At 44.3% G+C, this 72,089-nt stretch overlaps 2 protein-coding genes across 5 annotated transcripts in view; one reads left to right on the top strand and one right to left on the bottom strand.

Moving 5' to 3' along the window:
- The first annotated feature begins 12,623 nt into the window (after positions 1–12,623).
- Positions 12,624–57,050, top strand: CERS5 (ceramide synthase 5). 2 transcript variants are annotated; one of them, XM_075591913.1, is made up of 11 exons: positions 12,624–13,276; positions 30,387–30,492; positions 36,461–36,591; positions 38,469–38,526; positions 46,818–46,868; positions 47,615–47,707; positions 50,005–50,133; positions 51,575–51,681; positions 51,827–51,983; positions 52,321–52,350; positions 55,097–57,050. In XM_075591913.1, the coding sequence occupies exons 1-11, from the start codon at positions 13,104–13,106 to the stop codon at positions 55,244–55,246; spliced, it is 1,185 nt and encodes a 394-aa protein (XP_075448028.1). In that variant the 5' UTR covers positions 12,624–13,103; the 3' UTR covers positions 55,247–57,050. The 2 variants fall into 2 exon arrangements, with proteins under 2 accessions (XP_075448028.1, XP_075448029.1); XM_075591914.1 differs by lacking the exon at positions 52,321–52,350 and having other exon boundaries at positions 12,629–13,276; positions 55,097–57,049.
- Positions 57,051–69,465: 12,415 nt separating this feature from the next.
- COX14 (cytochrome c oxidase assembly factor COX14) overlaps positions 69,466–72,089 on the bottom strand; it is a 3,917-nt gene continuing 1,293 nt past the window's right edge. For 2 of the 3 annotated variants that reach the window (XM_075591910.1, XM_075591911.1), the window contains exon 2: positions 69,466–69,975. In XM_075591910.1, coding sequence (XP_075448025.1) covers positions 69,792–69,968 — 177 coding nt within the window. In that variant the 5' untranslated portion in view covers positions 69,969–69,975 and the 3' untranslated portion in view covers positions 69,466–69,791. Of the gene's footprint in view, positions 69,976–70,717; positions 70,866–72,089 lie in introns of all 3 variants that reach the window. The other variant, XM_075591912.1, reaches the window with a different exon arrangement.

Raw genomic sequence — 72,089 nt, 5'->3', positions numbered from 1 at the left:
TTTTTGAACGACCCAATAGCCCTAAATACTCAGATCTATATGACTGTTCAGGGATAAAGACTACGAAAAAGTATTAAAAAAAGGGGTTAGCCAGATGCTGCAACAGCAGACTGTCTATTACTCTGAAAGCTGTAACAATAATGTGTTACACTTAGTTATATAATGTTACATATCAGCTGCAGCATTTCACAGACTGCAGCATAAAGTTAGAAAGCAGCCATTTCATTAGGCACACAATTAGGATTTTACATATTTATAACAAGACCACCAAACGATTGCCAGCTTAGGTAAGTGTAGAATGATACATTGTCACATGCTTTACATATAAAATAAAGTAAATCAAAAATAGGGGGGGGGGGTAGTATTTTGCTGCTTTAAGGTTTTTTGAAGATGATATTCAGCCTCTGCTACAGATGCAGTGTAGCCCAAAATTAACCCAAAGCAGTGACCTGCTTAAGGAGTTAAATCAACTTTAAGTATTTGCAATCATTTTAGTGATTGAAACGTGGGCGCTGAAACAAGGAAGGCTTTCTCCAGGCGACTGATTTCTATGTGAAATTACTATTTGCTGAACAGAAGAGACCCCCATCATTATCATTATCGGCCCTCTAATAGACACCGTATCAATCACATGACCGCCACCTGGCTGACGGAAAAATAAGTGTTGAGGTCTCCATCTCCGTTTAAGGCACACTCCTGAGTTGGTGAGGTTAGCCGGATTATCCCCTAGACAGCGGTGCGCAATCTGTGGGGCGCGACCCCCAGGGGGGGCGCGAGACTGCCGACGGGGGGCGCAGGGTTTACAGAGGCCCCGCGCGCTTCCCGAAGGCACTTAAATTAAGTGCCGGGGGAGCTGCAGGGCCTCTGTAAACCATACTTACCCGTGGCTCCGGCGGCTTCCTCCCGGCGTCGCCATGGCAACGCGGCGTCAAAATGACGCTGCGAGGTCATGTGACGTCACGTTGCTATGGCAACGTGACGTCATTACGCCGGTGCGAGGGTAAGTTGGGGTTGGGGGGGGCGCGGGAGTGAGGGGACAGCCGGCAGGGGGGCGCAGGGAAAAAAGTTTGCGCCCCCCTGCCCTAGAAAACCAGCATTTGTACCATGACCGTACCTAGTATGTCAATAGTGTCTCTAGATTGCCAGGGACCATGACACAACAGGTACATCATAACCAGAGCTGTGAGGAGTCTGCCACTATAGAGCATGAGAACGGGCCTTACACTTGTGTGAGTCCCCTCCTCACCTCCGGAGCACAGGACCTGATGTCTGCTAGTGGTGGGGCCAATGGTGTTGAGAGGATTATTATGTGTGAGGGTGTGGTTGTGACATGTGGTGCTATGATGTGTGAGGGCAGGTTTAGTATTCGGTCTCCTGGCAGTGTGTGAGACACTTCAAATATGCAGTTCCTGCTAGGACTAAACAGTACTAATGGCAGTTACATGTTTACAGGGTTACATCAGGGTGATGGATTTTTATTTTATTTTTTTAACCTAAATCTAACACCTGTAAGAATTTAAAAATTATTTCTTAAAGTTGGTTCGTAAACATAGCAAACTATGCCTTGGGAGGCGTTTGATATCATCGTGTTGAGTGATGTCACAGTGTGTTCAGCAAGAGTTTGCACATAGAAAAATACCCATCCCCATTACTTTTCTTTATCTCTCTGCTAGGGATAGGGTGGGATAAATGTAAGAAGGGAATCTCTAGTGGCAAACAATCCTCCATACAGAGGCCCAGAAGAAAAGGGTTTCGTGCTTATTATCTAAAGAAACAAAAGCAGCCTGATCTAAGCTGCTTGCAGGTTGCTGCTGGTCTTTCGGGATTCACATGATCTCCTGGGGTAATTATCACGTGGTTGTGACTTGCCCCCAAGGACGCAAATGGAATGGGGGCTCCACTTCTATTCCGATCGCGTTCACAGCTGAACGTAATTATGACACGACGGTCAGAAACGTCATAAAGGCCCCTAGAGCCCTCCTTATATTCAGGGAGTATCAAAAGGGTACCCTGCAGGTTAGTGGGTGGGCTAGATTTGTTTTACGGGAGACATACAGGACACCTACAAGCTCATATTGAGCTGCCGTGGTCTGCCGTGTAGTGGCTCAGGGGCTTACAACACTTTGGACAAAATGTTAAACTAAAAGACCATTTTATTTAATAGATATCTATACATATATATTTAGGCACTGTACCGTGTATGAGTTTCACTGGATGTGCACTGATCTCTGTCTGTGTTTCATGTTCTGTCTCTGGTTTTAAATTTTATGGAAGACAATTAGATTGTAAAAATCTTTACATGTTTTTTGGTCGGTGTGACAGGGCAGAACCCCTGTCTAAAAGGGCTTCAATAGAAAGCCTGTATTGATCTTTGGAATCTAGAGGGAGCTCATTAATTGCAGCTACAGACATAACCAGTCTCCACCTTGCTCATCAGACAGGTAGAAAAGCCCCCTGCTTGAACTTCAGGGGATCTCTTGAGCACAGAGGGACTGTGTTGCCAGAAGAGACTCACAGGAATGGTTGTCTTGAGCACAGAAGGACTGTGCTGCCGGCAAGACACTCTGAAATCAGACCCTCTATTCCAGGACGCAGCAAACCCTGAAACCCGCCAGACGGTGGCCCCCAAAAGGACACAACCCAGAGACTGACCTAGAGAGCCTGATTACAGGTACATCTAAGGACTTTGGGGCCATAGGTTGGCAAGAGGCCTATCCTCCCAGCCCTGCAGATAGGGACTGGGAAAATGAATTAGCCCTTACCAAGGGATATGATGTTTGTTTATTTGTGTGCTGCTTTAAACTGCATTTCTTTCAACTACAGGCTGAATTAAAGTCATGGTTTATTTTCCCCAAATATATCTCCCTTGTTGTATTGTATGTTTTTATTTATAAAGCGCCAAAAGGGTACCCAGCGCTTCACAAAGAATACAGTACAAGGAATTATAATAACACAATAAGTGCAGAAAAATCAGACAATAGGAAAGAAAAATCCCTGCCCGAAGAGCTTACAATCTAAGAGGTTTGATGGGGAATTTACAGAGACAGTAGGTGAGGGAATAAGTGCTGTAGAGGGCAGTGCTTGGTCACAATGGGTGGTAGGAGTGACTGAGTGTGGGACAGTAACCAATGAGTGCAGGCTATTGGGATGCTTGATTTGTGGTGCAAGTTTTAAGGTTAGTCAGTATTAAAATGAGAGGGTTAACACAATTTACAGAGGAAGAGATGGCAGGGAGGCATGGGTGAAATCCGGTGTGTATGTCTGGCTTCAGGCTTAGGGGAGATCCCCAGCAGCAGGAAGGAGTAGATAGCGGGTGTGAATAGAGGATTTGTGTGGGTGTTTTTTATTGAGGGGTAAAGAAGATGTTGGAAGAGAGGTGTATAAATAATGGTGCAGTTGGGACGTTGGAGAGAACAGAGACATTCACAAAGGAGTGAGGAAACAGTAAACAGAAAAAGCAGTAGAGAGGGCATAGTGAGATGCAGGAGGAGAGACTTCCCAGGTACTGGAGGATAGAAAGAGTACAAAGAATCACAGCTTTTAGAAATGTAATTTCTCACAGTTGAAAAGTTGTTGTGCAGAGTGCAGATCTTCCTCCAATCTTCACCTCCAATTTCAACTCCAAAATTAACTCTGCCAGACACTTTAAATGTGACAGGTAAGATGGGACTCACAGCCTAGATGGATGTCTTAAATACTCTAAAACAGCGTTTCCCAAACGGTGGGTCGCGACCCGGCACCGGGCCACGGCACCAAAATTGCTGGGTCGCAGCGAGGCTGGCCGCGCGGTGTCTCCCGTCCCCCCTGCTCAATTTTAAAAAAATGCCTGCGATTTCCCCCTGCGGTCCCGCGCGCTTGCGCAGGGCAAGCAGGGCCTGCTCCCTTCCTCCCCCCCCGCTCCCAACGTGGGACGGAGGAGGAAGTACCAGCTCCTCTGCGTCCCGCACGTTACGTGGGACGGAGGGGGAAGTTCAAGCTCCTACTGCGGCCCGCTTCCCCCCGCGGCCAGCTTCCCCCCGCAGCCAGCTTCCCGAGCTCACCTCCCGTGGCACCCCCTCCCGAGCCCACCTCCCGTCCCCCCAAGCCCACCTCCCGTCCCCCCAAGCCCACCTCCCGTCCCGGGCAGCAGGGGATATCGGGGGCAGCAGGGGAAAGCGTCCGGCGGCAAGGTAAGTCACCCCACCCAGTCACTGCCTCCCACCCAAGTGCCCCTGGTCCCCCTCCCACCCACCCAAGTGCCCCTGGTCCCCCTCCCACCCACCCAAGTGCCCCTGGTCCCCCTCCCACCCACCCAAGTGCCCCTGGTCCCCCTCCCACCCACCCAAGTGCCCCATGTCCCCCTCCCAGCCACCCAGGTGCCCCATGTCCCCCTCCCACCCACCCAAGTGCCCCTGGTCCCCCTCCCACCCACCCAAGTGCCCCATGTCCCCCTCCCACCCACCCAAGTGCCCCATGTCCCCCTCCCACCCACCCAAGTGCCCCATGTCCCCCTCCCACCCACCCAGGTGCCCCTGGTCCCCCTCCCACCCACCCAAGTGCCCCTGGTCCCCCTCCCTCCCACCCAAGTGCCCCTGGTCCCCCTCCCTCCCACCCAAGTGCCCCTGGTCCCCCACCCACCCACCCAAGTGCCCCTGGTCCCCCACCCACCCACCCAAGTGCCCCTGGTCCCCTCCCTCCCTCCCACCCAAGTGCCCCTAGCCCCCTCTCCAGTCACTCACATCCGTCGTTGCCTGTAATTCACTGTTTGTGTCTGTGTGGGTATAGGGGAGAGCGAGTGTGTGTGGGTATAGGGGAGAGCGAGTGTGTGTGTGTGTGTATCTGTGTGGCTGCGTGTGTATCTGTGTGGCTGCGTGTGTGTCAGTGGCTGCGTGTGTGTGTGTCAGTGGCTGCGTGTGTGTGTGTGTCAGTGGCTGCGTGTTTGTGTCAGTGGCTGCGTGTGTGTGTCAGTGGCTGCGTGTGTGTGTATCAGAGGCTGTGTGTATGTATCAGTGTGTGTGTCAGTGGCTGCGTGTCTGTCAGTGGCTGTGTGTGTGTGTATCAGTGGCTGTGTGTGTGTGTATCAGTGGCTGTGTGTGTGTCTGTGCAGGCCCTATAGGCCAGTATAGGCGATAAAATTTTTAGTGGGTCACGAAGGAGAAGTTCAAAAAATAACCGGGTCACGGAAAAAAAAGTTTGGGAAACCCTGCTCTAAAACACAGCCACTTGACTAACAATTAAGGGAGGGGTTTGCCTAATCAACTCTCACAGAAATACTGATTAGATTTTAAATTCTGTATCAATTGATGGTAGAATTCAGCTCAGACACATACCAATTAATACATTTTAAATTCTGTATCAATTGATAGTTGAATTCAGCTCACACATATACCAATTAATACATTTTACATTCTGTAGCAATTGATGGGAGAATTCAGCTCAGACACATACCTGTTTGAATAAATTAATCAGAATGTTAGTCCAGATATTCAGAATCCATCCATGATTAAAGATATAGAAACAAAACATCCAGAGATGCTAACTCCAAAATTAACTCTGCCAGACACTTTAAATGTGACACTTAATATGGGACTCACCGCCACAATTGTACCTCCGCACGTCTCCTAGAGTCGGCTACGAATGATTGTACCTTTTATAGTTTCAGTCTTGTCAAGGGCAAAAATGTAGTAATTGCAGTGATGTGTTTAAAAGTTTGAATACAGCTGATTGCATCTTTACAAAGATCAGGCAGGCATCTGTACATTGAAATCCAGGGTTATTTTTCCAGATGAACCACGTCCCTGCATCCTCTTATAGGGTTCAACCAAAAGCTCCATATAGTGAGTGTGACATGATGAGGAATGAGGCTGGAACACTAACTGAGAGGGGATAAATGATTTCCCACTGCATTTCTTTATTTAAAGCTGCATTATTTATAGTAGTTTATTTCTCATTTATATTTGCTAAGTGATCCACAACCTTTCCCCTCCCGCCCCTACAAAAACACTGGTTTAAAGGAGCCATCCATGCCCTTTTTTTTATTTATTATTTTCAGCTCCAAGGACCCCCTGATTTCCGAGAGTCTTACCTACAAAAGGGGTGCCGGTATCTCTGCAAAGTTTAAAGCTCCCGTGTCAGGCAGGCCAATAGGAAGCCAAACCTGATGTCACTGCTTCCTATTTGCCCACAGGGTGCAGGAGCTTTGACATTCTGCCATTACGTGTGTAACCTCCTGTGCCTACTAGCAACGCATACAAACGGGTGAATCATCCGATTAACCCTCCAGGCGCTCAGAATATAGCATAGTCCTGCTGGTGCAAGATAAAGTAAATCTTCTAGACCCAGGCGATACACAACCTTAGTGTAATATGAAGACACATATAATCATTCCCCCCAACCGGCTCACCGCGAGCACTATGAGGTTGGGATATGGGACACTCACGTGTAAGTCTTTGTAGTGGTTAGTGAAGCCTGTGCGGGTCTTCTCAGTGTAATATATCTGCTTCTCCTGGCTGAAGTCAGGGTGTCTCTGCTTGTGATATTTGCTCTTCACCGCCAACCCAATACCCGCAGACGCGGAGGGCGGTCACCTGACCGGCGGCCTGAACGATACTTGCTGATAACGTCACGGCAGACTCAGTGAAGGAAACCGCAAGCCAGCAGGAACTCAGCGTGTAGACGCTTGATGCAGCAATGTAAAGGAACTTCTCAAGGAGAGAAAGATGCGTCGCACAGCACAAAAATAGATGAAGGCTGATGTGGGATAAAAATAAGCTTTATTTGCACAAGGTGCAAGTGAGTCCTCTTTACGCGTTTCGGCCTGGAAGGCCTTTTGACAAAGGCCTTCCAGGCCGAAACGCGTAAAGAGGACTCACTTGCACCTTGTGCAAATAAAGCTTATTTTTATCCCACATCAGCCTTCATCTATTTTTGTGCTGTGCGACGCATCTTTCTCTCCTTGAGAAGTTCCTTTACACTACTAGCAACGCAGGCTGACTGCCCTCTTTCATGCTCCTCTCTACAGGACAGGTGACTGTAGCAAGCCAGTAGGAAGGCTGGTGAAGGACGAGGGACTGAGAGAAGAGCTGTTAAGAGGGGAAAGCCATTACAGTTGAGACAGTTCCTGCCTGACCCTGAAGGAGTTTGAGGGACTCTTTTGAGGGAACACTGCGCAGCGGGACAAGCGTGTGGAGAGGAGCCCAGCAATCCCGTGAGACAGAGCCCAGCCACGCGAGAACACACAGCAGGTCGTGAGTGATTGAGACAAATAGCAGAGGATACCTCCCATTGACTGCATTCATATTGTGAAGCACAGGCCTGCAATACACATACGTATGTATGTGTGTATGTCTTTATTTATATAGTACCATTAATGTACATAGCGCTTGATAGCAGTAATACACGTGACAATCATAAATAACAAATAATACAAATAACACATAATGGGAAGAAGTGCTTCAGACATAAAAGTAACATTGTGGAAAAATAATCCCTGCCTTGAAGAATTTACAATCTAATTAGTAGGTAGGAAGAACGTACAGAGACAGTAGGAGGGCGTTCTGGTAAGTGCGCCTGTAAGGGGCCAAGGTTTATTTTACGAGGTGTAAAGTATCAGCCATGGAGCTACTCATATGGTTCCTTAAGCAGGGGTGTTTTAAGGTGGGTCTTAAAGCTGGATAGAGAGGGTGCTAGTCGGATATTGAGGGAAGGACATTCCAGAGGTGTGGGCAGTGTCATGATAATGTCATGAGATATTGGGTATTTTTAATCCCTCTGGTGCTTAAGGGGTTAATGAGCTACACTTTTCAGAGAAATACAAAATGCTGAGTCTGAAACAGGTCAGAACTGTTTCTTTGAACTGCTCTGAATTTCAAAGGGATTTACTTGGGGAGAGGGGTCCATATGGATGGCCCACTCAAGGTGTCAATTGAATTAATCAAGGTCTACAGACAGGGTTGGGGGAGGGGGGGGCTCATGAAGGGGTGGGCTCATGAAGGTGCCCTAAGAAAGAATTGTACTTAAGTCTGGGCCAGGTTGTAAAACGGGAGATCTGACCAGGGGCATGCTTGGATAGCATGGCAGACCTCATCTTCTGAACCAGTGCCTCTCTGGGAAAATCCATAGCATGTGGTAATGTACTGTATAGGATTTTCTGTTTTACCCTCTTTATTTTAAGAAGCTGTTCTGCCTTATATTGTAATTGTATGTTTATTTTGTAATACCTTTTCTGTAATTCAAGCACTGTATTTTTTTTTTTTTTATTACTTAAATTTTTATTGAGCATTTTCAAACATACAAAATGAGGTAAAAATAACATACTACACAAAAAAAAGGGGGATACAGTAATACAAATAAACTGGTAATGAAACAGTGGAGAAGAGTGTGATCGGGGAGGGGGGGAGGGGTAGCATTTGTACCAATGTCGTACTGTATTCAACAATTTAAATATCACATAAGAACTGTATTTTTATATATATTAAACCATTTAATAAGTAATGCTTTGGGCTCTGAATGAACTTTGTGCACGCTGGAGAGAATAACTTGCTAAATTCAGGCACATGTTACTACAACTGATTTTGTGTTAAAGTGCACAGTCTTTCCTATAATAAACAGGGACCTGAGGCCCTGGCGGATATTTTAGTCTAAGATCTTTTATCATATCTGCATAACCTCAGGTGGTGGTAGTGGACGGTTATGATGTGCAATTGAGTAGGGTGTGACGATAGAGAGGATTTGGCCCGGGATTAAAGGGGTTACACCCCCATTTGGCCACCCTCTACTCTCATCAGGGAAGCAAGGGGTTAACTGGACTGAGGTCCAGTAATGTGTTTTGCCTTGCTTCAATATCCAAATGTTTATTCCCCTGTGTAAATGTATTGTGTTATCCTGGTGTTTGCACCCACACATACACTAGGGTTGATGCGGGAGGGAAAGGGTTAATGTTAAAACAGTGGTTATAGCCCTTTGTGAAATTTTCCCGCCTTTTCAGGCTCCATTTTGCAGCAGTCCATAGGTCGCCATTGAGCCTCCATGCTTTGTAATGGCAGAAATAGCGGTTTTGGACCTGTTTTCCAGCGACGACCAGCAGGTGGCGTCCGAGAGGAGGAGCAGCGGTTTCCCATTGTAAGTCAATGGGCTCATTGACTTCAATGGAGACTCCTCTACGCCGGCCTTGAGGAACAGGTTGGCAGACATCCAAGCCGCAGAGCGCAAAAGCGGATACAATGTCTATTAAAAGAGTTTAATGACTTTGGTCAAGTTCAACGAGAATTGGCGTGGGAATCTTGGGTTCTAGGGCCCCTGGGAATAAAATTATTTTGTCCCTAACCCCTAGGAGCCCCCACACACGATCCACACCGGGTCCAGGAATGAGGGACCCCCTTAAGGGGTCGAGTGGAGAAGGAGGGTCGCACCATTGAATCTAATGGCGACGGGCGCCATGCATTGTCAATGGCGGCGCCGGATATTGATTCCAACGGGGAAAAGCCGCGTGCCGGAAAAACGACTAAGTGGAAAATGTTGAAATGTGTAAGTCCATATCTCCAGTTCTGGAATGACCAGCGGGATGGGATTTGGGTGGCATGTAGCCAACGTTCCGGCTTTAATGCATGCCCCTTCCCAACCCCCTCAGACCAACCAGATGGAGTGTGGACGAATGTAAAGATTTGTGGATTTTCTCATAGACTTCAATGGCGGCGGTTCCCCATTGAAAGTCTATGGCAGGAAACTCCATTGACTACAACGGCGGAGTTGCTCCATTGAAACCCACGGCGGCGGAGCCCGTTGTTCTCAATGGGGATTTAGTGAAACGCTGAGATTTATTTTTAGCGGAGATTTTTATAATAAAATATAAAACGGTTTATGTGATATTTGTATAACTCCGGTTCCATAGGTCCTAGCAGGCTGAAATTTGGACCCTATAGTGTACCACTTCCGGCATTAATGTCTGGAAAGTTTGGACCCACTGGACCTACCAGAACCGTGTATTTTAATATGTGTAGGTATTAAAATGTATATGGGGTTTTGGGTCTGCTCTGGAAACTGCAGACTCCATCTGTTATGTTAATAGGCAGGAAGAGCATCCTGCAAGAATGAACATAGCCCGTGATCAACAAGGTAACTGCCCTAATTGTTTATACTGGGGGCAAGAACAAAGGGGCTGAGTGTTTTTTTAAGTGTGATACTTCATACTTACAATGGAAGACAAAATCTGCTTCAAAGAGATTTGTGCTGGACAGCTCGGCGCCTTGAGTGTAAAAGAAGGGTTGGAATTGTATATAAGTCCAAGTCACCCCTTACTCAAATGTCTTCATGTCTTCATGTGTTCTTCATGATCTGCATGTATTGCTGTGATATCTTCATCTGAAACTGAATTATGGAAGAAATGGCCCATCCTGTATCCTGATGGCTTTCTTGTCCTAACCTTTAAGTAAGTGTCCATATTTTGTCTAAAGTCACGTGCTCACGTGTGTGCTGTTCGTGGCGGTGGTATATTGGGACGTCTTGAGGAGATACGACCCATTTGAGGGACCCCGGAGTGGTTGAAGAGTGGGTACGCTTGCGAGCATCGGTATTAACCCTAGTCCCGTATGCAGGTCGCGTGCTAGCAGGGGGTCGTACGTGACATGGGTCTTAAAGCTGGATAGAGAGGGTGCTAGTCGGATATTGAGGGAAGGGCATTCCAGAGGTGTGGGGCAGTCAATGAGAAAGGTTTAAGGTGGGAGAGGTCTTTAGATAAAAAAGGGGTAGAAAGAAGACAGGTTTAAATTTCCCGCATCACGCGGGCCAATAGGAAGCTGCGATGTCATTCATGAAGTACCGGCGGCGCCTTCTGTGGTAAGTATTGTATTGTATGTCTTTATTGCTGTAGCCGGGTCCCCCTCTGCTCGGCGACCCCCCCTCGTTGCCTCCGTGCCGGGAGCAATGGCGAGTGCTGCCGGCGCCAAGCGGCAGACCCGCCGGAGGTTCTGGAGGGTGGGGGCCGAGCAGGGAGCACTCCGGTGCGCCGAAGATTCCGCAACGGCCCGACAATGCAGGGCGCCGCCATATCGTTCCTCGCGCATACGCAGTGCGGCAGGTAGCGGCGGCGGCCCCTAGAGTGCTCGCTCATGCGCAGTGATCGCGCGAACGCCACGGTCAATCAGAATAGGGCTCACAGCAGGGACTACATGTCCCATGAGCCTTAGGGGACCCCACGTAACACCAGGGAGCCAATAGGGCTGCAGCATCTCCCTGCAGAGGAGATTAGTTACATTTCGTGGGGTTTTACAGCGAGGCAGTCGGCGTCAGGAGCAGCTAGGGGAAGGAGGTAGGGTGAAGGAGTCAGTGACTCCCTGCACTAGGCCAGCAGCCCCCTAGGCCCCAGATAGCCCTGAGCCACCAGTGGTATTGAGTGTTGTAGGAACAGGCCCCAGGTTAGGGACCCTGCCCCTTACTATCCAGAGCCAGTTAGGGACACAGCAGACGCTGCGCTTCCATCCAGAGGCTTGGGATCAAGCCTGCTGAGCAGAGAGAGCGGAACCGCACAAAGGGTGGACCGCCCTCACAGATCGTCTCACCGGAGGAACCGGACATTACTCTAAAGCTCGTCTGATCCTTTGTGAAGAGTCTTTGACGCCCAGGTGCCGTCACACTGGGCAGGTAACGATACGCACGTGCACACACGAGAGTACTCTGATAGTGGCAGCGCTGACCACGGGACAAGGGGGGTTATTCTGTGGACACGGTGTGGGGGTACACGGTGGTGGGTGTGGGGATAATGCAATATCCTTATGCAGTGCTAACCGTTAATGTGTTTAGTGAATGTTATGCTTATATATATATGCAGTAAAGTCTGTTCTGTTTTACAACTGTTTGCTTAACGTGATTGTTTCCTGTGAGGGCCTCCTCCCACTCCGTTGGGATTCCTCCCAGGTGGAGGCGTTGCACCACGAGATCGTATTATATGTATGTACCCCAGGCTCCCCAAGCGGAGGCTTAGGCTCCTGAGAGCCACACAGGTTACACAGCAGGTAGTAGCGTCTGTATTCACAGGGAATACCTGTTACATTTATATAGCGCCAAAAGTATCTCGCAAACCAGGGTGTCCCCAGAGCTGAAGCAAACATGCTGAAACCTCCTGCTTTTAACCTATATAAAAAAGGAGGAAGGGGGCAAAGTGGGACTGCTCCTTTAAATCATGTTACATGGTTACATAGTAGATGAGGTTGAAAAAAGACATATATCCATCAAGTTCATCCTATGCTACATTTAGACGACAGATACTTAAAATTTTAATCATCCCACCGTAAACAAATACAGGCAAAATTTAATTATTTTTTTCCCTGTCTCCTGTGATGGGATCAATAGCCTAACAGCTAGAAGTGAAGAACAATGTCTACAAAAAAATAAACTGCTATTCAAGCAGGTTTTGTTTTACTATGAATGGAGAATGACTTTCTATAAAAGAAAAAATAAATCTACCTCTATCTTTAAATAGAAAATTGAACTGAAAATGTTGGTAAATGAAAACCTAGTGCCATCAGACTTTAGGCAGTAGCTCAACCCTTACTACAGCTTTGCCTCCACCAACCACGTGATTTGATACACGCAAAGCACACTCATGTTTAAGAACATTGCATTACGTTAGGTGTAGCAAGATGGCTGACTTCACGTTTGAGAGTGTAAAAGGCTGGATTTTCCGCTGGGGCGTTAACAAGTGAACCGTCTGTACTTTTTGCCCAAAGTAGTAAGATGGCAGAGACATGGACTGATCAAGGTAGTAAGATGGCAAATGAAATGCTGCAAAGAGTAAAATGGCAGAGACAATGGTTAAATGACGGAGGAAAGGATGGGAGTAGAAAGATGGAAGACACCCTGACAGATGGAGCAAAATGGCGGAATCCCTGACAGGAGTAGCAAGGTGGCGGATATCACACGGGTGTAGAAAGATGGCGGGCGCAGCGTTTATGTGTAGCAAGATGGCGACGTGACAGGAAAGATTGCGGGTGCGGTCTAATATAGAGGTGGAGTTAAACGGGCTGTCTCCGAAGTCCCGCCTAGTTTCCGTGTCAGGCTGATCAGCGGGGGGCCGCATCTTCTTGCCATTCCTCCCGCTCCCCCGGGTGTCTCGGTGGTGCTGCTGGAAGATGGCGGCTCTCTCGGCCTGGTTCTGGAACGAGCGCTTCTGGCTGCCTCAAAACGTCACCTGGGCGGACCTGGCAGACACTGAGGCCGGGGAGAAGTACCCCCGGGCCGGGCACATGCTCACCGTGTTTCCAATAGCGCTGGGGATCTTCGCAGTCAGGCTGCTCTTCGAAAGGTGAGGGCTTATTTGGGGGAGATGGATTTTGGGGACAGAGGCCTCCCGAGCACCAGCAGCCGGTCACATCCTTTCCTCGCTGGGACCATCAGCTGCTAGCCCCGGGCCTCCTCCCCTGAGAGAGAGAATATATGTGTGTGTGTGTGTGTGTGTGTGTGTGTGTGTGTGTGTGTGTGTGTGTGTCACACAGGACTATCCTTTCATTATCTTTTACTCTCATCACTTTGCTCACATCATAGGCACAGCTTACACATTGAGCTTGTTACTAGTAGCTGTGACTGTGCTGGACAGGCTGACCTTTTGTAACATTTGGTAGCATTATCCCAGTACTTCTCATTCTTCCCACACAAACAAGCATTTGCTTTGTGTTGCGATCCCCGTTCTGTATTCCCTCCACAAAGAAATATCCATTTTAAAAAGAAAATAAACTGCCATTCTTTGTGGCACTCTTTGTGACCCCCTCTTCTTATCTAATTGTCATGCAGTGTCCTCCCTTTTCTTTGTCACTTTCTGTATCTCCCAGTATCTATGTCCCTCTTGTCATTCTGAGTTCTCTCCCCCCCCCCCCCCACAAGTTGGGAATACTGCTGCAACCCTTTCAGTGCTGAATGGACTGGCCATTTAATGCCTGAAGGGGTTAAAATGGTGCTTGAAGTAGGGCTGATATGCATGAGCAAGAGGGTGAGTTTGGCATGAAGGAGGCATTGCAGTACAGGAAGCAATGTCACCACCTCTGAGTTAACCCAATTTCAACCCACTGATCTCTGTGAACCCAGATAAATCACTTTACTGCCTGAGCTCTAAAAGTTAGATTGTAAGCTCTATGGGGCAGTGATCTGTGCCTGCAATGTTGGCAGGATGTAAGAAAATATTAACACTGGTGCAATCCCAGTGTGCCAACCCTGACTCTGCTCATAAGATAATTCTGGCAGCTGCATGTGTGTGTATCGTGTTAGTTATATCTATATCTATCTATCTCTCTATCTCTCTCTATCTCTCTCTCTCTCTCTCTCTCTCTCTCTCTATACACTGATAGATATATCTATCAGTGTATGGATGAAGAGATAAGTATCTCGAAAGCTTGCACAAATAAAAGCATTTAGTTAGCCACAGAACGGTATAGTCTATCCATTTTTGATTTTACACTTGACCCCACCTGAGTATGATGACAGAAAGATAAAGCACTGCTAGATGATTAAAAAAATATATATTGAAGTCCAGTACAAAAAAAACAACGTTTAGGTCCGCTCTGGGGCTTTTCTTGAGGTAGGGTGATGCACCCTGAGGAAGGCCCCACAGTGTACCGAAATGTTTTTTGTTTTTTTTTGTACTGGACTTTAAATATTTTTTGATCTAGCAGTGCTATCTTTCATCATACTCCAGTGGCGTTAAGTTTTCCTTATTTTTCTTAATTTTTCTGATGCGTCTTTTTTTAATATCTGCTTGGAGTGCCTATTATTGCTTACTTGAGAGATATCTTTCTATCTCATCATCTGTTTTTACAGGGCTTGCCAAACCTTGCTGTTTATCATGTCCATGTGTGTACACAGTTATATGAAGAAGAGACCTAGGAAGTTTCACAAGCTCTGTACACATGACTATATCTATACGGGAACTAAGATGGTCCATTAACAAATATTTCATCTGGTCCCTGTATTAGATGGTCTTTTAAAATCCTATTGTGTGATTGGTAATCTGTGAATTTCCACATCATTTGTAGCGTCAGTGAACTCAAACAATTCAATGGAGTCTGTTACAACTCAGGGCTGTTCTAGTAAAAAAAATGATTTTTGGCTCACTTAATTTCCCTTACCAATGTGTTAATAATGTGTCGAACAGTTGTGAATAAGATATTTGACTTTTATAGATGATGCTTTATTGGAGTCTGCGTCCGAATAGTGTAAGACACACTGCTACAAATGTGATCTTGTTCCCACAGAGTAGTGGGAAATTGAGAGGTATGAAACTCATACGTGACACAAGTAGGTCATACGAGAAATAATCTCTTGGTCCCAAGATCTTGTAGTCCTAATACATATACTTTGTGCTTAAGTTTTTGTATCTTCCCTGATAAATGAACATATTAAAAAGTAATAGTTGCTTAAAGAAATCGGCGTGTGTACTAAATGTGGTTAGTAGAAGTTGGGGTGTTATGGTGGGTTTATTTCTAAAGAACACATGAAACAAATTGTTTTTAGACGTGTTCTTTTGTAGACTGAATAAGGGACCCAGTAACGTTTTATATTTTCTGCTTCAAGACAATCAATGAATAAAAAAATAAAGCTTAGTCTGGTCAAGTAACAACCAATATTTTGGGCATTTGTAAATGTTATTGGCTAATAATAACTTTATTTCATATAGCTTTTTTTTCTCAAAGCGCTTCCCAATTACAGTATAGAGCATTGTGTACTGGAATTCTTACTGACACATTCACTGCCATTGTGAGCTTAAACTCTATGATTTTGGTGCCTGAGGCCCAGGGCGATAGAAACTTGCCCAAGGTCACAAGGAGCTGAGCAGGGAATTGAACCAGGTTTGAACACTGTGTCATTGTTTATAGAGTCGTGTCTTTACTCATTGAGCCACTCCTCCCCAATACCTGTGTCACATGTTACAGGGCTACTTAAGTCTCTTTCACAGATATGTGTTGCAAGCAAACTGCCATTCATTGCATTTCTGGTTCCCAATGTGGGAAATGGAGATAATCTGACCATTTTCCTGGAAAATATTTATCTATCGATGCATAACATGACAGGGACGCAACAAAGTTGTAGGAGATAGAGCATGACAGATCGACTCATTCTTGTAAATTATTTGGATGGATAGGTTTTAGTCTCCAGTTTCTTGGTGCCGAACTATTTTTATCCTTTGTGGGTTTTGTGTAGATGCAGATATCCAAATACTCGTGATTGCCTCTTAACCTTTTTCGCTGCCTAAAGATGCCGCCGGTTGTCCTTGATCTCTATCCCGTGATGGCTTGAGGCAGCGATCACGTAGTCCCCCATGTATCCCCAATCTTCTCGTATCCAATTGATGGCGCAGTCATTACTGTATTTTTAAATTACACCAAATTATAAATATGTGGCAGACAGTTGATGGGTCACGAATAAGGAAACTAAATAAAGTCATCCGTATGGCAGAAATGTTTCCTGACTTTGTGGTATTTACTGGGAGCATCACCTGTGTAGGTAAATGAGGCTCTTGGGGTTAAGTTACAGTCCGGCTTTTGTTCATTCTGGAGTTCCCCTGAGTCCTGTGAAATTCCTCATGTTGGATCTAATTCAAAGGAGAAAATGTTTCAGATTGCTCAGAAGAATGTCAGTCCCTGAAAACTTGTCGCTTTTTCCTCCGCAATATCACAAAGATATACGCCCTTTCCTCTGTTACTCGACTGCTAAAACTCTGACTCAGGCCCTCATTCTCTCCCGTCTTGATTACTGTAACATCCTGCTGTCCAGCCTTCCTGCCTCTCACCTGTCTCCCCTACAATCTATCCTAAACGCTGCTGCCAGAATCACTCTACTCTTTCCTAAATCTGTCTCCGCATCTCCCATCCTGAAATCACTCTCCTGGCTTCCGATCAAATCCCGTATCTCACACTCAATTCTCCTCATCACTTTTAAAGCTTTACATTCTTCTGCCCCTCCTTACATCTCAGCCCTAATTTCTCGCTATGCACCATCCCGACTCTTACATTCTTCTCAAGGATGTCTTCTTTCTACCCCCTTTGTATCTAAAGCCCTCTCCCGCCTTAAACCTTTCTCACTTTCTGCCCCGCACCTCTGGAATGCCCTTCCCCTCAATACCCGACTAGCACCCTCTCTATCCACCTTTAAAACCCACCTTAAAACACATCTGCTTAAAGAAGCATATGAATAGCACTGGATAATCCTGGACACATGATACATAAAGCTTGGCCCCCTGCAGACGCACTTACTAGAATTCCCTCCTACTGTCTCTGTACGTTCTCCCTACCTACCAATTAGATTGTAAGCTCCTCGGGGCAGGGACTCCTCTTCCTTAATGTTACTTTTATGTCTGAAGCACTTATTCCCATGACCTGTTATTTATTTTATTTGTTATTTATATGATATGTATTACTACTGTGAAGTGCTATGTACATTTATGGCGCTATATAAATAAAGACCTACAATACAAAAAGGATGTCTGCTAGTCCATGAAGTGCATAAGTTTCTGGCACCTTTTGGTCTCTAGAACGCCCTCGTAAAACCATACTGCGTAATTACATGGTTTGGCTATTTTGATGTAATATTTATATATGGACATTATAACCTATACATTCCTTTTCTCGTTAGTTGCTGAAGGTACTGTATGCATTACTTTATATGCTGCCTTTGGGTTCTTTTGGTGCACAATTTGTCACTTGTGTCGTTTTGGTTGCCCTACGCTTGCTAGGTTATTCTTAATTTGTTCCATCAACTCTGTCACATGTCTTTGCAGCATGAGGATGAAGTTGTTTCTTATTTGTGTTGCTGCTTCCTATTTTCCAAGGCTAGAGGATTGTGGGCCACCTATTGCAGTGTTTTGCCACAGAGTAGGGTCCCTTACATAAAACCCACGTGTACGTAGGCTCACCCAAAAAGAATATAGTATGCGCATCAAAATCTGTGTTCAACTGGGCACTGGTATCAACTTGTAACACTTTGAATAAGTAGCTGCAGTGTTTACAGGGTTAAATGACTGGGCCATCTTTTTCAGAGGTTATCCACAAAAGGGGACCCCCATGTAAAACCTGCTTGCATTTTGTCTTGCCAAAGAGTGTTAAAGTATTGAAACAGATGTTAAACTGGTTGTAGTTAGCACTTTTTAAAAAAATACAATTTCAAGAAATAGCTGTTGTGTTACGGGGGCCAAATCACGTTGTGCCACTTATCTCTCAGGTTATATCCACAGAAGCTAATCCCCTTTTTGAAATCTAGTTGACTTTTGCCTAAAAGGGTTTGTGCATCAAATTAAGCACAGTTTCAAATTGCAGCGATTTAAGTAGCTGTTTTTTTTCTTCCTTTTTTTTCCCCCCCACAAGACATAAATCGCCTCGGGCCACTTTTATCTTTCCGGTTTATATCCACAGAGGGTAAGCCTTTTATAGAATCCAGTTGGGTATTGCCTGGCCCAAAAATATATTTTTGCATCAAAGTAATTTAAGAAGGACAATTGGATATCTTACATGAAGAAATGACTGTGGTCACCAGGGAGACGTTTAGTTTTTATATAGGTGGAGGTCCCCAGAATTGCAACATTTTGCAGTCTGCCCAAGATTCATAAAGGCTGTACCACCAATCGGGCCACCCATAGTGTCAGAGAGAGGCTGTCTGAGTGAGATAATACATGGTGTATCTTGACCATGTATAATGCCCACGGTCTAGGACGTATCACCGCGACCAAAATGAAGCAGGGACACTTTGCCGTGGGAGACTGCGGCGCGATGTCTGCTCCTGCACCTGACCGCGTGCCTGATCCGACAAGCCAGGTCTGGCGAGGCCGCCCGCCCGCTCCGACAACTGGATGGTTAAATGTCCCACAAGGGGCCGGTATACTGCCTAGACGGGCCACTCCGACGTGCCATCTTGTATTGTCCCACGGGACAGAGTGGCCAGTCTAGGCAGTGTGGCGGTCCTGCGCAAGACATTTAAACACCCAGTTGTCGGAGCGGCAGACCTGGCTTTGCTTGGTGGATCAGGTACTCAGCAGACTGGACATCGTGACAGTGTCCCGACGGGGTTTTTTGGTTGTGGCAAAACGTCCCATTCGGTTATGGCCATTGTGACTGTCACTGGAAAAAAGGACAATTTACACCAGGGGCCAGACTCTAGACCAGCGGTGCGCATACTAAGGGGCGCGAGACTTTATTAAGGGGGGGTGCGGCAGTTAGAGGCCCCGCACTAAGCGTGCAAGGCCTCTGTACATGTACTCACCAGCTTCTTGTCCACGCGTCTCCATTGCAACGCGGCGTCAAATGGCGCCCGTTACCATTGAGACGTGACTCAAATGACAACACGTGTCACATGACCCCGCAGCGTCATTTGACGCTTCGTTGAAGGTAAGGGGCGGTGCGAGCGAGCAGGGGGGGGCGCAGCGCAACAAGTTTGCGTACCCCTGCTCTAGACAGAACTGCATAGTTGAACAAAAGTGAATTTATTGGAAAAAGTTTCCACAAACTTCCAGTACATAAACACACCCATAAACTCACCCAACTGGGGGAACAACCTAAAGTCTAAGTGCAGGGACCTCCATCCAGAAGCTTACCCCGATACTCGTTCCCAACTGTCTAGCATGGGCAGCACTGCCTTGCTCTCCGCTGGCTAGCGGTTTTAAATTCCCCACCATTGCTTCACTCCAAACGGCTCCGGCCAACGCTGCCCACACAGACCCACAGCTGCGACTCCACTGGATGCTCCAGACCCATGCACTGGGTCTCCTCAGTTCCCTTCTGCGGATTCCCTGTCAGCTCTTCCTTTACAGGGGCTATGTCAGCGCACAGCCTTCACAAAGAATATTAAGTCCAGAATGACTCTCTTGGGGCTAGGGAGACGTGTATTTATACCCCTGTCCCTATCAGCGCGATGCCAGCTAGTCTGGATAGGAACCATAGTCCTGGTCTCTGCACAGGGAGCTAGACCCTGTTGATGAGATTACTGGGATTGAAGGTGGGCCAGGACAAAGCTGATTCAATCCCCTTCCATAAAGGAACAATACAGATACAGCCCCAGGGCTTACAGCTTTCTTGCAGAGCAAGTCCACTCAGCAGGTGGTCGACCTCTCCCTGGTTCCTCAAAATGGGCCAAAGCCCATCACAGGGTCCAGCAATACCAAACTACAATACCAAACACTGATGTGTGATTACAGCTCACTTAAGCAAGAGAGAATTATACCCTAAAGGTCTCCACTCGTGAACCAAGCTGTACATTACTGTTTTACATCCTTTAAGAGTAACGTATATAGGGCTGCTACAATAAACTGTACATACATAAATTACTACATCATATCATTGACAAGTAGGGATAATGGTGGCTTAACTTTTATTTACAAGCAGCCAAATCTACCTGTACCGTCACAGTGACATCCTTGACCTCCTATTTGAAGGAAATAGAAGACCTCTTTAAAGTGAAGGGAATTACATTGGTTAAATGGACTGGCATGCCGAGGTGTAATGTCCCTGTATACGAGCATTAAAAGCAACACCATTTTTAGTGCCAGTGGTACCAAATTTAGCAAACGTAACGAGTTTGTTTGCAAATTTATTTCTGTGTGTGATGACCCACAACTTTCTTTTACATTTTTTTTTGTGTAACATTTTTAATGTAAAGATATGCCCATTGCGTACCCTGAAGCTGGTGGTATACCATGTGCACCCACTTATGCCAATTTGCATCGGGGCTGGTGGGAGGAGTGAATTTTCTTTAGGAAAATATGGAGAAATCTACCCAGTACATATATTATGGGTCCACTCGATCAAAGACATCTTCCCATTATGGAATGGAACGGTGGATTTATTACATGTAATTGTAGAAGTGGTCAACACAGTTATAACAATGAACCTCTGAGATGAATCCTGAGCATTGTTTTTCTGGGTCTGGAAATGAGAAAGTGAAGATGGATTCATACAAATTTTGGCCTTTAGAAAACAATTAGCCTACTTAGGGCAGGCAAACATTTAAAACCCCCTAGTTTCTACGGGTGAGGAGGAACTTCCCACATGAATTTGACTGTGAGAAACAGGCTGCGCTCATGAAACATGGGTACATGGAAAGGGGATATACTTGGTGTGTGCACCGGAAAAGCTAACCTTACACCAAGGAGGTCACTGTATTAATACAAAGTAAGAACAGAGAGTGAGAAAAAGGTTGTTAGGTTTGTGGCATGTATGGCAATATATTGAAGTACTGGCACTTTTTGCTTGTGGGTGGTTTTTAAAGATGTTCTTAACCCTTTACCAACCTTTAATAAGCAGAGGTGTTCCAAGAATCTGAAAGACTTGTTTGTCCATAGTCCTCATGAGCCCATGAGAAGGATAATCTGCCGAACTCGACATACTGAGAGGTGTTTTAGTAGCTGTAAAACTGCTGGAGTAATCTCTACATGGCGGTATGCATGTGGGCGCAAATCTGTGAGAAAAACCCGCTCACAACTGTGTATGTATATTTTTATTTATATAAGTGTACTCGGCGCTTCATGGTTGCCGTGGTGACGAAAGGCTAAAAACGAAGCTTTCAGCGCCTGGGCCTGCTCACCCGGGAGCAGCTCAGTAGAGGGAAACGCGCGTCCGATGTGTGCAGCGTTGCGGTTATTGATGTAGCGGGTGCGGGAGGCGAGAACTGGGCGTTCAGCTGGAGCATTCTGTCTCCATGAGCATTACAAAAGTAACAGGAAAAGAGACTGAGGGATACTGTATCTATTTGTAGACTAGTATATATTAAACCTATGGGAACTTAAAGGAGCAATTGATGCCCTTCTTTTTTTAATTTAATTTACATAGGTTTGAAATGGGGGGTGAGGGGGACTCCGGAGCTGATCCCCATTCATTTTAGCTCCGGGGACCCCCTGACTCCCAAGATACTTGCCTCCGAAGGGGGTGCTATTATCTTGGCAGAGTTTAAATCTCCACCGTCACGTGAGCTGATCTGAAGCCGAACCTCACGGCCGTCACGGCTTCCTGTTGGTCCGCAGGACACGGGAGTTTTGAAACTCCGCCATTACGTGAACCCTGCATGCCGAGCGGCTACTGGCACCCTCTACGGAAGGTAAGTGTCTCGGAGAGCAGGGAGTCAGAGCGGAAATGAATGTGATTCGGCTCCGGAGACCCCCTGCTTCAATCCAAATGTGAACACAAAAAGGTAGCTACCGTTTTTTGTTTTAAATGACCTTGGATTCCCCTGGCAGCACCCTTCACTGCTAGATTACACACAGTTCATTTACCTAGGCTGGTGTAGTTTCTCCCCTCCGCCTCCCCCTCACTTCCTAATATATCCATCCAATGTTAAAAAGCAAAATGATAAAACCCCAACAAATCGCACCCTGGGATTGGTGCTTGAAAAACAGAGGTATGAGCGCAATGGGACCTCTCCTTATGGGATTGATGGACCAAAAAACGGTTAGGACTGGTGAATTAATTTAAAATCATATATACATCCTTGAAACCACACAGAAATATATATATTGTGACCATTAAGGAAATAGTATTACCAGGATGGTAATATTTTTAACTCTTGGTCTACGTGGGGATCGTAATTAATTGTTTATCGATTGCTAATATGGGCGATGTATTACAATAACTAAACGGCGATGTTTCAAGTGTGATAGGTGGTAATGAGTTCAGGGAAATAGAGATAATATCCCTCTTTGCAGAGACATGGACAGCTGAGTAGGAGATATTTTATTTGTGTATTTGCATCAAACTTGGCACAGATACTAATGAATTCTAATTTATAGTGATTGAATAAGTATCTGGGATTTTTCAAGGGTTTCATTCCTTTGGGCTATTTACCTTGCAGATTATATCCACAGCCCTTTATAAAATGCTTGCCCTTAAATGCATTGGTACCTGTGGCAGGTCTGATGCAGAAATCCTTTCACATTTTGGATAGGAAGGTTACTTTTTGTTCATGGTTTAAGTCGCTTTGGACCACTTATTTGACAGTGTCTGCCCCATAGAGAGGGGTGTCCTCTAGTCTAGAACACTTGATTGAGGGCTGGTTGTCAGCCATGAACATAGTTCCTGTATCCATCGAAACCTCCATATTTCCAACTGTTGATTATTAATAAACCACCTACCTAATACTCTCCTCACTCGCTGTATGAAGTTTGGGGAAACATAAGCGACGCATCTGAACGAACGATTGAAAGTTAAAACTGGCTATTTAGAAATATGAAATAACTGTTAATTAAAATTACTTAAATGACTTAATTAAAATCAGTTATCAATGAATGATAATTGGTAAGGACAGGTTAACTCTCCTTGCAAGATGTGTGTACTCTTTGTCCCAGAGTTATTTTAGGCCAGTTAAAAAAAAAAAAAAAAAAGTGCAACTATTATAGCATAGTCTATAGCAGGGGGGCGCAAACTTTTTTCCCTGCGCCCCCCTGACGGCTGTCCCCTCGCTCCCGCGCCCCCCCCAACCCCAACTTACCCGCGCTCCGGCGTAATGACGTCACGTTGCCATAGCAACGTGACGTCACATGACCTCGCAGCGTCATTTTGACGCCGCGTTGCCATGGCGACGCCGGGAGGAAGCCGCCGGAGCCACGGGTAAGTATGGTTTACAGAGGCCCTGCAGCTCCCCCGGCACTTAATTTAAGTGCCTTCGGGAAGCGCGCGGGGCCTCTGTAAACCCCGCGCCCCCCCGTCGGCGGGGTCGCGCCCCACAGATTGCGCACCGCTGGTCTATAGTGTGTGTGTGTATATAGTACTGTATGTATATATTCTAGTACAGCAGCCACAAGAAATGCATGTAACCATTTCTCCTATTGCACCATGGCAAAACTGAGCAAACGCTGCAAGCGCATGCGTTATCCTCTGTGCCTGCTGATTTGAATAACTTTGAACCTTTAGTAAATCTAGGGCAAAAACAGAAAGGTTGTCTACATTACAAACTCTGCACTTGACTATACACAGATTAAAAAAATCATGTCCTTAAGTAATGTGTTTCAGAACTGCAGTTACTAATGCAGATATTGCTAAATAAAGTCAATACTTGGAACCCAAGCACATGTTGTCAAATATTTACAGTAAGTACAAAAAAAAACTTTTTTCTGCCCAGGAACACTGCAATCGTGTTCTAGAGGCAGGGGTGGGCAAACTTCTTATGCCGAGCCCCCCTTTTTCATCCATGAAATTTCTCGGGCCCCCCCTGCCTAATGTAATCAAAATCACATGAAAAAAAAAAAAAAAACCCTTTATTAAACGGTATACAATATAAATCCAAATATGTTTAAATACTTACATATTTCAACAGCTCGCGCTTGCAAAATTAGGCTGCGTCCACGCTGCCGCTGAGAGCGGTGACATCACCAGCTCTCCAAGCATGAGCACGGGGTGTCCTGCATAATTTTGCAAGCGTGGATCGGGGCTATTTGTGTGTGGCTGTGTGTGTGGCTGTGTGTGTGGCTGTGTGTGTGGCTGTGTATTGACTGCTGCTGAGCGCACTTCAAAGTCAATTTTGTTTGTCTCCCCAAGCGCCAAGCTTGGGATAGCGTACGTGCACAAAGGCAATCCTTTGGGGGGTCATTCATCCACCTCTTTGCTACCTCCCTTCCCTCCCCCCCCCCCCTTTTTTTTCTTCCTTCCCCTCCATGCTTTTTGTCTTGCTATCCCCATTGTCATCCAAACTCCTACCTACTGTATTATTATTTTTTTTCCCGTTTTCAATGTTGTGTTTTCACTTTCTTTTTTATTAGTTCTGTACATTCATAGTATGATTGATATAGTGCAGCCGACCCTTTCACTTGCAGAGGATCGCAGCGAAGCAGGTTGCCAGCGGAGGAGAGCACGAACACAGCGCTATTGCAGGGCAGACACCGAAGGAGGGGCGTTTGACTTCAACGTGCTCGGGCGTGCTCCTCCCCGTACCTCCGAAGCCCCTGCGCGTGCGCTCACACACCATCACGTTGCCGCCACCTGCACTATCGTGTTCAGCCACCCACACACATCTTCGGCTGCCCGCCCGTGCACATCTTCTTGGCCACCCCTCGCGCACAGCTTTTGCGTCCTCCCGCGCACAGCGTCTGCCGGCCTGCGCACCCAGTTTTCGTCGCACGCCGCCTGCGCCCCCCTAAATAATCTTGCGCCTCATTGCCCCCCCAGTTTGCGCACCACTGCATTACAACACACACTCTCTCAATCAATCAATCACCACATACACTCAATCAATCACCACACACACACACTCAATCCCCCCCCCCCACACACACACACACACACACACACACTCAATCCCCACACACACACACACACACACTCAATCCCCCCACACACACACACACACACTCAATCCCCCCCCACACACACACACACACACACACACACACACACTCATCCCCCCCCCCACACACACACACACTCATCCCCCCCACACACACTCAATCCCCACACACACACACTCAATCCCCCCCCCCCACACACACACACACACACACACACTCAATACACACACACACACACACACACACACACACTCCACACACACTCCACACACACTCCACACACACTCCACACACACTCCACACACACTCCACACACACTCCACACACACTCCACACACACTCCACACACACTCCACACACACTCCACACACACTCCACACACACTCCACACACACACTACACACACACACACTCCACACACACACACTCCACACACACACACACACACACACACACACACACACACACACACACACACACACTCCACACACACACACACTCCACACACACACTCCACACACTTCACACACACACACACTCCACACACACACACACTCCACACACTCCACACACACACACACTCCACACACACACACACTCCACACACACACACACACACTCACACACACTCCACACACACACACACACTCCACACACACTCCACACACACACACACACTCCACACACACACACACACACACACACACACTCCACACACACACACACACACACACACACACTCCACACACTCCACACACTCCACACACTCCACACACTCCACACACTCCACACACACACACACACACACACACACACACACACACACACACACTCCACACACACACACACACTACACACACACACACACACTCCACACACACACACACACTCCACACACACACACACTCCACACACACACACACCACACACACACACACACTCCACACACACTCCACACACACTCCACACACACTCCACACACACTCCACACACACTCCACACACACACACACACACACACTCCACACACACTCCACACACACACACACACACACACTCCACACACACACACACACACACACACACACACACACACTCCACACACACACTCCACACACACACTCCACACACACACTCCACACACACACACTACACTCCACACACACACTCCACACACACACTACACACACACTCCACACACTCCACACACTCCACACACTCCACACACACACACACACACACACACACACACACTCCACACACACACACACACTCCACACACACACACACACTCCACACACACACACACTCCACACACACACACACTCCACACTACACACACACACTCCACACTACACACACACTCCACACTACACACACACACACACACACACACACACACACACACTACACACACACACACACTCCATCCCCCCCCCCCCCACACACACACACTCAATCCTCCCTCTCCCTCTCCTGGGGGGTGGGGGGCGACATGCTCCGATCCCCCAAGCTGCTGAAAACTGGTGCGGGAAGCAGACAGGAAGAGAAGGAGGACTGTCTGTGTGCAGAGAGAAGCCCCGCCCCCTCTGACAGACACATAGAAGCAGCAGCACGGAGCTTCTGGCCGCCCGTGCACAGCTCTGCCCGCCCCCAGGTTTCCCTGCAAGCAGCCCGTGCCCCCCCATCATAATCTTGCGCCCCCCAGTTTGCGCACCGCTGTTCTAGAGCACCACCTCTTATCAGATGTAGTAAAATGAGTCTCCCAAAGAGGTCGTACCCCAGGAAACCCCTCCGCTGCCCATTCAGGTGTATGGACATGCAGGGGCGTCTGTGCCAGTGTTGGTGCTTGTGTAAAGCAGTATTGCAGTGAAAGATTTCTTCCCACAGGAGAGAGGTGTTGATGATCTTTGCTGCAGCAATAAGCAGGGAAAGTAAATATAAACGTATCATTAAAATATACATTTTTATTTTTATCACTTAGTGCACTTCTGTTTTTTAACCAGTTTTAACTGCACTGTAGCTCACAGTGCTCCTAAAATATTAACCCCTCGGGCACCACATACATGTCACATAGCCAATTCTATTTATTATCATTGTTTTGTGCCCTCTTTTCTCTATGCAGTGGAGGACACACAAAGGACCCAGTGTAACAGTGGTAGTGTAGGTACCTGCTGATAGGGATAACTTGATGAGGTTTCCGCTTAACATGTTTTGGCCAAAAAATTGAACCAAATGTCCCGTACTTACTGTATGGTAAGAAAAAACCATATAGAAATGAACGAAATCATACGTTGTCATATCGGATGTGCGTTGGGGTGTCTTTGTTTACTAGTGCAAGACAGGGGGGAGGATGGCCTTAAACAAGGTCAAATTGTGTACCTTGCACAACACCAAAAGTAGGTCACAAAGGAGGGGAGAGAGAGATGTATTAATATCCTGTATAGTAACAGAACAAGAACTGCAATAAACCAGCTATAGGTTGAGACATTTAATTAAAACCGTGACTGAACAATGGTCAATGTTTAAGTGTGGTATTTCTTACCATGAAGTGTAGGAATAAGTAACCAGATTAATGATTCTTTATGTCCAAAAACATGGTTATAAACAAGCAAACAGCTGAATAATTATAAAAACCTTTATTTGCATATACAGGTATATACATACAATAACGCAATGAATATAAACATCAGCAGGTCGGTATATCTTCCAATCAGGGACCCTATTTGTCCAGGATGACGCGCGATTATGACGCGATACTATAAGCGTCCAGTATCTCCTGTAACCTTAGCAAATAATATACATTTAATTTAAGTGTGAGATATGGGGTCATCCGATAGTGGCTAACTAACAGAGATACTTTGCAATTCAGCATAAACAGCCAGACAGAATGCCGATCGTAACAACACTGATACCTTGTTATTTCGGATGACGCGCGTTAATGACGCGACGCAACACCCGGCCATTCAGTGTATGGCATTCCCCGTAACTGTAGCAACCCTCCTGCATATTTAAATCAACAGGTATGGGGAATCTGAATAGGGCCACATGATCGCGACTAACCAATGAGACGAACTAACAGCCACATGACGCGAACTAGCCAATCACGGCTGTTTAACTTTATGTAACTTACTTTGAAGTGTGGGAGGGACATAACCTCAGAGGACCAATCGTAGCCTGACACTAATTATCCAATTGGGTAAGGACTATGTGTATAAAAATCTGTAAAAAACACTTTGTAACTGCCCCCGATGAAGCCACAACGGTGAAACATATGTTGGGCAGGCAAAGCGCTACCACCCAGTGCGCAGGCTAATCGGAGAGGTCTGGTGCCTATTCTCAGTTAGTGTTTCGGAGCCTTCAATATGGGAAGCACAACACTCTGACTACTTCCTTTATGGTATGGATTCGAGTACAAGGCACATACTTTGTGATCTTGAGAAAGCTGCATATTTATTTAAGCATTTGGTCATTACTTGCTAATTTGTTCACCAAGACAGACCCACAGGCTCCTTTACTTTTGAACCTGATGGTCTGGTAAAACTGTGTGTTTATACATGCATATATCTGTATATATCTGCATATAGCTGGCTCAATTGAACACTCCACCCACTACTAGTGTTTGAGCACACACAGAGCTGGTAATACTCTCCATTACTCACCCATCTAGGAGTAGTCTTCAAACGACTTAGAATTGTATTGGAATAACTACCACCGTTAGTATAATCATATAACAGTGGGACAACTTAATAATTAATAGTTATTCCTAATTTACACTGTCGGTTTGAATTAGAGCACACAGACACCTCCTCCATTTTTAATTTATTTTAATCATTTTGGTTCACGTTAGAGTTGCTGCAATAAATATGTTTTAATCAATTTATTAATAAATAGTCATTTTTAATACAGGCATAGGTGTTTTCTTTAGTGCGGCTATTAGGGAGCTTTCTTTCTTTCCTATGTTCTTTAGTGTAAAGCAAAACAACTTTTTGTGCGACACACATCTCAACTGGGTGTCCTGGAGGGCATTCTCTCTGTAGACGGACACTGCAAACAAAGTTAACACTTGACGACAAACCTCAGCTACTAATTAAAGTAGTATGTATTGAAATGCCGTTGGTGCCTGTGCTAGTTTTGACACCTAATTTGATGCAGAAATCCTATTGAGGCCAGGCAAATCTGAACTGGATTTTCTATCCTATGTGGTTATAATCTGAAAGTGAAGTGACCTAAAGTGATTTTAAGGCTTGAAAACCCCCAGCTTCTTATTCAAACAATATGTTGGCGCCCATGCCCTTGTTTGGCACCTCTTTTGATGATGAAACCTTTTTGGGCCATGCAAAATGCAAATGGGTTTTTACATAGGATGTCCTGATCTGTGGATAACCCCTGTTAAAGGTGGTTCTGTAGTCATTTAATGCTTGCAACACAACTGCTACTTATTCAAACATTGACTCCTGAATATATATAATGTTTTTTTTTCTGTACAAGCTAAATGCAAGTTGTTTTTATGTAAGAGACCCCACTCTATGGGAAAACACTGTAAAGTAGGCAGCCTAAAGTAATTTAACCCTTGAAAACGAACATTTTGATGAATGTTTGTTTGTTAAATTAGCATTGTATCTGGCAATGGCAGGCCAATTCTAGCCATTTTCAGGCTAAAGTGACTTCCCAGCCATTACACTGCAATAATGAAATATTGAAAAAGTTCAAATTCAGCTAAATATTTCATGTTTACATTTTGAGAGATTAAGAAAAAGAAACGCGTCTGGTGCCAGGTGAAACTGTAGACTGGCCTGACAACTTTTTTTAAAAATTGCCTTCCCGTTATTTTATACCCTGCTTTGGTCAACCATTAAAAGGTATTCTTTCCCTTCTAACATGGCCAATAAAAACATTGGAGTGACATCCCCTGCACTGTTTCTCTGTACTGCAGTTGGGCTCACGTGCCTGTAAATAATGGCCTTCAATGAAGCTGACCTTCATTTTCCCTAGCAAACAACACCTGTAAGCAAAGGGTGTTGACAAGTGTGTCCGTAGGATTGGCGGCTCTTCATAAACGCTTAACCCTTTTCTGGCACCGAAAGTGCTAATATCCCTTGGCACTATCCTTTTTGTGCGTAGCCTCTTTTTCTTTACCGACTGAGAAAATGTTGGCAATTGTTTTTCAGGTTTATAGCTAAACCCTGCGCACTTCGCCTGGGCATCCAAGGCAACGGCCCACGCAGAGCACAGCCCAACGCCATTCTAGAGAAAGTGTTTACGTCCATCACAAAGGTTAGTAGCATCACAGAGCTGTGTTCTTTGGTTATTTGCTTCTATGTTTGGGACTGGATTGCAGAGTTGTCCTAGCTTGGCGTACGTGTGTGGGAATGAATGGCTCATGAAATTTGTATGTAATGTCGGTGCATTTGGTGCCGTTATAAAATGGGATACCATATCAAACATATATAGATCACGCCAAGAGAACTGAAATATTAAAAAAAAATTGTGTGAAATTATACTCTCGCACCCAGTCAGTGAAAAATAAATTTATTGAAATGTTAGAGGGGGGGGGGGGGGGGTGGGGGAAAGACATAAAGCTGAATGAATGTAACAGTTTATTTTATGGAACCGATGAGGACAGTTGGTGTTTGATTTTTGCAACCTGCAAGGGGTACTTTGTTTTCATGGGATTGCAAAGGCTGTATTGAGTTCAAGCTCGCCCCAACCTATACTTGCACTAAAGATTCTTAAGTCCTTTGCTGCCAGAGGGGCATTGCATCTAGAGTGGAGAAGAACATCGCTGCTGTGGATGTACAGGAACTTCATTCATCTCGTAATCTGGTTCTGAATTTGAGAATCTGAAAAATGTATGCTTAAAATAACTATTTCATATAATAACTTCTCTCCCAATGGGACTCAAAGCGCGTCACAATTACAGTACACTGCGCGGTACGCAGCAAATAGGATTTTTTACAGACAGAGTCCCTGCCTAGATGTTTTACAATCAATGGTTTTTGGTGCCTGAGGGACAGTGAGATAAAGTGACTTGCCCAAGGTCACAAGGAGCTGACCTCAGGAATTGAACCAGGCTCCCCTGCTTCACACCTTGTGTCGTTGTTTACAGTCAGTGTCTTTACTCACTGAGCCGCTCCTTCCCCCAAAAAGAGCAGCACATTTTGTGTTCTGGTTTTTAGAATTGATTACATCTCCTAAGTAGGTTGAAAATATTTCACAGGCCAGTTGAATTTCGAGAGCCACAGACTGTGCCATCTTTGCTAGTCAGATGTGAGGACGATATATCTGCATGGTTCGGCATGCTCCTGTACTGTCCAATATCTGTGAACAACTTTCATGTGGGCTCAGTGAAAGTGTCCTCATCTTTGAAGGGAAGTTTACTTTGGAGAACTGCAGTCTTCCAACCAGCCGACTTTTCAGTTTGCACTCTTTGAAATGTATTGTTTCCCTGGATAAACATATGTACAATGTTTCCCTTCCTTCCTCAACACCTCCCTCTACTTTCTGTCTTTCCCTGGCATACAATACACCCTGCTCAAGTTTCTGCTTTTCTCTCATACGCCACTTGCTCTCCATCCTAACGGCATCTGATGCAGCACGGTGTGCCTTCTCTTTGACCTGGGTGATGTTAGTTGGGGCCAGTTTTTGGGGGGAAGAGTGGGAAACCTTAATATTTTTTTGTGGCCGTTCAATACCTGTGCATCAAAACAAAGAGCTTGTTACGGGATTGTCATTGTACACACACTATTGCCTTCTGGCCTGACATCTACTAGTATTGTGGTGCTGTGTGGGGATGTGCCTCGCGCTACAATCTTGCAGCTTCTTATTTCACTTGAACTATTCATTTACATTCATATAGCATTGTTTTGAGTTCTGCACTCTTTAAAAATGGGTCACTGCCCCCATATTTTACAACAGTTTTTGGCCATGAAGTCTGCAATTAAGTTGGAATGATGTCTTTTTTTATGTGCAAGTCTATGTACACACTGAATTTATTTACCACCTCCATCCAAAAGAAAATAAAGTAAAATTTCTCAAAGTTATGTACTAGAAACCCAACAGATCAAAGTCTTTTCTTTATCACAGCGGCCTGCCCCTTGTACATCGGTCTCCTCGGGTTGAGTAATAAGTGTGGGGAGGAGGAAGATTTAGGGTGAAGTCTCCTGATTTCACCCCTGTCAATGATTTGCTTGGGTTTTCTCATTACTCTGCTGGTGGCACCAATCCACTTATCCCTTGTGTGTTAAATTGAGACCTTGTATTGTGCAGCTGACCGTCAACCCTTCTGATCTTGACCTTTTCTACATGAACACTGTGGCCACTTGTGAAAGGTTGCGTCCCAGCCTTTGTTTAAAGAAGCAGCAGCATCAGACCCTGGGAAGAATGGAAGAGGCTTTTGCTGTTCTCTGAACCTTCTTTTTATTAGGTATTCCACATTCAGGTGTACAACAACCAGTTCCCCCAGCGTGATGTCTCCATACAGAGAGTAGCCAGCAATATCTGCATTAGAAAGTTTGTATCCTTTCACTGAAGTTCCACAGACATCCTCCTATCACATAACAGCAACAAGGAGTGCAGAAAAAAACAACCTCATATCACACAGCAGCAACAAGGAGTGCAGAAGCCTCCCAGGGAAAGAAACCCCTTCCCTTTTATTACTGGTTAATTTGGACCAAACCAAATTAAGTATACCACACAGGGGAGTTGTCTCCCAAAACTTACACAATTTGCAAACATAATACACTTCACATATAATTTTCTATAGCAAGCCCCAAAAAAACAGTACCTTTTACAAACATCCCATGCATGTCTTTACTCTGCAAAATAAATGACATTCAGTATCACTTACTTTAATTCCCCCCTAAAACACTCCCCCCCCCCACAGCCCCCCAACCATGGTATAATCTACCCTGGATGGCATGCAGGAAGGAAACACCCTTTTCCTTTTTAATAGGGACTGCCCAAGGCTGTGTAACATCAAACTGTGTTTAACACCAACCACACCTGCATTGTACTGACTGACCTCAGGACACCACATTAAAGGTTAGTAAAGTTTCAGGTAAAGGAAACAAAAAAAAGATCGCTGGGCCCAGCAAAGAAAAACAGAAACAGAAAGAAAGAAAGAAAAGTGGTGCACTTGATGCCAGAAAGCAAACATGCATTTAACTTCCACATTAATGCAAGCAGCCCTGTCACACCACTGAATTCAGTGTTTTTATAGAATTGTTTTTTGTGGGAAAGGATTAACGGTTCTATCACCAACATAATTGGAGTTGGTGTAATGTGAAAGTACTCTACCGTTTTGAGATCTCCCCCACCATGTAGAAATCTATGTTCTTATTGTTTGTGTTATGTTAGATAGCTTTGCCCACAAGTCTAAGGCCGAGATTATAGTGGGAGGCTGCAGGGCGTGCGTGCGAATCCTGCACTGTATGCAGGCGGCGTGGCAGAAGCGTGGCCTGTGATGTCACGCGAGCGGTTCGCCATTATTGGCTGAACCGCTTCACGTGATGCTGACGTCACGCGGCCATCCTTGGATTCTGCCACACCCGCCACGCCTTCGCCTGGTTGCGGTCTCGCCAATTATAAGCAACACAACGGAAGACAGGTATTTGTTTTGGTGGTGGTCGCGTCGCCAAAGCCACTAATCACGGCCTAACTGAAAAGTGCCAACACCCCTAATACATAATGCATGCTGCTTTTGTAAGTGCCAGTCAGCAGCGGCTCCCTAATTGAGGGAGGAAATACAGCCGTAATCAGGGCTGAGGGATAAAGCAGTTTGTAGACGCCCGTAATACAATTAATCAGTAGATGCCATTGAATCCTTAATGAACTGGAATCCTTTTCTACCAAGTGTAGGCGGAATTTAATTTCCTAAATCAGCGGTAGCCAACTCCAGTTCTCGAGCTACCAACAGGTTTTCAGGATATCCCTGCTTCAGTACAGGTGGCTCAGTCTAAGGCCTCGGACATGGTATGGCAAACCGTGCGGACAAACAAACTGCCTTAAGGCAGTGTTCGCTTCCATGCGGCGTGCGGACGTAAGCGGGAGGGGGCGCGCGTTCCGTGAGAAATCAGTTAAACAGATTTCTCAACACGACAGACGGGTCATGTGAGCGGTTTGCCCAATGAGGGCGAACCAGCTCCGTGACGTCACTAGGAACACTCCCAGGAATGCCCCCCCATGGCCTGTCTGGTACTCCCAGGAATGCCCCCCCCATGGCCTCCGCGCGCCTCCACACGGGCTGCGGCACCATGTCTGCAGCCTAAGGCTGCGCTTATAGTGCCGGAGACAGCGATGCAACGTCGCTTCAAAACAAATGTATTGAAGCCGTCGCGTGCGCTTATAGTAGGAGCGGCGCGACGGATTGGTCGCGATCGCTGGAAGTCACTTCAATTTGATTTTTCCAGCGACCGTGGCGTCAGCGTTGCCGTCGCTGGCACTATAAGTGCAGCCTAAGACTGAGCCATTTGATTGAGCCACCTGTGCTGAAGTTGGCATATTCTAAAATCCTGACCTGTTGGTAGCTCTTGAGGACTGGAGTTGGCCACACCTGTCTTAAGTCTTTGGAGCCCCTGAATGCCACACAAACACCTCACAGGGGTCTGGTATTACTCCAAGACTAACCTGAGCATTATACCAGCCTATTACTGTCTCCCTAACCTCCTATCCCTGTAGATATTTTCTTGGGGGTGGAGGGGAATGTATTTTTTTATTATAGGTGTCTACTATTCAACGCCTAAATTAATAATTGCTATAGTGCTAATTAATTCAGAGCACTGTGTTGCTGCAGTTTCAAACTAAGGGTGATTTACTCCCTCTGCAGCACGAGGATTTTTAGTAACATATTAAGCCACTGGATTTGGTATAAAATCGATGATTATAACTATATATCCGCACCAGGCAGCATTATTATTATCACCTGTTTTTCATTTTTTCCCCCCCCCTGACCACAATTTCCTTTAATTGTTGTATATAGCGATTCAATAATTTTTTTTGGTTTTTACCCGTCTTCATCAATCAACTACTAATTACCAGAGGGGTCACTTTGACTTCACATTCACGTCAGACCATCCACAGGTGCGTCTTGCCATTTCACAATTCGTTTATATTAGTCAGCACTTTTAAGAGTACACAGGTCTTTTTTCTTCGTCTTTCTTTGGAGGGATAACCTCTCCCTAACTATGAAATTGAATCTCCTAAAGTCTTGCACATCTTTAATGATTGCAGTGCAGTGGGTCGTAATCCATTATAGCAAGGGAGGTAAAAAGGCAGAGCACTGCCAAAAAAGCGGAGGAGGCTACTGTATGAAAGTGAAAATATTTATTTAAATAATTGGATGAGAACTGACCCCTAAGTGGGCAGCAATGCAATGCACCTACGCATTTTGGGTGACACGCCCTTTATCCATTATAGCACCTCAAGGATTGCAGACAGAGCCAGTATATCACAATGTGATTTTATAGCACCCATGTAGATAGGAGTCAAGAAAGCATATTTAATAAATAATTGTGCTTTGGCAATGTTTTATCTTTCTCCTGCGCTCTGATTTCTTTGGCACCTTCTACTTCCTGAAAGTAGCTATTGCTTTGTGGTTGGTCACTGGATGCAAGTAGCTGTGCAGGAAGTGATCAGCCTGCGTCACCTGATGTTCAGAGGTCCTGGAGCAGCATACACGTATATGGGATTAATGTCTGGAAGGAACTAAACCAAACACGTGCCCACACATAAAATAGATGGCACGTAGTGCTGCGCTCAGCAGAAATGTTATTGTGCAATTATTTTATTGAGATTTTCAATAATTACAAAGCAGAACTGCAATAAAATTTGTTTTAATCAAGCCATTTACGTGTGTGTGTGTGTCTGTGTGTCTTTTTATTTCAATGACCGTATACACAATGCTATACACAGATTTTGCAGGCATAATGAACCCTTGTCCCAAATAGCTTTATAATAACATTTTAGTGCCTGAGGCTCAAGGAGATCAAGTGCTTCCTCCAAGGTCACAAGGCGAACTGGGGCTGGCATGTGACCCGGGTTCATGTATTTAAAATGCAGTGTTCTTACCACTAAGCTATTGCATTAGCCAATAAAACCCCCTACCTTCTTAACGCATAACTGAATAGTTATGGGGAAATACCAGGCACGACAGATACAATGTACTGTATAGCTGGTAATGAACATATAGTGGAATGTCATTCTAAGTAAATAATACTTTTGAGTCTAATCTTGTTGTGTTCCCCAGTGTCCCGATGTTAAGCGCCTGGAAGGGTTATCGAAGCAGCTGGACTGGGAAATGCGGAAAATCCAGCGGTGGTTTAGACACAGGCGGAATCAGGATAAGCCCAGCACACTAACTAAGTTTTGTGAGAGCATGTAAGTATATGGGCTGTAAAATAAGGGCCCAAAATGGCCACATTCATTGTAATCAAAATGAAGTGTGAGGCGACGCATGCTGCTTTAACCATCTAAGGGGTGAAGCATACACATTTTGGGGGAAGACGGTGAACAGTAAAGCAAAATATTGTTGCACGTATCCAGCATTATTTTTATTTTTAAGTAATAAGCCTTTAATCGTTAGGTAGCCATTTGTACACACTGTCCTAAAATCTAATGAAAACCGTTACTTCTATCGAGTGCTAATAATAACCGCTTTAATCAACCATTTTAGTTAATTATATCAACATAAAGTTTTCTCTGAAGGTGACAGTGCTGTGTAGGGCCAGAGTGAACTAATGCCATGACCAAGGGGTTACATCTGGGTAATGTCTTTTCATTATTTATTTTACCAAAATCTGACCCATTAGTAAGTATGTTCAAATACATTTTTAAAGTAATTTTGTAAGCTGAGAAATGGGAGTATCCGTGTATTCAGCATGTTTGTACAGCCACATTCCGCTCACCTCGTCCCTTTTACCGGTGGGATAAGGTAAGGAAAACACTTGATTGATTGATTGAGAAAATGACCCCCATGCAGAGGTCCCTAAGAAACTCCCTTTGTAAGGGGGAAAAAATGAAACCACTTGAACTTGATCACACTGCCCCCCTCCCCCCCCAAAAAAGTGACCACCATGGAAACATTAAACGGTTTAAAAACTTTTTCCAAATAAGCGTGCTTGGGCAGTTATGTTAAAATGTGGGAATCGCTTATTTAACTTTGGTTCTATGAGAGACTGTTCTGTAAAAAAAAAGAAAAGCATTCTCACCAGCTATGCGGTCCTGCCCCTTTACCTCACCAGACACGCAGGAGGTTGTTCCTCTGCTGTAAACGGGAGAAAATAGTTTTTATTTTCACTCAGTTGAGCGCAGCCAAATAGCTGCAGGGAGCCCGAAGCCACGAGAGAAGTGAGGTGCAGCCCCCCACAATACCAGTGACCTGTTTTAAAAGTGAGCTCTAGGTGCCTCCCTTTACAGCAGATAACCAACCTAATGTGTTTTTCCTGTTTAATTTACTTAAAGGAGAAACAAAAGCGCAGAGTTGCTTTCCATGTAGACTACAATACGGTCTTATCTCAAACTTCAGGTTCTTTGAGGTCAGCTAAAGTCAATAAGGAAGCATCTATCTTTATGTATTGAGCTCATATTTTATGAATAACATAATTAAATCAGTGAGCAGGGAAAAGCCGCCATCTTACTGTATAGTATTGTAAATACATTTTTTAAACTACCAATGTGAATTTGAAGGTTTCAGCCATGCTGTGATGGGTCTTATTAGTGTGTGTGTGTGTGTGTGTGTGTGTGTGTGTGTGTGTGTGTGTGTGTGTGTGTCCTTATATACAGAGTATTCAAATTTTGCAGGATTAAAGCAAAAGTTTTTCTGTGTTTGTATTTCTTCAAAAATATAACTGTTGTCAGACAACTGTGCCCCATTGTATTTCTAATAATGTATGAGCTTTGGTTTATGCAGCACTGTGCCAGCGAGAACAACTTGCAAGGACTCCCAATAACTAGGGGTCCCACAACATTTATTTTGTTAGAGACATGCTGAGTGAGACTATACTAAAGTCTTAGAGCACTGACGCTAAACGGGAGTGAGACTGCAAACAAGGGAAACGTATAGTGCCTGCTAAACACAGAACTTGAAGATCATACCAGGTTATCCCATCTCCAGGACAGTCCCAGTAGCACAGGGACAGTAATATTACCACTGAGACCCTCCTGTCTTCCAGTCGCCTTGTCTTTCCTAAGTGTGTCGGACACCCTTGAGGTGTTTGCTTACACCACTGCTAATCTCTTGGTATCTTTCTTTGTAGGTGGAGGTTTACATTTTACCTGTATATCTTTTGCTATGGAATACGCTTTCTCTGGTCGGTGAGTGGGACCCTCCCTGTTGTAAATGTGTTTGTTTTTGTGTATGTTTAACCCTCTCTGTTCACTGAACTTAATTACATTTTTACGCTTTTAATTGGGTAGATCCCATTTATCGCTCCCCAAGAAATGATTAACGAGATCTGAACGGGTCAATGGTTGCCTCGTCAAGACCACGTGTACGGTTTCTAAGGGACACTTTGGTCTCGATTCTAGAAGTCCACTGGCACTTGGGTTCTGCTGGACTTCAGGCACCAATAGGGAGAGCAGAGATAATTGTCAAAGTTGTTATGGGTGTCCAATGTTGAAACATTTTTAGCTCCAAACAACATTATCCTATTTAAGGATAAAGCAGCAGTCCCGCCTGGGATCTTTTCTCTGTTTTTGTAATCAATTGTGATATTCATCAAAGGAATTGCCTTTTTAGGGAGAGTCTTCCTTTACACACATCTGCCACTGTTTTTACAATAGTCTTCTACATCTCTAGCTATGTGAGGCCAATAGAACCAATCCCTCACTAGCCCAAGTGTCTTATCAACTCCTGAGTTACATAGTAAATGAGGTTGAAATTGTTTTTTTCCATCAAGTTCAACCTACGCTAAATGTAGACTACAGATACTTACAATAAATATAGGAGATCTGCCATCACAGTCTCCATGGGTAATAAATTCCACATTTTACAGGGCCCTTATTGTAAAGAATCCGTTCCCTATTGTTGCAGCCAGAGTTGATATATTCTCTCGCGCTCTCTCTCTCGCGCGCTCTCTCGCGCGCTCTCTCGCCCTCGCGTGCACGCTCAATTTGGGAGCCGCCGGGTCACTGATTTGTGGAAGTTGTCCCAGCTCCCCCCGTGCTGCGGGGTGCTTGTGGAACCCCTGAGGGGTGCACGTGCACCCTCGGTTGAAAATCGCTGCTCTAGAGGCTGTGTAAATTGCAACTGTCTTCATCAACAGTATCCATGTGTAGCAACACCGCCCTTTGAAAGGGAGTGTGATCATTCAGAAATCCGCTCCTCTGGCACACACTGACACTTCTAATGAACAGAGTCGCTGGGCTCTAGCAGGCAGAGGAATTCCAGGGTGCAGCTCCTACAGCTTTTGTATGAATATAGGTGTGCCAGCAGTATTTACAAGCGGTCTCTGTATGAAACCAGTCCAAACCGAGAATCGTATAGACCCCAGTCAGGTGGATTCTACTTTAAACTAGATAATGGCTACATGCAGGGCCGGCTGGGATTATCGCGGGACTCTCTGCAGGGACACTTACAACTTTAGCCCAACCTGAAAAGGATCTATTTATGACAATTCTGTTGTCTATCCTTCAACCAGTTTTCAATCCAATTTGCTTTATTTTGTACACCAACCTATTATGTAGCACCGGATCAAAAGCCTTTGCAAAATCTAAGTTGACCACATCAACTGCATTACCCTGGTCTAAATTCCTATTTAGCTCCTCAAAGAAACTAATAAGGATAGTTTGGCACGACCTATGCTAAATCCATGCTGACTAGTAATAAATTTGTTATCCATTAGGTATTCCTGAAGATTATCCTGTACTAAACATTCAAGTAGCTTCCCCACTATTGAGGTTTGGCTCACAGGTCTGCAATTCCCCACTTGTGATCTAGCTCCCTTTTTTAAATATAGTCACCACATCTGCTTTATGCCAATCTTGTGGAAATGCTCGTCATGGAGATACCTCCATACTGGACGATACTTGGTCGGGAGTACCAACTGTTTGGAGATCAGATGTTTTTGAACTTTTGGCAGACCATGAATAACACTCCGCTGGTCAATAGTAAATGGGGCCATTGTCGCATTATTGTATTGTATGTCTTTATTTATTTATTTAGCGCCAAAAGTGTACTCTGCGCTTCACAAAGAATACAGAACAGGGAATTATAATACAATAAGTGCAGCAAAATCAGACAATAGGAAAGGAAATCCCTGCCCCGAAGAGCTTACAATCTAAGAGGTTTAATGGGAAACTTATAGAGTGTAGGTGAGGGAGTAAGTGCTGTGGATGGCAGTGCTTGGTCACAATGGGTGGTAGGAGTGACTGACTGGGACAGTAGTCATAAATGCAGGCTATTGGGATACTTGATTTGTGGGGTGAGATTTAAGCCTGGTCAGTATTAAATGAAAAGGTTAACACCATTTACAGGGGAAGAGATGGCAGGGACGCATGCGTGAGATCAGGTGTGTATGTCTGACTTCAGGCTATGGGGAGATCCCCAGCAGTGGGAAGGAGTAGATAGTGGGTGTGAATAGAGGATTTGTGTGGGTGTTTTTTTATTGAGGGGTATAGAAGTTGTTGGGAGAGGGGTGTATAAATAATGGGGGAGTGGGGAAGTTTGAGAGAACAGAGACATTCACAAAGGAGTGAGGAAACGGTAAACAGAAAAAGCAGCAGGGAGGGCATAGTGAGATGCAGGAGGAGAGACTTCACAGGTAATGGAGGATAAAAATTAACAAATCACAGATATTAAAAGAGAATATCTCACAGTGGCAAAGTTGTAATGCAGAGTCCAGATCTTCATCCAATCTTCACCTCCAATTTCAACTCCAAAATTAACTCTTGCAGACACTTCAGATGTGACTCTTTTGATGTTACACAGCCATATGGCTCACAGCCAAGTTACACTGACTTAAGCACCCTACTCACATGCATTTGACTAACACTTAAGGGAGGGGTTTGCCTAATCAACTCAGACACACCAAATTGTTAATTAGATTATCAATTTTCTCTCAATTGATTGGAGTCAGCATACAGAAACATAACAAATTAGAAGAGGAACATATGGGTGTGTTTTTCTAACAGAAGAGGCAGGTTATTTTTTTCATTTGTAACACCAACCACATCCCTTTCATCCCGGAGTCAAGTTGCTTTCCTCAAATCGTGCCGCTTTAACGGGGTAGTCAAGTTATAGTCAGATTAGCAGGGTGACTATCTACTGTGGGTATAGTATTTGAAGAGATTTCCCTCTTCCCCATGCTTTCAATATTGGCAGGTCACTCCTCAAGGGGGTTAAATCTTCTGAGACACAGCCTGCACCTCTGGTGCCGGGATTTCCTCCCACCTGCCATTGATTTGCCTGGCATCGGATGGATTGTCTCCCCTACAATCTATCCTAAACACTGCTGCCAGAATCGCTCTACTCTTTCCTAAATTTGTCTCAGTGTCCCTCCTGCTGAAATCTTTCTCCTGGCTTCCGATCAAGTCCCGCATCTCGCACTCAATTCTCCTCACTTTTAAAGCTTTACACTCTTCTGCCCCTCCTTACATCTCCGCCCTAATTTCTCTCTATGCACTATCCCGACTCTTGCGTTCTTCTCAAGAATGTCTTCTCCCTACCCCCTTTGTATCTAAAGCCCTCTCCAGCCTTAAACCTTTCTTACTGACTGCCCCACACCTCTGGAATGCCATTCCCCTCAATACCTGACTAGCACCCTCTCTATCCACCTTTAAGACCCATCTTAAGACACACTTGCTTAAAGAAGCAAATGAGTAGCACCGTGGCTAATACTATACACATGATACACAAAGCTTGGCCCCCTGCAGACGCACTTACCAGAATGCCCTCCCACTGTCTCTGTACGTTCTTCCTACCTACCAAGTAGATTGTAAGCTCCTCGGAGCAGGGTCTCCTCTTCCTAAATGTTACTTTTATGTCTGAAGCACTTATTCACAGGACCTGTTATTAGTATTATTTGTTATTTATATGATTGTCACGTACTACTGTGAAGAGCTATGTACATTAATCGCGCTATATAAATAAAGACATACATTGCATTAGCATCAATGCTCTATCCCCCAAGCCGATATTTCAAGCTAAAATTGTAAGTAGCAAACACAGCTAACCATCTGTATCCCATGGCATCCAACTTGGCCGAAGACAGGATGTAGTTGAGGGGATGGTTATCGGTGTGAACCACAAACGGTGCTCCATATAAGTAATCGTGTAACTTGTTGACAACGGCTACTTTAGTGCCAGGAATTCAGGCTTGTGGACTGGGTAATTTATTTCAGACGGCGCAAGTTCTCTGCTTACAAATGCTATAGGTCGCAATCCTTCTTAGTGTTCTTGGTATAGTACTGCTCCTAGTCATTCCAAACTAGCATTCACGGGGAATATATATGGCTTCTAGTGGTCAGCAAAAGTAAGCACTGGGTCGTTGATGAGACGGGTCTTTTATATCGTTAAATGCTCCCTCACATTCGGAGGTCCACCTAGCTCCAAATGGTTCTGATGTCTTGAATAGTCTTGTTTACAATTGCCCTGGCTTGCTCCACCCCCACGAGATGAAGGGTATCCTTTTGTCAGTTGAGTCAGCGGCTGAACTATTGCAGAGAAGTTGTTCACAAATCTTTTATAGTACCTACAAAAACCCAGGAATTACCTTTGTTTAGATAACTGCCTTGGCTTTGGCCAAGGTCTGTTGCAATTCCCTTGTCAGAGACAATATGCCTCACGTAGGTAGCACAGGTTCTGCAGAACTGGCATTTATCCTATTATGGCTTCATTCCACATTCACTCAATCATTCCAATACCTTCATCAGGCTGGTCTCATGTTCTTCTAAAGCTTTTCCAAAGACGATAATGTTTTCTAGGTACGCTAATGCCTCCAAATCTCTGGAAAGTAGCCAGTTGTCCCAACACTCCCTGGGGAATACGTTCAAACTGATAGAACCCCAATGGTCAGATGAAAGCCTTCTTCTCCTGGCTGTTTATTGGGATTTGATAGTACCCACTCCTAAGGTCAATGACTAAAAAGCGACTGTCTTCCTGTGAGGCCATCCAATGCATGTTCAATTCTGGGCATAGTGTACTGATCGGGATTGGTCCTTTTTTTTATTCTTGGTATGGAAATCAATACACGTGCGTACTGTGACACTCTGTTCTGGCCACTACAATCGGGGATGAGTAAGGACTCCTTGACTCTGAGATTATACGTGCAGTCAGCAATTCTTGCAGATGGTGTCATACATCTTCAACGTCGTCCTGTGCCCATCATCTTCGACCTTGCTCTAAATGGCAGAGAATCGTGTAGACCTATTTTGTGATCCACTCCCTTGGCACACCCCACGTCCCACATCGGTAGAGCACACTTCAGGCCTTCTGGCCATCCTTTCCCTCAGATGCTATCTCCAAACTGAAAAAAATTGACCACTGACTGGATTGAAACCTGTCTCCTGATGAGCCCTGTATATAACATCAGCACTGTATATTGGTTGGCCACCAATGTACCTTTTCTTACCAGCACATCATGGGTTGTCTCGTTCCGCATTTTGATGGCACCCCTGCTCTACTGACTTAAGATAATCAGAAGTGGTGACATTCATCTCCTCCTCTCGTGCTGCTCTTATAATAGCTAGTTCTGGTGCTTTAAGGCTCTCTGCGACTGGGACCTTCTGATCTTGATCAAGATAGTTTCTACAGCCAGAAATGGGAACAGCTGAGTTTACATTAGTCTTGGTAGGCCATTAGTATATAAGTAGTAAAGGCATTTTCAAGGCCTCCAACTTCACACCAAATCAAGAGGTTCCCTTTAGAATCTGAAGTCCAGCTCATGATGGATGGGACTGAATTTAACCTGATATTCAGAATGTCTCCGACCAAATACTGCACGCTTGTTTTATGTAGTAGATAAGAGCTTTTTGCTTCAGTAAGCCAATTTGTTGGAGACCAGAAGTGTTTTAAGGAAAACTGGCATGATGCATTGCAGCACTTGATTGGCCACCTTCTGAGCAAGGAAACAAATATTCACATCTGTCTCCCTGGGCACAAGTTCAGCACCTCTCTGTGCATCAAGTCCCCCGGCTGATCTATCTGATCTCTTTTCTAGGTTCTGACATGTCATGGTAGCAACACACGTTTTAAGAAGTCGAAACTCTGCCAGCAATGAAATCGGAATGACTTTAGAATCCTTTCATGTGTATTCTCCCTAGGCCAAGATGGGTATTTAAATGCACTTGCATAATCCCTGCCAGAGAGTCCCGGGTGGCGACCATGCGGTAGCCTGCAATTTCATGTGTAAAGTTAGACTCCTGGGAAAGACCTGTGTTTTACAATATATATAGTTTTACAAGCGCACTCCTACCCACTTTTTAAGTAGCAGGTTTTTCCATGTACCTGTGCAGGACAGGGAGGGTTTAGCAACAGGGATATGCAAGTTAAGCAAATGATCAGGACCCCCTCTCCCCAGCTGGGTATTGTTGCTCAGTTGATCAGTATCTACTCTCTACTTGGTGCTCATTACCTACTGCTATTCTGAGCACTGAGATCGTAACTACATAGGTGCCTTTTATACTTTGGCAGCTTCTTGCATACCGGGTGGCTGCTGTGTGGGTGTGTCGCCGGGCCTGTGACAGCATGGGAGAGTTGTCCCAGCTCTCCCCCCCGGAACCCCGGTTGAAAACCACTGATATATATTGGGGGTCATATATACTGGCTTCACTAAGTCTGCGATTATACCAGGATGACATCAGGAGGTGACAGGGAGGTGTGGCTATGACGTCACGTGAGCGGTTCACCATCATTGGCTGAACCGCTCATGTAACGCGGACATTGCTCCAGAAAATCAATTTCTTGGATTTGTTAGAAATGTGCGCGCTTGGCCGCCTTGTTCGCGCGTGCAGTCGCGGGCTCAGTGCAAAACATGGATTTGTGTTGGCGGCGCGAGCCCAGCCGCATTGGGTATAAGCACGGCCCAAGATATACTTTTTGCTGCTTAGTTCCACTTGCTATCAGTTACTAATACTACAACAGCTTTTTGAGCGTTTGTTCACCATTTGACTATACATTACAGTCCCTATGAGTAGCTCTATTCCTGTAAAGGTCCAATGATATTTACACCTTTTGCATATGGTTACTATCTAGCCATATACATTTAGTGGGCAATAATCGTATGCTCAGTAACTTGCATAGGATATACTCTGTATGTACCTATTATTATTTAGCTTGTTACTCTGCCAGAACGCTCATGGCTGCATTGTTCTGTGCAGGAAGCCTGCAGTCCTAAATAGGTGACTAATTTTCCCCTATCTCTTCATTTGTTTTGAGCCCTTGCGATTTTTGGCTGTAGCCGAAAACTACCCAAACGGCAGCTTCAGCATATATAGAATTGTACCCGTTTTAGTTCCATGAACAGCCTTTGGATGAAAAATCCTAAACTTGCACTTTTGTCAGACTCTGGTTTTCATTATTGCTGCTTGGACTAAACTGCATTTTCTAAAGGCTATACATGTGACAATAAAAAAAGCCTTACTGAATTCTCAAGTTACTGCCGGTAGATTTATGCTTGTTTTGAAACCTGCACTCTGATTCACACAGGGAGTAAAGGTTTTTTAACTTGGTATGCAAAACTCAGGAGATCTACCATATACCGTCAGGAGAATTTGCTGTGCTTACCACAATATTTCTACACAGAAAAAATGTGCGGTAGGCAATGTAGATACATTATCATTAAGGGTCCTGGATAGATCCTTTTGGGGTCAGTCACAGGAGGGCATCACGAGTTTAAGGGGTATTACACCCCAAGAAGGTTGTTGCACACTCTTTGCTTATCTATTTACCTATTTCCACATTGCGTATTGAAATAGCGCCCGGGTACTTTTTCCTGTACTGCCACAATATTTCTACGCATGCTTAGTCTAAAATGTCATGTTTTATATGAACACGTTCAACACTAATGCAAGTGAGAACAAGAATGTTGGACAATAATACAAAACATATTTGTTTTGACCGAGGGGCTTGTATTTACCTTCTTGGCTTAAGATACCATTTGCATGTTTGATTTGACCTCAATCCATGGATAGCTCGGTAAAATGTAGCTCTATATTGTATTTGAAAATGCAATTGAATCCACCCAGAACTTTCAGCCAATATAACTAGATCGAAAAGTGTTTGTTTATGTAAAATGTGCTACAAGGAAAGCTGGATTGAGATGAGCATCCGACTCCTGCGTTTGGCCTTCGAATTGGAGTAGACCGCTCGTTACTATTTTCAGATGGTATAAATGAAAAACTGTAGTGTTTCTCTGCCCCTAAAAGCACAGAGCAATGCGTTGCTGGGCCCTTTCACAGCATAAGGACGTTATTTCGCTGCTGATAAGTAGGGATACCATCTTATCCATGTTCATTTTACAGTAGTCTCACTGTAACTTGTGTGTTGGAAACATAAAAGGCCCATGTTCATGCATCAGGACCCTTCCCAGAGCAGAGGCAAACATTAGGAACAAGTATTGTCGACACAAGCATTTCATGATCTAATTTTTCCTTGTTTTTCTTTGCAGTCTCCCTGGTTTTGGGACACACGACAGTGTTGGTACAACTATCCCTATCAGGTACGAAGCATTCATGTAGCTTGCTCCCTCCCCCCCCAAGATATTCTAGAGTTTATTCATTTGGTACAAGGGTTTCAGTCCAAGTAGCAGCACAGGAATGAATGTAATTCCGAAAGTGAACACCTCAGCATCTTTCCCGCTTGTATATTCTTATGCGGGACCAGCATAAGGGCAGTCAGGCAGTCGCAACACCACCTTGCAGAAGCTCTTGCTTTAATGTATCTCATGATGAGATAGGAGGGTGTCACAGATGTGTCATACGGTTTCCTAGGTAGTAGGATTACAGAAACTTAACACAGCGATGCATAGCTTGGCTATTCCATCTTTCATAAATCTAATCCACGAACCATCTAAATGGATCACTCTGACCCTACTAACGTTGATTATTTTAATTTTTTTAATCTAGTACCCAATAAGTAAGATAAAAATGTGTTTGTTGTAAGTTACTGTTACAGTTGAACACCCCACAACTTTGTGGGAGTTATGTATCAAAGTCTCCCAGATGAACACTGGTGTTATTTTTTTGCACCCCTTTTAGCCCCAGATTGAATGAAAGAAATGGAGTACCTGTTCTGTGCTATTTTATTGCCCCAGTTTTGCAGCCAGGAGACACTGATACATAGATCCCAGAATCTCTTAACAAGTGAGTCAGGTGATAGGTCATTTATATACATACGGCTACTACTGTACCTGGGCCTGTGGGCAGGGAATCCGAGATTTCATGTGTGTTTCTTCTCTCTTTATAGCCACTCACTCATGGGTTATACTACTATTACAGCATGGAGCTGGGCTTTTACTGGTCCCTGATGTTCTCACAGTTTACAGATATCAGGCGCAAGGTAAGAACCATTGGTAACCTTTGAGAGACCTGCAAACTAGACCCATATAGGTAGAACACCTTCCTAATACACCTGGCCTAATACACTTAGGGGGTAATTCTATCTAGTCCGATGCGACCTTTTGGGTGAAATAAATTATTGGTAACCGTAATATAAGAGGGCGACGAATATATTTCAGGAGTGTGGCTGTATCAAAGAAAATGACGAGAAAGTACAGTTAATAGAAAATAAAGAGACACACACATTATTCAGTAACTAGGTGTGCGTGGTTTTTATGTAGACAAATGTACACACTGGTTGGGAGACAGCAGGGGAGGCCTGGCCATCTTAGGCCCCTGCAGCTGGATGGAGGCCCTGATTACACATTAAAGGGGTCTATTCACTGAACTGCAGATTTTGCCATGCAAAATTGCCAAAAAAGGATTGCAACTTAATGTGGTAAAAAAATCTGGAGTTTTTGCAATATTCATTAAGACTTTATGGAGAAAAATGTCTAAAAAAAAAAACATGTAATTTGCATGTGTTTTCAAGAGAGACCGAGAGACCACTATAGTGATATCTCTTTCCTTACATACCTCAAAATATGTGACTTGGGAGAAAATGTTTTCAAAGAAGAATGAATATGTGCAGAGCGATACATTATCCATACAGGCATTACAACTATTTGATTCACATAGTTAATAGGTTAAGTATTGCCGTGATATGGTATGAAAGAGGGATATTGTTAACATGGTAGCCCTACCCTTTGGCGTAGGCGAAATCTCTGCAATCTCAGTTTGTGAACACATACATTTCCAAGACATAAAAAAATATTTAAAAAAATGTTAATTTATTAATAATTTCAATATGCTTAAATCTTTTTTTTTGTGTGTGTGTGTATATGTATAGTGTATAGATCAAGAAGAATGTTTGGGGTGTAAACATATTTGTCAAATTGTTTTATATTGAGTAATGAGTTGTCACCATGCTTTATATTGGGGTGTCAAGTTCTAAATATTGGGTCATTTCTCCGATTTTGTCTGCATAAAAAACAAAATATGCCCGGTAAAAACCTCCCCCCCTACCTGTTAATAATGTAAATGAAACAATTAAGAAAAATATCTGCCAGGTCTTCCTTTTCCAAATATCTGGGAACAAGTAAGTCAGATGATAAGCCAAGAATATTAACACGACACTAACCAAACTAACAAGCACGAAAGTTCAGATTTCAAGATTCAAGTTTTCGTCTCTAGTACCCTCTCCGACTAACTCATGGAAGTGCAGTGTCAGAAACGCATACTGCATGCTGACTCGTGGGAGATGGGGGGAAAAAAGGTTATTGTTGAGGTGTATTCTTCAGGAACCTCACTTTTTTCTGATAATGATGATTGCTTATTTGCACTAGCACTCGTACAGTGACATTCATGCATGTAAAGGTTTAGCGTTGAAGCATGTAAACAGGCAAATGCAGAGGAGCGCTGATGCAATTAAATATGAGACGAGCAGGAAATTGAATAAAAATGAAAACAAACCTTGCCAATCCACTTTCCTTTATCATCCACTAACATTGTTAAAGCATTAGTACAATAACTGTATAGTGGAAACCGTACCCAAGAGTAATGTGAGGTTGGTGTAGTCATTAGACAAAGACATGCCCTCTGCAAACAGTGTGTATTTGTGGTGAGCAGAGCCTGTTTTATTCTGGAATTGAACAAGTTGTGAGTGGTCTTGTGACTGCGTTTCCTGCCTTCCGCAGCACTAATGGGAGTTAATGGGATACAAACCATTTCTCCCACGAGCCCATATCTCGTGTCCGATGAGTAATGGCTTGTAATAAGTCTCTCATTACACAAGCATCACACTATGGATCCCTTGTAAGAATGAAGTCGTTCATTTTTCCTTTGTTCCTCTGTTACCTGAAAGGAGAGCACATTATTAATTCTGATGTCGTTTCTGAGAAACAGTGTCTCCTGGCTGAGTAACGTTTCGTGGGGGAATACTGCACTGTCCGAAATGTCAGAAGTGATCCTTAAGAAGATAAATGGAGAAAATGTATATTTAAAACCAAAATTAAAAAACAAACAAAAATAAAACAAGGTCCATGGTATGAAGTGAAAAAATAAAGCTTTAGTTTCTGCCACTTGCAAGTCACTTACTGCTATAACTGCACCCCGATAGCGAGTAATTAAGCTTTGAATATCTTTCTGACAGCGTAACATTTTAGTGGAGTGATGCTTTGCTGGTCTGGATGAGCCCATGGAGCGAAGTCCTGAAGGGCCGGAAAGGCTGGCAACTCTGATTATTTTTGTTCTTTGCAGGATTTTCTAATCATGTTTGTTCACCATTTGGCCACCGTTGGTCTCATCTCCTTCTCCTATGTGAATAACATGGTGCGTGTGGGGACCCTGGTGTTGTGTCTGCACGATGCCTCTGATTTCTTGTTAGAGGTGAGTCGCTTCCCCAGACACTTTGAATCCTCCCTTGTAGTCTCGTCTCATGAACAGTCTGAGTTTCACAGGTGTTTATTTCTCTAAAAGCCACCGTCTTTTCCCCATCTCTATATTCCTTGTTTCTTCTATTCGCTCTGGCTGACTTTTACTGTCTATCATTTCATTGTGTCTCGTGATCTGTGACGCTCCGTGTACTATTTTTATCTGTCTCTCTTTCTCCTTTTACCACTTCAGTAAACAATATAAGCTGTGACCTGGGTATGTGCCGCCTGTGTGTCAAAGAACATTTTATTTTTTACATTTTACAATACATTTGTTTAATTCTGATTCCTAGGAGAGATTTTCTGTGTACCTTTTGGAAACGATATATTGCTTTTTTTCAGCATAAGTGGAGCTATCTTGAATGCATTGCATGTTATGTAGCCAAGCTATGTCAGAACTTTTAAACCAATCTTTGAAACTGCTGAGGAGCTGCTGCAGCCGGCAGAGACTGTGCGGCCTGCACGATTTTAAATCAGTGGGGCCACTGGTGTGTTGCCCTTATGCCGCACCTGGTACGTCACAGGGCACTCAGAAGGTTACTTCATTTTTTTACATATATTGGCAACAGCTTAATATGTTAGTAATGTTCAGTAGGGTGGACTTCCCTCCAGTTGCTTTGAGTCCTTGCGCACAAACATTATGGGTATTCTATAAACTTTTTCTTGACACTGACAAAACCACTGGTGGGAGGTTAGGGGCTTTTCTAGTATAGTAGCTGGCAATGCTGGTGGCACAGGAATTTTTACCCAAACTACAGACGAGACAACGAGTATTCTAAAGCTTGCCTTAAACTAGCCTGTTTACATGCTGGGTGTAACCTGGCTAGTTTAAGGCATTTCTGCATTGACTAATGACCCATCGGATTAGCACAGCAGGGGTCCCTGGCAGCTCCTTTGAGTTTGAATGGGACTCCCAGGGACCCCCGCTGTTAATCTGATGGGCCATTAGTCAATGCAGAAATGCCTTAAATTTACCTTAAACTAGACCCAGCATGTACCCATCATGTGCCTGGGTCTTTTTGGTGATTGCCACTGGTTTGTGTTAGAATAGCTGTCGGCACTACAGTACCTTAAAATGTTCACGTTTGGTGTGAACTAGACATGACCGTCATAGGCAAGTAACCGTGAAAGCTTATCATCAGCACATTTGCAGATACGAGCTCTGTTACAAAATTAGGCAGAGAATGCTCTTGTTGTCCCCATCCCTTTTGCTTGGCACTCACTAACTGATTGTCAATGATTAGACATCAGTCTTTACAATTCTCCAGCAGTTCACTGACCATTTTAATACATTTGTAACATGAGGGAAATGACAATTTGTCCACTCCTTTTTTATTTTTCTTTATCTCTAATTGTATTGTAAGAGTTTTACGGTATTGTTTTTTTTTTTTTTAAAGGCAGCAAAACTGACAAATTATGCAAAGTACCAGCGGTTGTGTGACTCTTTCTTCATATTCTTCGGGCTTGTGTTTGTTACCACGCGCCTTGTGATTTACCCCTTATGGTAAGAGAAATTGAAGCCAAACAAACATAGTGTCTGTGCATCTGTGTTGTGTTGTTGTTGTGTTGTATGAGTGTACATGTCCACTTCCAGAAATGAGGAGAATCATTTAAAAACTGTTAGTATTGTCTGCATTTATTGGTTGCAGGATCTTAAATACAACGTTGTTTGAGAGCTGGGAGCTGATTGGTCCATACCCATCCTGGTGGCTGTTTAATGGCCTTCTTCTAATCTTACAAGTTCTTCACACCGTCTGGTCTTACCTCATCATTCGCGTCGCATACAAATTTGTGATCAGAGGAAAGGTACGTTGACTTTAGACATGTTCCATGTGTCCACATTTATAACGGCTGAGCTTTTGCTGCGATTTGCTGATTGGAGGGGCCGGGCAAGCTGATTCACCCATGAGGAGGAGGACATGGTGTGCGGAGTATGACTAGGGAGGAGTTTGCTTTTTCTCATTTGTCTCTGTCTCTGACTGCTTCTGGTGTTTGAAAGTCTCCCTTCCTCGCTCTACCTGGTTATACTGCTGCTTGTCTACTTGCTTCTCTCTCCTGACCAGATTACCTAGCCAGGAAAGGACTTCTGATGCCTTTGCACTCTGCACCTCACTCTTTTTCTTCCTCCTTCTCTCTGTGTCAGGTCGGAACAGGAAAATGTCACCCTTTGCCTGTAAGTTTTATCTGTGCTGCTTCCACCCGTGTTACATCCTTCTGCTCTGGGCCCCTTGACTACTTGCATGTTCATTGCCTTTGTTAGACACTTTGGCCCTTATTCTGTAAAGTGCAGTAGCTCCAACCCCATCAATGGGGCTTTCCATGAGGTAGCTATGGTACTTGATAGAACAAAGGCCTTTGTCTCTGTTCCATATTCTTAAATGTCTAATCTGCACTAACTTTCCTCCACATTTTTGTATGGCACCTAATTTAAATTCTCCTCTTAAAGCAGTAGACTTAATTTGTAATGCTTTGAATTGTTTATGCAAAGCACAGGTAGTTTAATCCGGTACCTCATTGTGAACACCTCTAATGGCCATTTACGCAAGCAACAAAATGGGCCAGTTAGTGTTTGTGGGGAACTGAAGTTAACTACTATTTTTAGAAAGCCAGCACCATGGTTATCGTGTTCATTTTCTCAGAGCTGCTTTAAAATTCAACCTCATTGCAGTATCCGGAGAAGCCCTGAAAGATGCACAACATTTGGCATATGGCTACACATGAAAAAAACAGTTATGTTTACAAATATAAAACAAACATCAGTATCACAGAAGGTGTCACAAGGGTGTGCTTTTTTTCACTTAATTGCAACTCTTTAAGAGGAACATTTGCAGTAATTACTAAAACATTTGTATTCTTTAATCTGCCTCTTAAATATCTCCTTTTTCAGGAGGGACTCCCTGCTCTTTCTAACAGCTCTAGAACCAAACTCTCTTGCTGCTGTCTGGTCTGCAGTAATCCCCCCACACACAAACGAGATTGCTGTAGTAGCTAACCCATTGAGTGTTTGTAATGAGCCATTGTTTAGTTTCCTCCTTTTTCTAAAACTAGTTTTTTTGCTGTGTTTCTGATGGTATTTGGCACTGGAAGGTTACTTTCTTCATGTGTGGCTGATGGCTGCCATTTTACATTCTCAGAGTTGGGATTCTGTGAAGCAATTCCATATCTGCAAAAATAGAATGCAGAATGGTTTGCATTATTATAGACAACAGATGGACATTCGTGTTAGATTTGTCAGCAAGTAGAGTGCTGCCAGTGGGTGAATCATCCATACTCCTCATAACATTTGGGTGGCCCTGTCTTTTCCTTTTTCCTTCGTATTGCATTTCTCATGGGGTTATAGATAACACCAAACACAGTGATATTAGATGGCGCTTTCACACAACATACAAGTGATTAGTGGATCAATGTGAACTAGTAAATGTTTAGGTGAATGATGCTCAAAAGCCTCTGGTGGGGACTTGTTTCCCAAAGTCCTCTACTTCAAACAACTCTCCACAAAATCCAGAAGGAGCAGGATCACCCAAAAAAGAGAATATATAGTGCACGTTTCAGCAAAAATATGGGGGGTATCTTGATTAAATCTTGGCTCATATGTCAGCCCACTGAATGATAAAGGAGACTTTACCTGAAGTACATGCTATTCTACTAACGTGTTTTTTGTTTGTATTGCACGAAGTCTCCTTTATCTTTCTGATTCTGAGGGAACATCTACACTCATCTATATATGAAGAAAAGCTTATGCCACAGTTGGAGAAGGCTGTTTTTGTTTTTGCTGAAACATTGTGCACTATATATTCTCTCTTCTTTTGGGGGGGTGATTCTGCTCCTTCTGGATTTTGTGGAGCATCATGGGGTTATAGCCCACATAGTACAAGTGCACAGGAAAAACCATTGAAAAGTGGTTACGGCTGTGCTTTTCCCTGTGTGATTGAAACAATAGGGCTGCATTTCATGAGCCACATAATCGGGTAGGATGGCTTTGAGCAATGGAACGTGTGTTGAGACCTGGCTAGATAGGGTTATTGTCTGTTTCTTGGTGGGTAACTCCTCCAGCACTGTAATGGGTATATTCACTTCAAAGCTCCATCTTGGATGTTTAAGCTGGTTGCAAAAGGTCTGCAGGACAGCCTTATTGGTGCTGTTCTCTGAAATGTCTCACTGCTTTGGAGGAGCGAGGCAAGGATCCAGGATTCTTGTGACGGCTCCTATGTTGTCCTTCTGTGCCAATTGTACTGTATGAAGCTATTTCATTGTGAAGAGGAATATGAATGCCTCACGTTAGTCTCTAGGATGTGTTTAAGCTTGAATACAACTGCAATCCTTAGCCTGTATCGGTGTTCTGTAATCAGTTGATGCTGCAGGAAGTTTAGTACATAAAGCCCTTGCTCCTCTAACACCTGTACTCTTTCACTGTTTTCTTATTTCTTTTGTATTTTGACTTTGTATCCTGCAATGCCGCCCCCTTCCTTCGTACCCGCTCTGATCCTTCATTATTTCTGACCTCGCCCCAATGTACCCACATGGTCTCTCTCTGCCGCCCGCCTGTGTTTATTCTCTTATTTCGGCCCTGCCCTGCTATGCTTGAGCATGTCTCTCTCCCACTGTGCCCTTCCTGCATCTCCTGTTGGGCAGCCTGAGTAAGCTATGCTGCTTCAGGTAACCATTCTCAAGGTGGGGGAGGAGGGGGGAGGATGATTATACACAGTCTTCAGAGCACATACTTGTTGCTGTGGATATGCATTGTGCCTTTGTTGTACTTAAAGCTCTGTTACAGAATGCAAAGGTAACTAACCTGCTGCCCAGACCCCCCGGGGCTACTGACTAGTCAAGGATGCATCTGCTTGAACTTGCATGAGTTAAAGTTTAACGCTGGCTTCTAAATTCAAACCAAGATAAATGTGTATCGCCTCTCTTGGCAGGTATTGAAAGATGATCGAAGTGATGTAGAAAGCAGCTCAGAGGAGGAGGATACTGCGTTGAATGGCACCAAAGGAATTCACAACAAGTCCAGCAATGGCGCCAACCGGTTAAATGGCCATGCAGCGAGTGATCAGTGGGCTGAAGAATAAGGGAGTCCATATTTAAATCTCCAGGAGACAGGCTGATGTATTCCCTTCTTAAGAAACTTTTCACAAGACCTGGCCTACGTTATTCCTCACAAAGCAAGTCCTAAACTTGGTGGACCCGATTGAGCAGCCCCTGGAGGGTGAAGCACCTACACACCCTGCACCAGATGCCAGCAAGATTTTATCCCGGCCTTGATCTTGATCACGTTGCGTCTGGATGAGGGATCTGGCCTGGATTAGTACAGAACACCTTTCCGCTGCGCTGTTCCGCTCGTGCTGCATTTTTGCCCCTCTGCGCACACAGCAGACTTTCTACCTTCTGCTACTTGCACAACCTTCACCGGACTGTGCTAATGCCTCTCGTCTTTATTTTCCTCGCTCTGCAAAACAGTCGGCTATGTGCAATAGCTGGGGCCAGAAGGGCAGGGGTGATGTAAGCAGCATCTGGTAACAGTGGGGACTTGGTGGTGTTAGCTGGTCATTGGGCCCTGGTGTTAGAAGCTTCGTGCTCAAAGCGGAGAAACATGGCACCCACAGAAATAGCACTGGAGCTCTCGCACAGCTGTGCCAGGTACAGCGGGTGGTAACCCAATCACACAGCAGTGTGCAGAAACTCTAATCAGCAGTGTGCGCCTTAACATATCATATTTTATATCATTGTTTACTTCGGTCTGTGATTAAAAAAAAAAAAGAAAAAAAAACCTTTAAAAAAAAAGTGACAAAGGCTGGACACGGATGTGTTTTTTTTTCTTTTTGTATATTATTTCCTGTATGTGGTTTTAAAGCTGTTGAACAATGTGAAGGTACCATGTCACTTAGCCGTAATGTTTTTAATGGACATTGCATAGAATTTTTCATTTCACTTGATTACATTTTGTAATGTGAAATCATTCAGTACTTTACAGGGTTTAAAAAGAAAAAAAATATATATTTATATTGGCGAGAAACATTTTTTGCTGAGTTTCCTAAAAATGGCCACACATGCAGGTCTCTAAAAACTGCTTTAAAACTGCGTAGTGATTGCTGCAAGTTTGAAATTGCTGCCATATTTGTTCCTCAGTCGTCAGCCTTTAACACTCTGAACTTTGTACTGTCGGTTTGGCTATGAAGTATCAAGTTTATTAGACCGTTAAAATGTCAGAAGTTATTACATATGTTGATGAGCAAGACTGCACCTTCAAAGTGAATGGACTTTGTTTTAAACTCTTGATACTTCAACACACTTTGAGACTTCGAGGTTTTGAGAGCTCAGTACATTAGATCTAAAAAGAACTGCACTAGAAGGTATCGCAACCTGCAAGAAATCTAGACTTCCCCCAGCACTGTTACAGCTACTAGAATCTTGGAACTGCTTGCAGAGTCATTTAAAAACAAATGCGCAAGCTTTAATTTAAACTGGAAGTGAATCCTTAAACTGAACACTAAAATGTGTTGGATGTCTTCAACAATTCCCCTAACGGCCTAACCTGTATCGCCCAGTACTGCAATATCTTACTCACACTGCAGCACTTGGCAACATGATATACTTAAAGGGAACGCAAGTACCCTTCAAAGAGACACACACTACCTGTCTCTTCCTCTCCCCCGGTGCACAGGGAGAAGGGATGTTGCTGCCGCAGGTATTCTCCTATCTTCCTCCAGTCAGCTGCTTAATGGGAATGTATGTGCTGATGAATCCAGTCCTGCTGCTCTTTACACTGGTCACCAGTAAATGGCACAGGAGCAGGGCAGCATATACAGAAGCAACACACCACTGTCTGCAGCAGCAACATTCCTGCTTCCTCTGCACTGGGGTGGGGGGGGGGAAGGAAGGAAGAAAGGGGGGCTGCTGGGGCAAGCAGAAGTTGTGGTGTGCAAGTGAAGACCTGGTGTTGCCACTTGTTTGCACCAATGCACTACGTGATGTGTAATAACCGTCCTGTATTAACTGAGTGGTGAAGTCTGCATCTTTGGATCTGATAAAGGCATTATGCAATTTTTTTAGTAATAGCACGAACACAAAGTGTTTCAGTTTATGAAGCGTCACTAAATGCTGTTTTATTGCACATGACCGTTGCTGTTGAAGCATGCGAGACAGAAATGCACACCTTTTATCCAAACCAGCCCCAGGTTGGGGAGAAAGAAGTTGGTACACAGGAAGTGTATCGACCTTCTGGCCTGTGTTGGCATCCTGTGACAGCGGACTGGGAGTGTACCCAAGGGGCGAAAGTCTCTCTGATAGAGAAACTAATTGCAATTTACAGTCTTAGTGGCAGATTCAAGCAGCGCTGCTACAGATTAGAGGGTCAATCCAGCGTTAAAGCTGCAGTGAGGGCTGTAATAAAAGGATGCTCAACTCCAGTCCTCAAGCCCCCCAACAAGTCAGGTTTTCAAGATATCCCTGCTTCAGCACAGGTGGCTCAGTCATTGACTGAGCCTCTGATTGAGCCACCTATGTTGAAGCTGAAATATTCTGAAAACCTGACTTGTTGGGGTGCTTGAGGACTGGAGTTGAGCAGCGCTGCTCTAACCTGTACTGTTGCTTAATGAAGCTGCCCCTTAGTTCTTGGTAAAGTGTTGGTCCACCTGGAGGAGAAGGCATTAGACAACCGCGATATTCAATGAAAACATTTAATGAAATCAATGTGGTATTTTTTTCATTGAACTACTATTAAAGCCTCCAGCTCGGCACAAACCTCTGTAAACACACAGCACTGTTTAAAGATGCAGTTTAACTTTAGTAAACAAAACCCTTTTTATTCCTGTAACTCTTGCTGCCAGGAAGGATTTCAACATATGGTTTTCCATGTACTCCTATACCTAGTATAGAAAAAAGGCTTACACTGGAGTTTATGCTTGAAATCCTGAAGCGGTTCTAGTTTTACATATGTTTTTGTTTTGTTTCAAACCTATTTTTGATGGGCTGGCATTGTTATTTTTTTAGTAACTATTTTATAACTTTACAAATGTAAGAGTCGTAATGTTGTGTGAAATTGTTGCCTTTTGATCTTGGTTTATGAGCCTAAATGTAATGCATTGTGAAACCTACTGAAATTATGAATAATGATAGTGTTACTTTTAGGGGAAGACCAGAGATGGGTGAACAAGCTCAAATCAGTTTCCCCCCCCCCCCTTGAATTTTTCTGAATTTGCTATTTAAAATCAGTGTAAAATCCGCTGATGTATTGTTGGTTTCAAGCCGCACAGATTAATCCAAAACCGCCATTGGGTATAATTCGCGGGTGGAGTCTAAGAATTACGCTATCTGTTTACAGTTTTTAAGCATTCAATCCGCAGATTCAATAATCCTCGTGCGGTTTGTCGAATCTGTGGATTGGATCTTTAAAATCCGTCAGTGGATTGGGGAATCCGCGGATGGGTTGTCTGTTTAAAAAAAAAAAAAAAAAAAAAGGCCACTTTTGAGACTGATCTGCTGAAATCCACGGACCAAAGAAAACGGACGATCACCTTTAAAGTGTGTGTGTGTGTGTGTGTGTTGTGTGTGTGTCTATATATATATATATATATATATATATATATATATACATTACCGCATAGCAGCAAAAAGGGAGACAGCACTCAGGTGAATGAAAATAAATGTATTAAATACAGCACATAACTCCAACGTTTCGATCCCACAGGGGGATCTTCCTCAGGGTGGTGCCACCCTGAGGAAGATCCCCCTGTGGGATCGAAACGTTGGAGTTATGTGCTGTATTTAATACATTTATTTTCATTCACCTGAGTGCTGTCTCCCTTTTTGCTGCTATGCGGTAATGTATACTTTTATTATTTATATGGGACATGCACCTATTCATTATTGAATTTCTATTGGAGTGCCAGTGATTTTTTATCACACACACACGCACGCACGCACACACGCACACACACACACACACACACACACACACACATATATATATATATATATATATATATATATATATATATATATATATATATATATATATATAAAAACAGTTGGCACACTGAAAACAGATTATTCACTGATGCTTATTACATATATGCACATACACAGAGAGATTTTACCAGATGGAGATCCAGGAAAAACGAGACAGAACACAGTCAGGGAAATCCAAAGTTGATGTATTCAGAATAAATACATAGGCACTGCATCCAAATGCAGTGCCTATGTATTTATTCTGAATACATCAACTTTGGATTTCCCTGACTGTGTGCTGTCTCGTTTTTCCTGGATCTCCATCTGGTAAAGTGTGTGTGTGTGTGTGTTGTGTGTGTGTGTGTGTGTGTGTGTGTGTGTGTGTGTGTGTGTGTGTGTGTGTGTGTGTGTGTGTGTGTGTGTGTGTGTGTGTGTGTGTGTGTGTGTGTGTGTGTGTGTGTGTGTGTGTGTGTGTGTGTGTGTGTGTGTGTGTGTGTGTGATATATATATGTAGAGGTATCAGCACAAATAAAAGCATTTCGTTAGCCACAGAACGGTATCATCTATTTATTTTTTGATTATGTGTGTGTGTGTGTGTGTGTATTTTTTTTTTTTTTTTTTTTTATTGGTCTATTTCCCTTCTCTCTGGGTCTGCTGAATTCAAGCAGGAGCCATTTCCAGTTTGACATTGTACAAACAATGGACAAAACCATTCATCTCTAGTTTTAAGGATTGATAAAGTCCTCCCACCAGGAGACGTTCTACTCTAAAAACTAAAGCTGGTTTACTATGAATTTTCTTTTAAAAGTTTTCAAATGCGTGTTTTATTTTTTTTTATTTTTTTAAACATTGTGTCAATTGGCTACATTTTACCTACTGAACCTGCAATTATCCTTAGTTTGCTTTTGTCCTAGGAGGGAATGGACTGCGTCTTTAACCCTTTGATTGTCCTCTGGCAAATTTAAACATCATGAGGAGCGATCACATGATCGTAAAGGGTAAGTTACATGGATATCTGTATCTTTGCAGTGGGGTAACACCATTAAAGACGGGTTAAAACCCTTTCAATCTTGCCCTTGAGTGTGAAATGTTCTATGTGCACTATAGGAGTTGTATAAAACGAGTGGAATTACCCAGCGTTGCCCGGGAGGGAGGGTGGGTGCCCAAAGTAGGGAGAGATCAGGATAATTCTTGACATTCTGGCAACTCAACTATGTGACCCCCACATACCTCCCCAAACCTGTCTTGACTCTCTGCTCTCCCTCACCCCCTCCTCATAGCAACCACCCTCTCCTTTCTTGCTGTCAGATGCCCGCCTCCTATCGGCCATGTACAATTTCTCTAAGCAAGTCGGCAACTGGGTGTTGTACCGGGTAGGCCAGTGGGCGCGATATTTTCTGGGGGGGGAGGGGGGCACAGCACTTGGAGGCCCCACGCTCTTCCCCCACAAAATTTAAATTAAATGCCAGGGGAGTATGCGAGACCTCTGTGTCGACATGGCAACACGGCATCAAATGACGCCGCGGAGTCACGTGACTGTTGCCATGGCAGCGCGACATCACATGACATCAGAAACCGCCGGAGAAAGGGTAAGTGGGGCATAGCCAAAGGAGCGCAGACAAAAGTTTACGCACCCCCTGTGGTAGGGTATAGATCTGGCATGTGACATGCTTAACTTTTGTATGGAAACATACCTAAGCCTTATATATGGAGATGGCAGATGGATATAGATATGATTATACAAAAACTATGAGTCAAACATACCAAAACCCGACTTACGCTCTTCCTTTTGATCCTATTAGCATGCCAGGTTTGGTGGCTCTAAGATTAAGCGTGTGGATTTCTATAGGCGGACAAACACAACAACTTTCTGAATTATAGTATAGAAGATTTCATTCACTATAAAAATGTGAGATCTGTATTTCCTTATCGGATGTTAGGAGGTGGATTTCTGATATTGAAATGGAAAGTTCCCACCATGGCCAAAATGAAATAATTACCATTTTGGGGGGGGGGGGGGGGGGGTTACAATTGACACAAAGTATAACCCCGTTTTCAAACTTCACGTCTTCATAGTAATCAATGCTATTTTGGGGTTAGACTGAACACTTGCATGTATAGATATTGTTGATCCAGACCAGAGATAAAAAAAGGAATTATACAGACATTTAAAGCAGCAGACGGGTGGGTGGGGGTTTAATAGGTCGGAAGCAGGGGTTGAGCTGAACCCCATTAATTTCAGCTCTGGGGACTCCCTGCTTCCTGAGATACTTACCACCGTAGGGCGTGCCAGTAGCAGCTCTGCAGGTTATGCTCCTTATCACGCGGGCTAAAAAGAGGCCACGAGGGCTGATGTCACGGCTTCCTATTGGGACATGGGAGCTTTAAATCTGCCATTTTGATAGTCCCACACAGCCCAGCCAGAGTTGCTACTGGCACGCCCTATGGTTGTAAGTATCTCGAGAAGCAGAGGGGGCCCAGAGCTGAAATGAACATGGTTCAGCTTCGGTGACCCCCTGCTTGAAACCTACAAGGCCAAGGACCCGCTGCGGTCGGCGGCGCGTGCAGGCCACCAGCCCCTTACCTCCAGTCTGGAGGTCCCCGCTGGCTCCTTCCGACGGGGCTGACTGCGTGCTGTGACGTGTCAGCTGACGGGAGCTGCAAGCTTCTGGTGATCAGAAGCGCTGACGTGTCATGTGTTGCACGAGTCCTCCAATGAGGAGGGGAGCTACGGGAGGGAAGTCTGTATGGCAGCCGTGCATAGCACGCTCACCCCCGCCCCATGCCCGTTTCGCAGGCTGCATACATTCACTCTGCACAGCTGATTTGCGAGAGACTGAGAACGCATCTTTTAAAATAAAATCCCCTGTTCATGATCTCCCTGTTTCCTGGCTGCAGCATTGATAATTGAACACAGCGTTACATAAAGCACTTTGTTCCTGCCCTTGTGTTTTTATTTTTTTGCATCCAAGGCGAGCAGGAGGTTCCGCTGGCAATTTTAGTTTAATGGGGTAAAACAAAGACGGCCTTAGTCTCTTCTAAGTTGGATCACAGTCTGATTGGCTATGCGATTTATCATCAATTTGAGAAGGATAAGGGGACACATTTTGGGTGCTGTCTGTGGGGCTGCTGCTGTGCGGTGCTGTTACTGAGGTGTTTGTGTGGTGGCCCCGCCCCCCCTCCCCCTCTCTCACCGGAAAAAAAGTCGGCTGCAGACCGCAGTGCAGCGACGTGCACGTGCCGCCGGCAAGCAAGGCGGCCGTGTGGACGCGTGCAGCGGGGCCTCAGCCTAATACAAAAACAGGAAAGCAGGACTACTGCTGCTTTAAGGAAATCAATTAAATATAACATTTAAGAAAATCAAAACTAAGTAATATTTGGACGTTTTTCTTTTAAGGATGATCAATCGTTCTATGGAAGCCAATACCATTGATAAGTTGGAAAATGACCTATAGCGCACAGGAGAGAAAAAGACAAAAACAGAACTTGGTGTACTCTGTATAGTATACATAGATAATCCCTGCTGTAAATGGATGCACTTACAAGATGATCATTTATATCAGGCAGAGTAAGTAATCTTAGCTGGTGTGTTGTTAAAGATGGTCCACTCCGTCAGGCTCAGCTGGGCTCCTCCGTAGAAATGCAAAGGCCGGGCTAAGTCATGAAAGATCCTTCTCATACAAAGAAGCTTCCTCTGACCTGGGAGGATCAGCTGGGCTCTGAGAACAAATAATAATGTTCGGTGTTTATTATTTTGTGCAATTCTGTTCTTGCCATTTACCATTGATAAGTTGTTTAAAAGAATAAATGTTTGCCCGATATCTGGTGCTGCCCTTTTAAAAGCGGCTGCGATTTGCTGTTAATTGGCACATGATCCCTTGCAGTGACACGCACACCTGCAAGGTAACGACAAGTCTATACTGTGCCAATAGGCTGGCACGGGCTGATGGGCATTGTTTGTAATGCCCCTCCTCCCCAGGGCTAATCTAGTGACCCATGTAACAGGTACAAAAGAAAAGCAAATGTGTGGTGCTCAGAAAAAAAAACCTATAAAGGTACCAAAGGAACCACAATAAAGATCAAAAATACTTGATTGAAGAATCCTGTGATGTATACTCCCCAGTGGAACAATAAGGGATATACCCCAGACAATAGAACAAATAACAACTCCAAAATATAACCGACTAGTGGACTAGGATCCCTACATGCAATGTAGTAAGGGACCTCACAAAGTGATCCAGCATAATATATCGGACTGGAGAATGTCCAGATAAGAAAATAACTCACTCTGAGTAGAATTGTCATCCAGGTTGTTCTGTTTTCATCCACAGAAGGGGAGTGTGCTTCCGTTTTTTCAGTGTGCTGTCAAGGATTGCAGATAGGAAAAAGCAGGCACCAAATACACAGGATCAAAAAATAACGGAAATACAAAAGGAGCGTGTGCCCATTAAAAACATATTTAATGGATTCTTACAAAAGTAATATGTTTTTAGTGGGCACGCTCCTTTTGGATTTCCTTTATTTTTTGATCCTGTGTATTTGGTGCCTGCTTTTTCCTATCTGCAATCCATGTAACAGGTAGCCTTCGAACGAGTTAACTAAACAATTATAGATCATTCCTCTCTGGCAACTGCAAGTTAAGATTCTACTAATGCACGGATTTCCTTCTCTTACATCACACTATGATATTACATCAAGCACACTGTCCAGGTGTCTTAGTAACAGAACACCAAACACTGACCGTGTCAGTGAAAGGACAGGGAGGAACAAATGTCTGTCACCCACATGTTTTTGAAGTACCTGGCTGTCTTCAAGCACACCCTGCGGGCAACCTGCTGCGACAGGCAACCGCCTTCATATATTATGTGTCCCTTACATGCGCCTATTTCAGTTCTTACCTTTGTTTCCCTAAGTGAGCATTGCAGCTGCTGAGCCCAGTCCCAGATTTACTTTTATACTTTCCTATGACAAAGAGCATGAGCGCTTATAACTCTCTTCCTATTAATGATCATTGATCCATGCCTTTCAAGTGCATACTGACCCAGATAGTCTTCCTGGCTCAATATTAACATAACCCACACTTCTGTGATCGCCCCTCTCCCGTTCCTGGATCACTCACATGATGGTGATTTGCAGGAAGAGTGCCATGGCCCCTCTGGAAACCAAAGTGTTGTAGATCATACGCAGGATCTCGATAGCTACAGTTTGATTTGGATTTTTTTTGTTAAACACGGTGCAGTTGTTTTGCAGCAGACACTGATTAAATTCTGTTCTATAGTTATGCCATAGTAGAGCTTACGACTTCTGTTTTGTATTTTTTGACCCATTGGAAATCGCCTTTTGCCTATAGAATTGTGCCCTGTATAACTCCATTGCATTAACCTCCATTGTTATGGAAACTTGCAGTTCATTACAAAGCAACACGTTGCTCTACCCTGGGAATTGAAGGTGTTCATAGCTCTGCCACCTCAGGCTCCCACATCAATTTGAGTGAATAATCTACAATCATTCCCAGTTTAGATTACTTAAAACCAGAGACAGCACATAAAACACAGACAAAGCTCAGTTTTAGCACATCCAGTGAAAATCGTACACGGTACAGTGCTTGCTTGCAGGATGGTTGTGACAACTCTAATTCAGAGTGCTTTTCCTGGTAATGTACAGGTTAATAAAGGCTTCAATCAGACTTAGAACTTTGCAACTAATATTGACAGATTTACTATAAATCATTCTTCCTGTTATTACACAGGTTATTAAGAATTTATATTAGCGTTAGGGACCCCTGAATTGTGGTCTGCCGTGACGTTGGCTCAGGGGCTTACAACAATTTTGGCCAAAAATGTCAAACTAAAAGACCATTTTACTTAATAGATATTTATACATATATATTTAGGCACTGTACCGTGTATGATTTTCACTGGATGTGCTAAAACTGAGCTTTGTCTGTGTTTTATGTGCTGTCTCTGGTTTTAAATATATAATGCCATGCTCAGTAGCACTCCTCTGTGACACTCATATGCTTATATATATGTTGTGGTTATTTTGGGGGTTCAATAGGAGCTTGTTAGGTGTCCAGTATATTTTACCAGTTTAGATTACGTCACAGATTTGGTTGCTACTGAAACCTTTTCCATTTTATCTTACCCGTTAAACCTTTGCAGGTCAAACTTGTACACACTTATTAATAGCAGCACAGACATCCACATATGGTCACTTACCACCCCACAGGCATTCTTGCGGCTACCTTCCACCAATCCCAGGCACTGCCACAACATCCACTCATCTCTACTTGTGTTACTGAAAATTCTCTACTTACCCACAGCCAAACATCAACCACAACTTACCCACAGCCACCATTAATCATAAGGAACCATCCAGAGCAACCCAGCAATGCATGCCCACCACCACCACCACCACACTCGGACAACTCTTACACCCAGTAACTCCTCTATTGCCACCCAACTCAGTCACAAGCTGTGTACAAAAATCCACACCTTGGTCTGCAGAAGAGGTTCTTAGTGGGCAGCACCTTATGGGCAGCTGGATGAGCCTCCCTGTGTATAGGATTCAGGCTGAATTTCCAGCAGCAGCTCCTCCTATAGATGACTGGGAGAATAGCTTTGAACACCTCTACGAAGGAGACTGCAGCTGAGTCTTATTAGAGGCCTCTGTATTATTGTAAAAACTGTCCAGGACCAATATAAATTAATTAAATCAGGAGCACGGGCCATTTGCCCTCCTGGACTAGCACCAGCGTGACTACTAACCAGTGTGCAACCAGAGGGGCTTGCAGGGCTTTGCGTTGTATGCTAGTACATTAAGATGGATATAAGAGGGAAAGGACCCAATATAGCACTCAGGTTCACACTCTGGGGATTAGTGATTGAATTAAAAACATAATCTTTATTAAACAACAATTATAAAATATTAGTCCAACGACGTACTGAAGGTGAGTTGATCCTAAATATAGGAAGCCATATTGGCTCTGGATCAAAATGATTAATATGTGCCAGACGGTTTTAATAAACCACTGGTACTGTTGCGACACAGTGATCCTAATGCGAACCTGTGTAATAGGTGATTAGAACAAGTGTGTCCGGGTAAGTACTGAGATTGCAGGTCACAGTGTTATATTATATCCGTGATAGATGTGACCCAACTGATGAACATATAAACAAATATACTATGTACATCAGTGTTGGTATTGCTTATTCAGCTACGCTTCTCTATGATAATATGTGTGCCCCTATCAGTGACACATGACCTAAGGTAACCCTCTGGATATTGTACTCCTGGGGTGTGTGGACCTATATTAACCTGCGTGGCTATAGTCAGAGAATAATGTCCTGACTAATGTAACATTAGGTCAGTATCCCAGTGTGTATAGTATCGATACTAACTATTTGCCTTGAAAAAGCCCCTCGCGAAACGCGCGCGTCGGCTCTGTATACACATGCACGCGCAGATCAGGACTGCCTCCGCATGTATCCTTGTAACCGCGAGCTAATGCGGTAGTCTGCGAGTGCAGCTGTACATAGGCTATAAGTGCCCCGACGGTCACTGTTAGCCTCTTTAAGGTGGTTTTAAGGATAGTGTTCTGGAATTAAAGTATTGAGCAACCTCACCTGCAGTACACCATAGCTGCTCTGACGCATTGGTGTGCTGCTGTACATCTGTGAGGTTCCCTTCAGCTTCTACCATCACGCAGCTCTCTGTTTATTTATTTATTAAAGAGTTACCAACTTGCCCCTATCAGTGTCTCCCACACTGGGATACTGACCTAATGTTACATTAGTCAGGACATTATTCTCTGACTATAGCCACGCAGGTTAATATAGGTCCACACACCCCAGGAGTACAATATCCAGAGGGTTACCTTAGGTCATGTGTCACTGATAGGGGCACACATATTATCATAGAGAAGCGTAGCTGAATAAGCAATATCAACACTGATGTACATAGTATATTTGTTTATATGTTCATCAGTTGGGTCACATCTATCACGGATATAATATAACACTGTGACCTGCAATCTCAGTACTTACCCGGACACACCTGTTCTAATCACCTATTACACAGGTTCGCATTAGGATCACTGTGTCGCAACAGTACCAGTGGTTTATTAAAACCGTCTGGCACATATTAATCATTTTGATCCAGAGCCAATATGGCTTCCTATATTTAGGATCAACTCACCTTCAGTACGTCGTTGGACTAATATTTTATAATTGTTGTTTAATAAAGATTATGTTTTTAATTCAATCACTAATCCCCAGAGTGTGAACCTGAGTCCGCAGCTTGATACAATCAGGTATAACAGGCTTCTGGGATGATGGCACTTGTTATTTGCAAACCCTGAAGTGGCGTCTATCTCTATGCAGTTGCTCTGCGAGATCCGCCCCCTCTATTTGCTATTGCTATCTCTATCTCAGCTTGAAGTGGCCAGCACTACACACTGCTCTGCTCTCCTCTCTGAGTAACCGCCGTCAGCCCGCGCGCAGCTCAGTGACGTCACACTATGGCGTCTCTCCTGATCTCTCTGCTCCTGATGACCGTGTCAGTTCTAGCTCCTCCCTCTCCATACGCGTTTCGTGACGCAATGTGGCCACTTCATCAGTGGACGGCACGTTGTCAGCTGTTTTAACACAGCCTGGTTTATGTGAGTAAGCCTTTGGCTGTTTTTATTTTTCATTTTAATACATTTTTATCAATCTGCACCATCATCTTCTATGTTATCTCCTTTCTGGGAACATATGGGAACCATGTCTGAGTGGTAATGCTGTGAACAGATAGAAAACCTGGATGAATGACATACAACACGTGGGATTCGTGATATCTGAAAGAGAAGAGGTTTAAAGCACAGATTGTCTCAAAGGAACAACAACACAAAGTCTGTAAGTTCATTACTTTAATCTGTCGTGGAATCATTTATTGGTTCTTGTGGCTGCGCAATGGTCTTTTCCTTTTTGTCTATTATTCACTAGGAGGAGTCCGGAACTAACAGCCAGAAATTGGATCATCATCTCTCCATCAGCTGGAATATTGAAAAGAACTTTCCATATCCATTTGGACTAATCATTGGACTGGGGTATTGTTGTAGCCTGGAGCGCCGGGTTATTGCTAGTAGGTTAATATTGAGTAATTTGTATTCATTTCAATGATCTTTCCTTTCACTTAAGTACTGGATCATAAAGTTAATTTACAGTAACGGGTAGCTACTACCGTGCAATATGTGCGCTGACATTGTATGCTATAACTTGACATCCCCATTTTAATTCATTGCAAGTGATGTTGGCTTCTAGATTTACCATAGGATATCAATGGCAAAAATGTCCCCAAGTTTGGTTCCAAACGTACTTCATGGGTCCTCTACAATTACGTTTAATATTCATACTTGCACTGCCTCTTTACTTTGGAAATGCAAAGATAGTCGGGTATTATTGTGATAATCAATGTTTGCTTTTTTTTTTTTGCAGTGTAATTTGTTCAGCGTATTATGTAATGTACATAGCGATGACAGAACATTATAAAAGTTTTTGTTACTGCAGAATTACCTTCCGCTCGCTATAGGAGAGATTCACGAAGGTCCAATACAGGTTATGGCACCGTGGTCCCCTCTTATCTGCCGCTCAAGGAATTTGCAGTTAGTGCAGAATTGTAGTGTGTTCACCGGTAATGGAAGTTAGTGATGCCTTATACAAAGCTATAAATAAAAGATGGTCACCAACAGACACTTTGCCCTGTGCTTGTTTCTAGCTCTGTTACTAGAATGGACCAGAACTTTGCCTGTTAAAATGTCTCATCCCATCAACTTAATAGTGATAGTACACATGTAAGAGACGATCACTCTGGGTTTCTATTTTGCTAAAATCACACAATGCTACTTGCGGCTCCATTTGTTTGAACAGACAAACAGTGCCTTTAATGCAGCACTGCACAATTCCTTATTACAGGATTGAAGCAGGGGTTATACATTAAGTGAAAGCTAAAATACAACATGTGCTTGCGCTGCAATCACTGGGTTATGTTAACTACATATACATCATTTTAGTTAAACTGGAATAGATCAAAACAAGTTATTCCCTCAATATCACACAGCAACTCCTTATCCTTTACGTGAGCCATTTCCCATCTCCCAATACCAGTAATCCATTATAACAATAATGACGATTATATGGCATGTAAACAAGCTTTGGGCTAACCAAGGGTTTCGGGTCAGAATTGAAGGGCACTTCTCCTTGTACAGCTTTCATTTACATAGAGGAAATATCTCTCGCTGGTTGTAGCTGTATTCTAAAGAAAGGTGTGTATCAAAACAGAAAAACTGCTATAGATCGCTAGATTGGTGAAAGCGCTTTTATTCTTGCCTGCAGCAACAGTTGGCCCTGACGTTTTCCCTCTTCCCATGAATATGTATTACGTTGTGAGGGTTACAATTTATTCAGAAAGGAACCAGGCTCATCTGGCACCTTACAGTGCAGTAAACACCACCGCAATAGCATAACTTGATCCACTTCCTTCGGACGCAAATTTCTTCCGTTACTATGAAGAAGATGGTATGCCACCTGGACATGATTTGTGTTCCTGATTGGACAAAAAGGCAGAGTGTGTCCCCAGTAGAATGAAAGTTCAGTGCATGTAGGAGATCGCTCGTACAGAGTAATGCATTCAGTCTTTAATTACTGCCTCTGTCTGGCTCTCTGCTGCCTCCCGTAGCTTGTCCTTCTGCTGGAAGAAGCGATAAGCCCGCACACTGCACAGGTAACCGCCATATAGCGTCAACAGCATCATGGAGCCGGAGAACAGCTTGTAGCTAAGGTCTGCAATGCGCTTGGGAGGCGCCATTGTTTTCCTGCAAAAGAAAACAAAGTACTTGGTAAATTCTCTGAATTAGGTGGTGGTAGCCATGTTGGCACAGAGGTAATTGTGCAAAAGTAAGTTGATTACTTACAGGTAATATAAGCAGGTGGAAACCTTGTTTTATAGGTTTCTGTATTATTTTGGTCTCCTATTTTGTGTTTCAAATACAGATGTAGCAGACAACTGCAGGGAGCCATCGATCTCTAATGTCACTTATGAGGAGAGGCTACATTAGATTTATTTTTTTTTACATTAGAAAGTGTGTAAGAAGGGATACTCACTATGTACAAATATATTTGGAGACAATACAAGGTGCTTTCAAAACAATTATTCATCCAATACCTTAAGGTTGGAGGAAAGGAGATTTCACCAGCAACAAAAAGGATGAGGCAGTTACAATGTGGAACTTATTACCCAGACACACTAATGGCAGATACAATAGACATCTTAAAAAAAAAAAAGAAAAAGAAGGAAAGGTATACAGGAATATACCAAATAAGTAAACGGGAAGGATGTTGATCCAGGGAATAATCTAATAGTGAAGAAGAAAATTGTTTCCCCTTATGAGATATCATTGGGGTTTTTTTTGTTTGCCTTCCTCTGAATCAATACACCAGAAATACAAATATAGGATAAGTAACTAATCTAAAATTTTGCATAGGTTGAACTTGGACATGCCTTTTATCAACCTCATCTACTATGTAACCAACCCCTGTTCACAAAAAGGAGCACACCTGGGAGATATGCAACTGTAGGCCAGGACTGCTCTGTAGGCCAGGACTGCTCTGTAGGCCAGGACTGCTCTGTAGGCCAGGACTGCTCTGTAGGCCAGGACTGCTCTGTAGGCCAGGACTGCTCTGTAGGCCACGACTCCAACTAGTTCTTCAAAGGGGCCAGATCAGAAAATATGGAGGTATAAACGGCACACACTTAATGTCATCTAAATTTGATCCATTTAAAGACTTGCATTATTATATTTCAACAGTTTGCAAGCATTGATAACACCTGGACCACATATTTAGAATACCGTAACACAGGGGTGCGCAAACTTTCCCCCTTGCATGGTGCCCCCCCCCCCCCCCTACCTTGGCTCCGGTGACATGACACTGGGATAACGTGACCCTGCTGCGTGTTGCCATGACGACATGTCGCTGGAAGCCAAGGTAAGGGAGTTAGGCTAAGGCCCCGCTCCCAGAGTCAGCGCTCCCGCACTGCAGACAGGCGGGGCGCTGACAGACACAGACCGCGAAATGCGGTCTGTAGGGAGCGGGAGGTGGGCGGCTTGACAGGGAGGGGGGGCGTGGCTTGAGCGGAGGGACCCGCTACTCTCCCCCCCCCCTCCCTCCCTCCACGGGCTCGGGCTGGAGCTGCTGAGGGTAAGTTTAAACACACACACACACGCAGGCACTCATATACACACACACACAGGCAGGCACTCACGCACTCATACACACACAGGCAGGCACTCACGCACTCATACATACACACACACAGACACAGACAGAGGCAGGCACTCACGCACTCATACATACACACACACAGACACAGACAGAGGCAGGCACTCACGCACTCATACATACACACACACAGACACAGACAGAGGCAGGCACTCACGCACTCAGACACACACACAGACAGGCACTCACCTGCTTTCACTCCACACTCCTCCCCGCTCCCCGAAGCCTCTCTTCCTCCCGAAGCCTCCCCTCCCCTCCCCATTGGCTCACAGCCACACCACGTGACGCGTCAACGCTAGGAAACACCATTCTCTTGTGTCTCCTAGCGGCTGACGCGCCACAGCGTGTAGTCAGCTGTGCCGCCAGGGGGGACCGGGACCGGCTCGCGAGGATTCCCCTGCTGGTGGCGAACTCGCGACATGGCCGCCCGCGCCAACGAGCGCAGCGGGACCGAGGGCTTACAGAGGCCTTGCGCAGTCCCCCGGTATTTCATTTAAATGCCTTGGGGAAGAGTGCGGGACCTCTGTAACCACTGGGGCATGTCCCCCAGTTTACGCACCCCTGCCTTAAATTACAAGTGAGTTTGAGTGAAAATTTGCATTTAGCTGCCTAGGCAACTTTTGTGAAATTCGTACGAGCAGAGCATCCA

The sequence above is a fragment of the Ascaphus truei genome, chromosome 3 (assembly GCF_040206685.1).
Source record: "Ascaphus truei isolate aAscTru1 chromosome 3, aAscTru1.hap1, whole genome shotgun sequence".
In the NCBI taxonomy this organism is placed as follows: domain Eukaryota; kingdom Metazoa; phylum Chordata; class Amphibia; order Anura; family Ascaphidae; genus Ascaphus; species Ascaphus truei.
Note: the sequence above shows the minus strand (reverse complement) of the source record. Positions and strands in the feature narration are given on the sequence as shown.

Coding starts and splice junctions, on each gene's coding strand:
- CERS5 (XM_075591913.1), top strand. CDS start 13,104: ATGGCGGCTCTCTCGGCCTGGTTCTGGAACGAGCGCTTCTGGCTGCCT. Junction 30,493..36,460: donor TGTTTACGTCCATCACAAAG/GTTAGTAGCATC, acceptor TGTGTTCCCCAG/TGTCCCGATGTTAAGCGCCT. Junction 51,682..51,826: donor CTTGTGATTTACCCCTTATG/GTAAGAGAAATT, acceptor TATTGGTTGCAG/GATCTTAAATACAACGTTGT.